Source organism: Dermacentor andersoni, chromosome 3 (genome assembly GCF_023375885.2).
Source record: "Dermacentor andersoni chromosome 3, qqDerAnde1_hic_scaffold, whole genome shotgun sequence".
Classification (NCBI taxonomy): Eukaryota; Metazoa; Arthropoda; class Arachnida; order Ixodida; family Ixodidae; genus Dermacentor; species Dermacentor andersoni.
Window position 1 is genome coordinate 1,585,705 of NC_092816.1, and position 72,089 is coordinate 1,657,793.

Sequence of the window (72,089 nt, forward strand, 5' to 3'; positions counted from 1 at the left end):
TTTGAATGCGCCGATTGGAATGGTAGTCGCACCTTGTAGCCTCCGGATTCGCTTGTGGTTTCGTCTTCTCGTCTTGTGTCCCGTCTACGTTTTGCGCTGTTAACACCAGGATGGAAAACCAACAAGCCCAAGCTGCTATTCTAGCGAAAGCGTTCTGCTTTCATATGTCTGGCTTTATTATAGGTGACGGCTGGTTGTTCAGACTGCGGGTTTTGAGAAACGGGTGAGAGTTTACGAACGAAGTAGGGCACTGTTGAGTTTGTTCGTGTCGCCTATAATGGCAAGCAGCTATAAACTAAATGTGAAGCACAGCGTAGCGGATTTCCTGCCATGTCTCGTCCTCGAACGGAAGCCGCAGCGCCAGCCAGCAGTCTAACGAGGGGAAAACAAAAGCGGCCAGATTAGGCAGGCCGGATGTGTGAGGCGACGCAGTGGATGCGCAACATGAGCATTGTCTGTTTTTCTTTTTTGTACACAAGTACTGCAACCTCTTCTGGAGATCGCTCTCTCACGAGAACTCGTGTCTGGCATGCAGAGTACAGAGAGATCCAACATCTTCTGACAGGTCAGGACGAGGAGTTCTTTTCGAATGCGGCGACATAGGTGAGTGTCCTGCGCTTATGGCTTTCGCTGAAATGTAAATGGCACCAATCATATACATTTCAGCGCGTACATGTGTTCTTCGTTGCACCGCTTTGGCGATGGCGCTTCGAGATGTGTTTTACAGCGAGACTGTTATGGATACATTCGAACAGCTGCCTCGGTTGGCCATGTTATCCGCCGCAGCAGCCGGTGTCCGTCGCCGCTGTAGCCGGGAATGAGAAAAAGAAAAGAGCTAGTTGACGCCGACATCAAACCCGGACACGCTGGGAGGGAGTCAGCTGCTCTACCACTGAACCACGGCAACGCTTGCAAGCCTGCAGCGGAAAGACGCGCGCGAGGAGACACGCGGTGTGACGTACGCGCCGCGTGCCAACGATACTTTGCATGGCTGTTGCATATTATTACACCAGGTGGCACGCCATGTGGCAGTTGCATAGGTAGTGGTACAAGGTACATAGAGAAGACTTGAGGAAGAAAAAGAAGACTAAGGAGATGTACACGAAAAATATGGTTGAGGCGTCTTACATAGGAATCGGTTGAACACGAAAGATAAACGCGTCTCCACAGAAGCTGTTCATGGCACGCGCCGGAGCACTTGGCAAATTCGCCATAAACCACAGGCGTTCGCAAAACGCACAAGCAAAACTGAGCGGGTTATTAGTAAACTGCTTCGTAAACTCACGGTCCGCTTAAAGGCGCACGATTTGCTGGTCGGCGACGGTGTTTTGCTTGACGCGCGGCGTCCTGCGACCGAGTCGCTTCTGCGACATTGCCAGCATTGTGGCCCGCAGTGTCTTGGGCAGCCAGTTGAGTTGCGACGCGCTCAGCTTGCGAGTCCGCAGCGTGCGCCGCAAACGCGCGTTCTCGCTGGCATGCAGCGAGATGCGCCGCTGAGCGCAGCAGTTGGTGCCATCGCAAGCGAAGCAGTAGGCGGCGTGTAAGCACTGCTGATGCGCGTTGAAGCTGCATTCCGTAGGCGACGAGGCGTCACAGGCTAATCCCGCGCGAAAGGCAAACCATGTGCGGAAACTGTGTCATCACCTCAGCAGAAGGCTTACACCGCCTACACCACTGGCAGGGTTGCCAGATGGCCTCAGTGAAAAATAGCCAAATGATCTCAAAATGTAGCCCAGAAATAGCCAGACCCAACTTTTTGTGAGCGAAAGGTGGGCAGAAACATAGCCAAAACGTTTGATGATATTCTGCAGGTGTCTTGTAGATGGTGTCGAAATCTCACCGCGTATTTGCTACTCCAAAATTACGTCCGCCGCATACAACCAGCACAACGCTCGCCTCTGCATAAAGAAATCTGCTGAGAGCTGCCACTGAGACGGGGATTTGGACACCATTTATTGTTACAATAAACCGAAGGATTTCTTTTCCGATTTACTCATGACGTTATTCGTATTTGCGGAGCCACATTCTGCGTTAACTTCAGTTGGCGCCTCGCTGTGCACGAGACATTTTCCATAACAGGCGGATAACATATCGCCAGCTCCAAGCTCGAGGAGTTCACGCTCGTGCACCCAAGAGGCGGCCCGAGCTCAGGGCGTTAAATTAGGGCTGCCTTTGCTAAGCTCGACTTAAAAGATCAGCGTGTTATTTCTTTCCCGCCCTCTTTCTTTCTGTTGCAATTTACTCGAGAGCAGCCCGACGCGGAGTTAGCAAATGCTGCATGCTTGGAGGCACACGGGACTCTGGAGAAAACCTGAAACCATCTCGCATTTCCTCTCGCGAAGAAGCGGCAGCTGGGACTCCAATTCACCTTTGAGTGGGTACAAACGAATGAGCGGCTGGCCCATGAAATAATAGGTGAATTAAAATTTATAGTTTTTATTGCCGCCTACATTACGGCGCTGGCAATAATCCAGGTGGTATTATTAGCGAAAAGAGTTGAATTGGCCAATGCAGGTATTCGCTGGTAAGATTCGTGCCATATGAATACGTGAATTAAATTTATGTGAATGCAGGTACGAATGCGTGTGTTGCCAAATTACAGAGGGAGGGCTGTGTACCTTGAAAAAAATAGTGCGACTTGAAAGAATAATAAGGAACTGCAATTCTACTAAGAAACACAAAAACTCAAATTATATAGGTCACCTCCCCCCCCCCCCCCCCCCGCGCACGGCTGTCATGAAGTTAAGTACAAAGTAAACGCCTTTGTCTAACAAATCCAAGCACTATACATCAGAACAGGAAGTCAGTAAAACAATACTTATATATCTTTACAAACCGGCAAGAAGTCTGCCCATCCGCCACTGAGATGTCTGCAAAAATGATAAAATTTCGCCATAAAAGTACAACACGCACCTATTCAGTAAATTGAATGCCTTTTTTTTTCTCATCACAGCTGGAAAATACGCGCGAGCAAAGTACAATTTAATGAGGACCAATAAGACAAACAAAGAAGAATTAGAATGATGATAAAGTACGTGCATATAAAAAGTAAGCGGTAATCGCAATTACGCAAAATTTAAAGGGAAAGAAATGTCGCAGGAGTACGGTATGAAAACCGACGAGTTATCACCTTGACGTTGGCAAGGCAATCACTCAGCGACCTTTGGTGAGCAACTGCCTTGCCATCTTCACTGTGGACGAACATCGTTTTTCATATATTTACGGAGTCTATCATTATAATAATATGCAACGCTCAAGAAGTACAATGATACAATCGCAAGTTTCACGTAATACGTAGCTGCTTGACTAAAACAAAGAACGAAAAAACAAACACTGCGTAGAGTCCCAGTTGTTACTTCTCACAATAGGGATTTACGCATATGGATGAAGTATACAATCTAGCTCTATATGAATTAATTTCCAGTGCCACTTGGACCATATAGAACTGCAGTTGAAATGCAACAGAAACTTCACCTAGCCTAAAATCTTTACACGAGTCCCCACTCTCTGCCAGACCAAACTTAACGTGAAGGAGAGCTTGCAGTGTCTAATTAGGCATGCGGTTTGTCCAACCATTCTTTCTCAAAGAAACCTGGCTGAAGACGCGTTCGATGGCTGTCTTCGAAAGAGACAGCGCAGGTAGGGACAAAGTAAGCTCAGACATCAGGGGTACATTGGATTTCCCGCACTATTTTTGCGTTCCTGATGCTTGACGATGCTTGGTGATACTAGAGCAGAGTATTTCGTTTTGATCGGCAGTCGAGAATACTGCGCTCCGCTGATCATGAACATAAACACTCGAACCGTCGCGTTTCTCGTTTGGAGCAACTAACGGCTTTTTTGGTAACGTTACTGAGCAAATAAATAACGCGGTGATTTGTAGGAAAACCAAGGAATAGGCTTCGAGGAATTCGTGATAAACATTGAAAGACCACGTGCGAAAATGATTCGCCATGACATGCGTGTAAATACTTAAGCTGCTGTGTAGGCCTACATAATAGTAGGCTGTATTGCAGCCGGTACAGAACACGTACTCGACAGCTGTCAGCCCCACCGTTTCTATTACTGAATCACGAATGAACCGGCAGCAGATGGCGCCGAAACAACAAAAAAAAAAAGAAAAAGAAAGCTAAGAGAGTTTAGCGCTAAAATGACGTGTAAGCATGGCAGCCATGATTTTACGCCATCCTTCCAGCGCCGGTGTTACCTTAAAGCACAGCATTTTTTAGCAGAAATGAGCTTTGGGTGGATTTTCAGAAAACGGCGTTCCCGAATTTCCTGAGTATTGACGCGTCCTCGAGACTCGGAAGTCCTTAAGACAAAAATAGCCCAAATATAGCCATGTAGCGAACTTGGAATATTCGACGCCAACGCGTATAAAAAGTAGCCCAATTTCGTTGTTAATAGCCCTGTCTAGCCCAGAGGCTCCAACCCCAGGCGTTGGAGCCTCTGCTGCGCTGAGTACAGGGAAGCGCTCACTCTAGGCGCTCGCTAGTGTCATGACGCAGCACTTCGCTTCACCGCTGCAAGGCGCCGGTGCTGCGTGCAGGGTGAGGACATTTTTTGAAAGGGTACTCGCCGCCGCGACCGGTTTTAACCTACGACCGCCGCCATTGCGGATCTCACTTCTCGAGGCGACAGGTGCGAGGAAGGAGCTGCGGCTGCTTGGTCGCTCCCTTTTTCAGTGAGATGACTGCATGTGCATGTGTACGAACAATTCCAGGAATGGTTGGAAACCGTTTTCCGACAGAGCCCAAGAGAAAGCTGCAATGGCTCGTGAGCACTAGGCGGGACCTCGCCGACATGCCGTCAAATGGTAAATAATAGCGCAGAGAAGTGGAGGCCGATGTCATCAATGACTCCGAAATTTTATTCATTGACGAACTAGAAACACTTGAATGGAACATCGCATTGTACATCGGCGGCTTTCTTTGCATGCGCATGCGCTAGGATGTGTAGAGCGCAAGTGTCTAAGCTTTATTTTAATTCGCAGCAATTAGGGCCGTGTGAATTTTCGCAAACCAGTCATCAATGCATGTCATAAATGTTTTTCTTAAAGAGGAAAGTGTTTTCTGTACAAAATAAAACTAATAGAAAGTAAATGTTGACCTATATTTGATCAGTTATTCATAAGCAACAATACAGGATACTTTATAAGGCTCTCCTTGAGATGTTGTGAAGCTCAAGCATTGCACAAGAGACTCTACATTTCCCACTTTCAAGGGGCAGAGAAACATAACTAAACATGATACACGGTATTTTAGATCACGATCCCAGATCAAGGCATCAACTCAATGCTATCATCAATTATGTACCAACTAGGCCCAAATGAAGTTTTACTGCAACTCAATGTTGTTCATAAATTCTATCAAATTATTTATATTAATAATGAAGATATATCTTTGAGGAGCATTTCCTTTTAAGCAGTTCTCGTAGTAGTGCTCTGCGGAGTCGCGTCGCCGCAACTTAGATTCGAGCGAGCCCGGCAGGAATCGCCGCAAACAAAAGGGAAAGGCGCAGCTGTCGTCTGCAAACGCCAGCAAAGCGTGAAGATATCAAGGCGATCTCGCTGTTGATTCAGCGGCAGCCCTCGGGGCGTGGCCGCACGCGTGCCACCTCTGTGAATCACCTTGGATTACAAGAGAAAGTGTGAAGCAGAAAAACATTGCGGTGGTGCCTGCAGCTCGCCGAGGCCGTGTGCGTGTGAAAGGGGCAGCGGTTCACTGAGCAGGCAAGGCTAAATAGAAGATAGGCTTCGTGAACAGCGACTTGTGTTTCGTGAGAGCCAACGTTCTACAGAGGCATCGCGACATGCCTCCGCGCTCGAGGTCATTCCTTAGTTTTTAGGGCACCTCTGATCTCCGAGTCTGCATAGGCCGCGCTATCGTTATATTGCCGGTAGGCTCTACTGTTGGCATAGAATCGAGAAACTGGGCAACAAATGTAGCGTGCGTGGAGTACGCACACGACTGAAGCGGCATTGTCGTAGTCAAGTGTGCGACGAAAACTCGTCTGGCGAGGAAACATACTGGTGCCAAGAAAACGTGCATGCATGGTAGGCTCTACTGTTGGCATAGAATCAAGAAACTGGGCAACAAATGTAGCGTGCGTGGAGTACGCACACGACTGAAGCGGGATTGTCGTAGTGAAGTGTGCGACGAAAACTCGTCTGGCGAGGAAACATATTGGTGCCAAGAAAACGTGCATGGTAGGCTCTACTGTTGGCATAGAATCGAGAAGCTGGGCAACAAATGTAGCGTGCGTGGAGTACGCACACGACTGAAGCGGGATTGTCGTAGTGAAGTGTGCGACGAAAACTCGTCTGGCGAGGAAACATATTGGTGCCAAGAAAACGTGCATGGTAGGCTCTACTGTTGGCATAGAATCGAGAAGCTGGGCAACAAATGTAGCGTGCGTGGAGTACGCACACGACTGAAGCGGGATTGTCGTAGTGAAGTGTGCGACGAAAACTCGTCTGGCGAGGAAACATATTGGTGCCAAGAAAACGTGCATGGTAGGCTCTACTGTTGGCATAGAATCGAGAAACTGGGCAACAAATGTAGCGTGCGTGGAGTACGCACATGACTGAAGCGGGATTGTCGTAGTCAAGTGTGCGACGAAAACTCGTCTGGCGAGGAAACATATTGGTGCCAAGAAAACGTGCATGGTAGGCTCTACTGTTGGCATAGAATCGAGAAACTGGGCAACAAATGTAGCGTGCGTGGAGTACGCACACGACTGAAGCGGCATTGTCGTAGTCAAGTGTGCGACGAGAACTCGTCTGGCGAGGAAACATATTGGTGCCAAGAAAACGTGCATGGTAGGCTCTACTGTTGGCATAGAATCGAGAAGCTGGGCAACAAATGTAGCGTGCGTGGAGTACGCACACGACTGAAGCGGGATTGTCGTAGTCAAGTGTGCGACGAAAACTCGTCTGGCGAGGAAACATATTGGTGCCAAGAAAACGTGCATGGTAGGCTCTACTGTTGGCATAGAATCGAGAAACTGGGCAACAAATGTAGCGTGCGTGGAGTACGCACATGACTGAAGCGGCATTGTCGTAGTCAAGTGTGCGACGAAAACTCGTCTGGCGAGGAAACATATTGGTGCCAAGAAAACGTGCATGGTAGGCTCTACTGTTGGCATAGAATCGAGAAACTGGGCAACAAATGTAGCGTGCGTGGAGTACGCACACGACTGAAGCGGCATTGTCGTAGTCAAGTGTGCGACGAAAACTCGTTTGGCGAGGAAACATATTGGTGCCAAGAAAACGTGCATGGTAGGCTCTACTGTTGGCACAGAATCGAGAAACTGGGCAACAAATGTAGCGTGCGTGGAGTACGCACACGACTGAAGCGGGATTGTCGTAGTGAAGTGTGCGACGAAAACTCGTCTGGCGAGGAAACATATTGGTGCCAAGAAAACGTGCATGGTAGACTCTACTGTTGGCATAGAATCGAGAAGCTGGGCAACAAATGTAGCGTGCGTGGAGTACGCACACGACTGAAGCGGGATTGTCGTAGTCAAGTGTGCGACGAAAACTCGTCTGGCGAGGAAACATATTGGTGCCAAGAAAACGTGCATGGTAGGCTCTACTGTTGGCATAGAATCGAGAAACTGGGCAACAAATGTAGCGTGCGTGGAGTACGCACACGACTGAAGCGGCATTGTCGTAGTCAAGTGTGCGACGAAAACTCGTCTGGCGAGGAAACATATTGGTGCCAAGAAAACGTGCATGGTAGGCTCTACTGTTGGCATAGAATCAAGAAACTGGGCAACAAATGTAGCGTGCGTGGAGTACACACACGACTGAAGCGGCATTGTCGTAGTCAAGTGGGCGACGAAAACTCGTCTGGCGAGGAAACATTGGTGCCAAGAAAACGTGCACTCGCCAAGAATAAATGAAAAATAATGAACAGGCGTTGCGGGCCCCGTACGGATCCCCTTGATCACAATGAAGATATAAGCATGGGCTCGCGGCTATTTATGGGTAAGGTAGCGGAGCGTGCGGGTGTATATCTCGTAATGATTACCCCGCGTCCTGTTTATCATGTGTCTAGTTGATTGAATGTAAAATGATTCTAAAAGCAAGCGGGTAGATAAGTGTTTCTCTTTTGCGACGATGGCTACCGAGTCCCGGTCAATGATCTGTCCGGTTAGTTCTTGATGTTCTGCCAGGGTGTTCGCGCTTGTGTGGTCCTTGGTGACGCCATTCATGTGTTGTTTCAAGCGCCGTTTAATATTTCCGCTCTCGCCGATGCACGACACGTCACACTCCTTCCATGGTATCTTGTAGATCACAACCGAATAGCCCGTGTGTTTGAAAGGGTCTTTTTCGAAACCAGCGGTTGGCGAAGTTTTCAGGAAGGCACGTGGGCAATTTGTTCACCGTAGCCCTTAAAAATTCGTGCAAGGGCTTCGCTTGTTCCCACTGTGTAGGGTACCGCCGCGCGCTTCACAGTTTCTTAAGGCATTTCACGGCGAGGCTTCGCTGATTTGCGCTCCTGCGTTCTGAGCAGCTGTAGAGGGTAACCATTCTATAAGAGGTCCCTTTACACACCCTGTAGCTCTTGCCTACGTTTCGTGGGGCAGGAGCAGACGCGAAATGCCCGGGAGATGAGATCTCCTGCAACGGATTGCTTTTGCCCAATTGGGTGCGCCGAGTCGAAGCTCAGGTACTTTCCCGTGTGCGTTAGCTTTCTGTACACACTACTCCTCAAGCCGCTTGAAGTCCTCTCTACGAGGACATCCAGGAAGGGAATTCGCCTATTGGTTTCCCCTTTAACCGTGAACTGTATACTCGACTTGAAGGAATTTAGGTGCTCGAGGAAATGTGTTGCGCGCCGGCGAGGGATAATGCAGAAGCAGTCGTCCATGTATCTTAGAAAGAGCTTTGGTCGCGTCCCGAATGACGCTAAGGCAGCACTTTCAAGAGCCTCCAGAGCAATGTTGGCTCAAACGACGGACACAGAGGCTTCCATCGCTGTGCCGAACACTTGCTTGTAATACTTCTTGTTAAAGAGGAAGTAGGTATGCTAAAGGCAACATTTTAGAAGAAGGCGAATGTCGTGAGTTTCGAATGGCACGTATTCAGACAAAGAAGAGTCAGCCTCGAGAAGTTTCGTGCAGCACGCGATCGCATAGTCAATACGCACGCATGTAAACATTGACTTTACGTCAAAGAAGGTCATGACTTTGTCATCGTCAATGCAGGCGCTTCTTATTTGCTCAATGAAATCAGCGAAGTCTTTGACAAAAGTGGGCGTGAGTCCTGCAAGCGGCCTAGGAATACGGTGCAGGTAGCCGGATAGCTCGTACAGCGGCGAGCGTGTGTAGTCCACGATTGGTCGGACCGGAACATCGGGCTTGTAAATTTTCGGCAGTCCCTAGATAGCGGGAGCCGATCCGCTGTGGCAGAGAAACCTGTAGTAGAGATTATTTTTTTTCGGGGGGGGGGGGGGCAAACTTGAAAACTTCAGTAAGCATGCTTCTGGAGCTCCGATTCCACCTTCTTCCTTGGATCCCTAGCCAGTTTGGCATAGGTAGACGTGTCCTGGAGCAGCCCATTTATCTTGTTGACGTAGTCCGCCACGGGCGCCTTTGAACGTAACCTCATTCAGCGCGACAGCAGTTGCGGCAACAAGAAATCATCGACGCACAGGTCGTGGTTGTTTTTGTGGTGCTTGGCGTCCTCCACCACGGGAGTCGTTGTTTCGGATGGTTCCTGGAAGACTGCGGCCGTATTGCTCTAATCCGTGGCCACCGTCATGCGATGTGGTAAAAACAGCTTGCGTTTCGTGTCTGGCTAAGTAGAGGGTCGTGGTTGGGTGCGTCGGCTATCGACGCGGAAAAAATACACGGGTCAGGGAAACTGCTGTTGTAATCCGAAAACTCCCACTCGTTTGCTGCGGCCAGGCTGTAAGATTTCCTCATGTAGTACCTTACTCGTCAGCCTGCCTTAGTGCTAGGAAAAGAAGACAACCAAATTGTCATTTCACGTAATTATGTTATTATTGTGATAGCAATTGTATGAACACTTAAGGCGCATTTCTGCCGTTGGTGTCGCCGTGAAGTTCCATATGAAATTCAAGGGCGATAAAATCTGCTCCGCGTGTCATATGCTGTATGCGCGAGTGAAAGCGTGCGAGGATGAACCGGAGAACGCGGCTCAATCTCCCGTGTACGAGCGAAGAAGTCGGGCCAGAAGCGTTGTCCTCTCCTGTCGCACGCGTTGGGTCTGAACCGCTGTCCTCTCTTGTCGCGCGCGAAGCACGAGGATGAGCCTAGGGATGGAGCGTTCTTCCCCGGTGGCTGCTGCTCATGACACGGCCGTGCGGGCGCGGTATCATGGAATACAGCACCAGCTTTAGAGAAGGGAAGCTGTACCTTTCGCACTCCTACGAGAATAAGCAGCGGAAGCGCATGGGACTTACGTCAGTGTACGACAGATGGCACTGCTCAAAAGGGAAGCGGGAATGAAGTGTCTTTAGAAAAAAATCTAATATGGCTGCTTTGTACCTGTAGCGTGCGCTGATACGCGTCGGGCTCACTCCGCTGGCGTTGCGGCATGTCTCATTACGTTGACTGCCGCGCTGGCGCGTTCTAATTGCCAGGAGAACAGAGAGCCTCTACGGACGCCCACACAAACAAGCTACAAGTGAGTGAACAGAACGTGCGACTTTATGGGCAGAAGACAAGCAGTGCACCTTCTCGTACATGAGCAGAAATAAAATTTGCATCTTTTAGATACGCTGGAATTATTAACGCGAGCTCGCAAATGGGTCACCTTCGTCGTCGCACATGTCGGTCTGGTAACGAGCAATAACCAGCAGCTCAAGCAGATTGAACAGTGCCTTACCTGTTTGCGCCGACAGTCGCCGTCGAAGATGAGCAACTTCCATTGCGAAGCAATCGGGTGACACAGGAATGTGCTGCTCCAGCCAACACAGCCACATGGACTACCTGACAATTTACCGTTAACTCCTTTCCAACCTGCACGTTTCCTTTCTTTCGGGGGCCGCTAATGTGTCTCTCCCACTTGGTGCCCCACTTGGCCTCATTATAGACAAGTCGGTTTCGTGGGCATCACCTTCAGCAACCAATTTTGCGTGCTTTTCCACCCATGTGGCTATCAACTTCATAGACGTTGGACCATGTAAGAACGTATGCTAGTCTCCGTTCATGCCAAATCGTTGCTGAGAAAGGCCACAAGCACAAATTGCCCCCGGCTGGAAAGGTCGGAACGGGCAGCACCTATCAGGGTCCTTGCAAATTGAGATTTGAAACGAGGCTCTGCAATCAATCACTTAGGCATACCACTTACATAAGGTTCAGACTAAACTCTATACATTCGCTAAGATTGGCATGGCAACAGTGAGCATCAACTTACGCGGGTCGCTTACGGCACATTCAGCCGTCCACCTACGGCCATATTGCTTGCCTTCGTCGCACGTGGTGTTCTGGTAACGAGCGACACCCAGTAGTGCAAACAGATTGGACAGAGTGTCTCACTTGTTCGCACTGACAGTCGCCATCGAAGATGAGCAACTTGCATTGCGAAGCTATCAGGTCACTAAGGCATTTGTTGCCGCAGCAAACATAAAGACATGGACTACGAGGCATTTTAGCATCACCTCCTTTCTAACGTGCACGTTTCTTTTCTTTCGGGGGCCGCAAATGAGTGGCTCCCACTTGGTACCCCACTTTGTCTCAATATGGACATGGTCAGTTTTGTTGACATCACCTTTAGCAGCCACTTTTGAGGGCCTTTCCAACCATGTGGCTGTCAGCTTCATACACTTCCGACCGTGTAAGCACGGATGCTGGTCTCCGTTCATGCCAAATCGCGGTCAAGGAAGGCCACAAGCACAATTTGCCCATGGTTGCAGCAAGAAATAACGAATGGGGAGCACTAGTTACGCTGCGTGTGTATTGGGAGTCTATGTCGCTGTGCGTTCTGGAGGAGCAGGTGCTTACATCGAGAGACCGCTTCCCAATGCAACTTACCAGGTCCCCACATCTAAGAAACGTAACATGGCAACCACGACGAAGTGGAGCAGTGAAAGCATGTTCTGCAATCAATCGGTTCAGTGTAGCTTGCGCAAAGACCCAGGCTATCGAGAAAGAGGAGCTACCCTCAACGACACCGGGAATCAAATATGGGAATGAGAAAGCTTGCATTCAAGAAAGAAGCCACTCTGCTCTGCAAGCACTGAAGGCCAAATACATTAGGAAAAGGCAAATCACACACTGTTCATTGGCACACTGTTGGCACACTGTTCATTGGTTAATGCAACACACACGCCGATGCCGCATGAGCTGTTTAAGGAGAGGAATTGCACATGGCAGCGTACACTAGAATATACTGCTAGAGATATATCATGCTACTAGACAGTGATTAGTATTAAGTATGAGCGAAGAATCGGTTGACCTTTACGTTTGGATGAAGAGGAAGAATGATTTCTTACCAGAATGGGCAATGAAAAAGCTTGCATTCGTATACAAAAATTTATACTTGCTACAAATGGAATTTGACATGGTCAGGAAGCGGGTTAAGGAAGGGCAAACTGACGGAACTCTTTTGGCCAGGGTCGTCCGTGCTTGTTCAGAGGTTGCAGATGCATCAAAACTCGAAGAATTTCTAGAAAGTATTTGCTTAGCTACCTGAATGACTCGGCCAATATCCGTGCTGTTGGAATGATGGTCTTGACACAGTTCACCGTACGCTTCATATGTCATCGAAATATTTTTGAATCTGCTTCTCTATTCGTGGTATAAAAGCCTTGCAAATTCGACTCCAGCACCTTCCTGTTGGCGTAGATTGGTGCACCTGTGATGACCAAGATGTGCTTGGTGCAGGCTCTGTAAGGGCAGAACAGTAACATATAAGATACAGTACACATTAGCCAAACTCATGTACGCGCCTGGTACGAGACGCATGAGCACGATTTCACCAGCTAGGACCTATGCTAAGAAAAACTAAACGACCCGTTCGGCAAGCCCTTGGGTTGTCAGCTAGCCGCTAAAGAAGAACTTAGCTCGGGCGCGCAGTCATACACCGAATAATACATTTCGTATATTCAGGTTATTCTAGCGCTTTGCCGCAAAGATGACGGTAACGTGTCCGAAGCGGACAATATCGGGCACGTAATCAAAGGTGTCGCCAGTGACGTATTCAACCTCTTAGTATACAGGAACTGTGCTACCGTGGATGCCATTGTGAAAGAGTGTCGGCATTTCGAACAAGCAAAATCCCGACGTATCGCCCAGCAATTCACAGGGCTCCTTAATATTGCCGCATCGTCATCATGCGAAGAAGCAGCACGGTCTTTACAATGGCCAGCTTCGTACATTTTGACACGTATCCTTCGTCCTGAAATAGAAGCGATGTCACCAGCAACTCTTGTGCCCGATGTCTCGACTGCCAACCAGCTTATGATTTCCTTGATTCATGACGTGGTTCGACAGGGGGTCGCTAACTTGGGACTGTCCTCTGTCTGTACCATGCGTGTTCCACCAATCATACCATCCATTCCACCAGTCGCACCGAGGGAGCAGCCCTTTTACTCGCCGTACCGCAATCCCGCTGACTGGAGGACGTCGGATGATCGCCCAATATGTTTTGCGTGTTATCGAGTCGGGCATATTGCGCCGCACTGCGGAAGCCGTCGAACGCCGCTGACTAGCTGGAGCACCCAGAATCCTCGTCCTAAAGGCTACTGCCGTAGAACATCGTCGCGCTCTCTACTGACTGACATGCCCGATGTCTACCCTCACACCAATGTGCATGACACGTCATCATCACCGCGGGACCGTCGATCTCGCTCGCCGCAAGCCCGCCGTTTGCCGTCGCTTGCCAACGCTGGACGCTATAAGCACCAGAAAACTAACGAGTGCAACGCCTGGAGGTGAAGCTGCATTGTTGACCCAGCTTCGAAATTAAATACTTGTCTGACTGTCCCTACCCGCTCTAATTTGCTCCAAGTTATACGGATATTACACAAGTTCGCGCTTGCGCACTTGACCTTTCGGAGCGACAGTCCGTGCCGCTTCGCTTAGCACTCTGCTTTAGCACTTTTGCAGCAGTCCTAACAGTCAGAGCTGTGACTCCTAACCCGCAGTTCGCAGTCAGTTGCGTCTACGGCGGGTTTTGGTCAGGGCGACAGAGTGGGTCTCGGACTTGGGCTTATTCATCTTATAGTCACATATACCAACAAAGGCAACAACAGCAAACAAACACAAACAATACAAAACCAGAGCGGCGGACGTTCCGTACTACGTCCGAGGAGAAAAACCGCACAATGTGGAAACCACACAAGAGGTTCATAAGTGCTCAGCTCACCCAGAGTGAATCCACGCTCGGGCCCTGGGGCGATCATTCGCTCACGAAGGCCGAGCACTGCAGTGGGGACGGTGTGCAGCGGTCTCAGCGGCTGAATTGAGATGCGCGGCCAGTCGCAAGCTCCTCAGCCGAAAGACAAAAGCCTGTTTCACATGATGTGATTTTAGTCGCACCAGAAGTGCGATTTCTGTCGTTTGCGACGAAAATCGCAGTCGCAGTGCCGCCCCGCCCCCCAGATTTTCGACTGTGCCTAGCCGGTTGGTCGCAGAGTCGCACCGTCACAGCGATCGCTGCGATTTTCCGTCGACATTGCGCGGAGAGCTATTTCGCCGGTTCGTTTTGGGAAATGACGTCTCGTTCAACAAGTGCGATGCGCGGAGACGTGGATTGCCAAATTAGGTACGTACGCAAAAGGAGAATAAAAAACTTGTACCGCAGATTCCATTCTCCCATTTCTATGCGTTCATTGACACGCTGCACAGCAAATGAAGTGCATTTTCACGTTTGCTTCGTACACCTTTGCGAGTTGCCGTTACTGCAAGGTGTTCGATTCCCACGAGACGACATGGGCTTTTGTTCATTAGCATACAAAAATCGCGCGCATGGAGCAGCATACATAATTTCGACTTCGGCAAGGGCAAATGACAAGACAGCAAAGTACCCAAAGTTTCAACGTCGTGCTGAACGCGGTACCGACCAGTTGCATTTTCTTGTCGGTTTTCCAGCGTGAATTTCCCGATGCATCTTGAGTGGTTATCTTACCTCACTTACTCATTAAATTTGACAGAGCAAACGTGTAAGCTGAAGTGACCAGACGTCATCACTCCTCATGCGAACAAGGAAAAAGCCAGCTTTATTGTGTTCTTAATGAAGAATCGTAATGAATTTTTTACGATAGCATTAACTCCGTGGCATGAATAAACAGCGTCGTTAATTTGTTTTCGAATACTTCATGGAAGTTAAGTTGCACCTTTTCACTGAATAATTTTTTTTTTCTTGCACAGAAACGAATAAACATAGAATATTTTGCGGACTATGTATTCTTACTGCTCTTGTGCTAGCATCTGTTGTGACCATTAATTAAGTGCACAGTTAGTAAATTAAGTAAATTATTCGCGTGCGAGAGTGGTACAGGGACAACACACCCTCCTGCACCGTCATGTAAAACTCATGCCAGAAACAGGCAATCAGCCTGTTCTTGCGGAAACAGTAGAAGACGACACATTAAAAAACAGTAAATCAAAACTGCGCAATGAAGCCCGCGAATTCCGTTCCCTTCCTCTGAATCTTTGAATATTTTAAGTACAAACAGTTCTTGTGTGTTCACAGCTGATAGAGTGTGCATAAACATCCATGCCTTACATGTTTGTAATAAGTTTGTGATCACATATATTGGGGTGTAAACTCATATAACGGTATCCGCTGTGATTGCTATCTTTATAAGTAATGAAATACCATGCTACTTGCAAGAACATATAACCCTGGGATTTTAAATAAAAATTTTGCATTTAAACTATACACAATATGCGGTTTATTCAATAAAGTACCATAAACTGCTCTTTTTTTGCATATTCCCAGTTTTGCCTACATACAGGCAAGAAAAAAACAACACAAATCTGTTGACAACAAAACAGATGTTACATTTATTCACTTGCCACTGTGGTTATAGCATTCTGCTGCTAACACAAGGCGAGGGGTTGAACTGCCAGCCATGGCAGTCGCATTTCGATGGGAATCATAGGTAAAAAAAAGCTAGATTTAGTTGTTCATAATTTATTGAACCCTTGTACTTCCACATACAATTGCATAGGGGGGGGGGCATTGTTATCCAAGATTTAGGACAAATCGAAAGCAAAGGGCACAATTGTAAAACAAGTATCTTTTCTGATACTTCGAGTGTGTAAACATTTATTCCATCAATGTATTGTTCAACAGCGCGGCACAAGTAAGCTTGATCAAGCATAGCAAGTACTCCGTCAGGAAGCTGGTTCTACAGGTGTATAAATGTTAAGACGTGAATGCTCATACTACATCATGCACACAGCACAAAGAAAATATTTTTGAGGAGTTGTTCCTTCTGGCAGATATGAGTGGGCCATAAGCAGCAGAAACTTTATTACAGGGCATTGTGTAATACCGCTTATGAAAGAATAAAGAGAGTGAAGAGGCTTTTAACAGCATCACCTCATGCTACTCTAATAAGAGGAACGATGAGCAAGAAAATTTTTGGTAGAGCACTGAAGTTCAACAGTAACTTTTTGAAAGACAGAAAATTCTAAGTGAGAGCTCGAGGTACATTTGGCCCACCCACACCAACAATACAGGCATACTACAAGGAACGGTACAGTCTCTGGTGTACTACAGTCTGTGGGAAAGCTATCTTATACAGAAATCAAGAATGATGCAACAAGCTCTCGACAACACTGGGGATTTTCTTGGACAGTCTTGCCTCTCGCTTTCGGGAATGTCAGCTTACATCGACGTTAGAAAAAAGGACTAGAATGAAAAGCTAGCCCAGATTGGACATTGTGCTCCACATAGCTGGACAAACATACCCGAAAGTCAATATCCACAAATCCTCAGCTAGTGTAAGACCATGACGGCAGAGCCAACACGTGGGTGAAACAATTATACCATGCCTGGACGCAAATTCTGCACCTGGTGAAAAGAATAATCCTGTAATCATGGGGGGGGGGGGGGGGATGGACGAGTGGATACTATGGAGAGAGAGAGAGAAGTTTAATGATACGAAATGCTGAGAGGTCGGCCTGAGGTATATTCCTCTAGCCAGCTACTCGGCATTGGGGGAAGGGGAAGAGGGAAAGAAAGAGGGAAGAGGTGCATGATGGGTGACGATGACGATAGAAGGAAGATGTAGAACATATCGCAACCAATTTGGCATGCTCAAAGTCTGCAATCCAGGCCCGTAGTTTTTAAAAAGTTCAGTAATGCCTGAATGGCCTTGAAACTCGATTAAGCATCTGGCCAAGGGCCTAAAATAACGTCCTCCGACAACGGTGCGCTGTCGAGACGCGTAAGGTCGTTGTCCAACCTTTCACGCTCTTCCACGTACTTAGGGCAGTCACAAAGCACATGACCTATAGTCTCAGTCACATTGCACACCTCACAGTGTGGAGACTCGGTGCGTCGCATGAGGTGCACGTATCCGCGCGTAAACGCTACCCCCAGCCTTAGTCTGCGCAGAAGACTGGCACAGCTTCGTTGAATTTTCGGTGGTAGCCTAAAATTCACGGCAGGGTCCAATCTCTGGAGTCGTCTGTGGCGATTATCCGGATTGTCCTCGTGTTTTGCTGTCAATTTTCGGATGACACGGATGCTATGGAACAGTGCTTGCGTCCAAGGTAGTGCACGGTATGAATTACGAGCAGCGCACAAAAAAAGATAACTCATTGAATACAGGCATCATGTAATGACAGGTCTTTCCAACGTTACCATGCGTGAAGACCTATCAGAAACAGCAAGCGAACAAGCACCTAAACAGAGTAGAGTTGCAGCCTGCAGCACAAATTCTTTGCCTAAAGAGCTCAGAACCTGGTCCCTAGATACTAAGCCAGCTAGCATATGAGATTGCAACGAAGACTACCGCTCCTTTCAGAAATACAACCCCAGGAGCACCTGAACTTGAAACACAACAGGCCCATACCGTGCAATATGGGGGCAGATAATTAGGTCAGGAGACTATATGCAACTGCCAAACACACAGACGATGTTGATAATCGTGAAGATGCAAGCAGACATCGTGCACATATAGTACACTGATGTGGGAATAGCAGTGTAACAGTAGTATGACACTAAACAAAATTAAACCCTATACAAGTGAGTACCATTCCAGGTCATCGTACGCACAGAAAAGCTGAACTGAAAGCAATCAATGCAGCAGTTTCAGTGCAAATTTGCAGACTACAGCACCCTGCATGCCTGCATGGATTCACCAGAATCTGTTTGGGCCTGCACATCACAAAGATTGCCAGGAAAACCAGCAGATTGACATGCGACTTGCGAGCACATGGCCAGGTATTAAATTACAGGATACGTAGCCATGCAGATATTCCAGGACACAAGCGGGCTTATGAACCCGGCATAAGAAGTGATGACTGGACAAGTGGGTGTGTATTCATTATTAACTAAAGCGTAACAGATAGACAACGGACAAGAACGAAGCGCTGTTTCCATTGCACTTCTGTTGCACTATAGTTAATGAATCCATGAGGTTGCACAGGAGAACGATACCCCTGCCCAAGGCCTCGTTTTCACATCCAAATCTACAGCGCGCGCGCACGCACGCACGCACGCAGGCACGCAGGCACGCACGCGCGCACACACACACACACACACACACGCACACACACACACACACACACACACACACACACACACACACACACGCACACGCACACGCGCACGCACACACACACACACAAGTTGCAAGGGTGCATAGCATGAAGTAGTATCAACAGGATGACCCTAGAGCACGGAGCAAGAAATATTTAGGAGTGGAAACTCCGCTGTTTGCGGCGACCAGAAAAGGTCACAAGCCCGCGGATATATTTTCATGCTGGCGGCACCTGGTGGCATGGGAAGAAATTACCGCCGTTTCGGTTGCCAGGGCAACCGGTCGAGCGTGTTGCTCCCGTTCGGCCGCGCGCGCCTGACCTCTACTGAGGGCACTCTCGCGCGCTTCTTTACGGCTTGTAGCCCGAAGAGCAACTGCTGCTACGCTTCAGCCATTTGAGCACAGTAAAAAATAAAACGCGTTTTCCGTGACAGCTATAAGATGATACGTAGCTTCTGGTTGTAGCCAGGGCGATCTTGGTCCGTGGTGGGCGGTTTTCGGCTTTTTGCGCTTGCGAAACTGATGGCTATCTCGTTCCTAATCGCTCAAAGGGCGACCGCTTGTTTCTCGCTCTAGTGCTCACAGGGGTGCGCGTAGGAAGGATGCCGCCGTGCATGTGTTTCCGTTCCTTTTCTTTTTTTTAAGACTCGCGAAAACTAGTTGCCCTAGCTGCTTGGCGATAAGAGGAAGATTAACGGATGTTTGCCACACGTGTTGCTTTTTTTGATGGGCACACAACAAAACAGTTTTCTTGAGTGCGCGCACCTACGCAGTTCGATTACGGCGTGCCCGCTGAAGCAAACACCCGTGTCGTCTGCTTGTCGTCTGCTTTGAGCGGGCGCCGCCGGAGTGAGCGCCGGAGCTGCCGGAGCCGCCGAGCCGCCTGCCGGGCGCTGCTTTTTTTTTTTTTCCGCTGCGGCTTCTACGACGCGCCGCATGGTGCCGCCACTGCATAGGGTAGCGTCGGCGCATGCAACAATTGTGACTTTATCTGGTCGCCCGCGCTCGCTCGCGCTGACGGGAGTTTCACCTCCTATATGTCTTACTCCGTGCCCTAGAGACGGATGAGGGCTTACTTTAAACTAACGTTCATTGTAAAATTGTAGTGATTTGTACAGTTTACCAGAAAAAAAAAAGACAGCTTCGAAGGCTAAATAAAAATTGGTGCTTGATTTGAACAAACATAAATAAAAGCTATTCAGAAAGAAAATACTGAAAAATCAAAGTGCAGGAAAAAAATTACAATCGCCAACCGTGCATGCCAGCACCTTTCAAGAAACACTTTTCTTATTCCAATAGATAGACTGACATCTTGCTTATGCAAGCACCCAATTCCATTTCCATGCCACTCGAAAAACAAACAAACTTGAGTTTCTTGGAAGGTAGCCGCATTCGCACTTCGTGATCGCAATGTTATTTTCCCCTGGGCTTGTATATTTATTTGTATTTTCTCGCTTTCCTGTTTTTGATTATGCATGGTTTCATCAAGCACTAGTGTTTATCAGGCTTTCTTGCTGCACTACTTTGTGGTAAGCTTTATAAATCACTGCATTTCCACAATAAACCTTTTCATTAGAAGTTAGCGTACCTTGTTTTTACTGCTTCACACTGTACGCTCTTGCAACATTGCACAAATAAAATATTACCTAAGGTATACAAGAGCATCATAAGGGCCATTAAAGTGACTTGTTGCAGTCTAAAAAAATAAAGAATAGCCTGGCTGCAAACGGCGCCAGAGAACAAATAACATGAACAAGAAAACTGAGATGACCTAAGAACCGAAAGCTTAATGTACATGCCGAGGAAATGTTGGCTCACAAGCAATAAACCGAACATACAGAAAAAGAAAAAACGAGAAGCAAAAATTAATCTGCGTTTCCTGACAGGAGATGCATCCGTTTCTAACGGAGGCCATGCTGACAAGGTTCTCTTAGCCTTTTTAGATCTACAACTTCCATAATTTCTCTAGGCAGCAGATCTGCACAGAATGCTAGCTTCTTCCTTTACAATGCACGCTCAGATGTCGAGGATGCATGTAGACGAAGAAACTAGCATTCTGTGGAGATCAGCTTCCTAGAGAAAATATGGAAGCTGTAGATGCAAAGAGACTGGGAGAATCTTGTGCCAGCATGGCCTCTGTTACAGTTTCAGAGATGGATGCGTTTCCTGTTGGGACCTGTATGGAGACGCGACAGTTTTGCGTCTCCTTTCTGTGTAACTTGGATTTATTGCTTGTGAACCAACATTTATTCGGCATGTTCAATAAACTTTCATTTGTTAGTGCACCTTATGATCGTCTTGGTCATCAGAAGAAAGGTGCTCATTCTTTTTACAGTGAAGCTGTATATGCCTAGGCGAAACACTCGTGGTCTATATATATCGTGGTCATATATATCGAAAGAATATGACTCCTCGGTGAGCGTGTATACAGACGGATCGGTATCGTCGTATGCGTGTGGTGCGGCTTTCGTCGTGCCTGCGCATCAAGCCATTCGACGGTTTCGTCTGCATAACAAGACGACTTCAACATCTACGGAACTAGTGGCAATCAGAGAGGCCGTTCAATATATTTCGCGACAGCCTCCTCAAATATGGACAGTCTTCAGCGACGCCAAATCGGCTCTTCAACTACTTAGAGTGGCGTTGAAAGAAAGCGCTTACAGAGTGTTGGCTCTTCAAACTGGCGAGCTCTACACTTTAGCGCAAGAAAACGGCCACCACATCACATTTCAGTGGATTCCCAGTCACTGTGGTATACAGGGCAACGAACTGGCCGACGCCGAAGCGAAGAAAGCACTCGAAGAACGAGAGTCACTGCTTTCAATTCCTTTTTCAAGAGCGGACGCCAACTGTCTCCTCTCCAGTGTCATCCGAAAATTGACAGCAAAGCACTGGGACAATCCGGATAATCGCCACAGACGACTCCAGAGATTGGACCCTACCATGAATTTTAGGCTACCACCGAAAATTCAACGAAGCTGTGCCAGTCTTCTGCACAGACTAAGGCTGGGGGTAGCGTTTACGCGCGGATACGTGCACCTCATGCGACGCACCGAGTCTCCACACTGTGAGGTGTGCAATGTGCCTGAGACTATAGGTCATGTGCTTTGTGACTGCCCTAAGTACGTGGAAGAGCGTGAAAGGTTGGACAACGACCTTACGCGTCTCGACAGCGCACCGTTGTCGGAGGACGTTATTTTAGGCCCTTGGCCAGATGCTCTATCGAGTTTCAAGGCCATTCAGGCATTACTGAACTTTTTAAAAACTACGGGCCTGGGTTGCAGACTTTGAGCATGCCAAATTGGTTGCGATATGTTCTACATCTTCCCTCTATCGTTATCGTCACCCATCATGCACCTCTTCCCTCTTTCTTTCCCTCTTCCCCTTCCCCCAATGCCGAGTAGCTGGCTAGAGGAATATACCTCAGGCCGACCTCTCAGCATTTCGTATCATTAAACTTCTCTCTCTCTCTCTCGTGGTCCGACCACAGAAACCCTATTGCGGGGGTATGAGCCATTGCATTCGTCTTACAGGACGGACGAACATTTTTCTCGTTGGGTAGGCATAGAAATGCCTACGCATTTATATATATATATATATATATATATATATATATATATATATATATATATATATATATATATATATATATATATATACATTTATCGACGTATTATTGCAGGGAAGGGACACGGAGGGGGACGAGGTTAAGGCAAAATCTGGTGACATAATTATCTGGTAGCAAAAGTGTGGCGGGTCATTGGCTACTAGGGTAGTGAGGTCATTTCTCTCTCAAAGCAGAGCCCGCCTGCAACAGTCACTTTGATTTTGCAGTAGGTTCAAAAATGCCTCCCTGTGTTTAATGAAATGAAATGTGGAGCCCCGGTGTGTCACTTGGTAACTACAGTGCATAACGAAGTCATAAATACTATGATTAACGTATTACGAACCACAAATACGTAGCATATTTCAGAAAGACTTTGATTAACCCGCTGCATTAGCCCAATGAACCACTCATTTCACCGTCCATGATGGTGATTACGCCGTGCGCGATGCGGGATATTTCAAATAAACCATGTGATAAACCCAAGCCAAACGTGTGCGTAGCCTCATTAGAAACACAGACGTCGCCAATAATTGAGAAACACTTTAATAAGCCGTTGGAATTAACCTAGTGATAAACACCACGACCGCACATTTCAACTTCGCAGGTTGACCATATGTATGGTTTACCGTCTGTTATAGATTACGAAAAGGCATTTGATTCAGTCGAGATACCAGCAGCCATAGAGGCTTTACGTAAGCAAGGAGTACAAAAGATTTACGTAAAATATCTTGTAAAGTATCTACAGAGGTTCCACAGCTACCTTAATTGCCCACAAGAAAAGTAGGAGGATTCTCATAAAAAAAAGGGTCAGACAAGGAGACTGTAGTGCCATACCACGTGCCTATCATCGAGGCGACGAGAGCTCCCACTTCTCCGCGACGAGTCAAGAATTCGACACGGGAGGGGACTTCAAGACCCACCAAGCCATCTCCGCGACGAATCACGAATGCAATGAGGGTGACGTCCTCGCCCGCTCCGACGGGTTCCTGCCCGACGAGAAGTCGCCAAACTGGTCCCTGCCGACGACGAGTCGCCAAAGGGATTTAAGGGAGAACCGGCCCATTGTAAAGGAGAGAGTCGCCTCCAGCCGCCCAATCGGTCTGATGCGCTCTTACAGCTACATGTACGCTATCATTCACTATCTGTTCACTCTACCCCCTGAGCCGGAGCCCACGAGCGCCGGAGAGGTCATTCACCCTACCCCCTGGGCCGGAGCCCACGGGTGACCTCTTCCGCTCCTCTCATGGTCGTGGCATCGTGTGTGCTTACCTCATCTCCCTCACCTTCTCTTGGCCGGACCCCACGGCGCCGGAGAGGTCCTTCACACGACCTACTCGCCGGATTCGTTGAAAAGAGGATCGACTTCTCCTTCCCGTGCTTGGTATTGCAGGAGGAGGGGCCTTCTCTCTGTGCCTGCCACGACGGAAGCAAGATCCCGCCCACGCGATTGTAGAGAGCCTATTTAAGGGGCTCCGAAATGTACTTGTGATATACTTCATACTTGATACTTCATTCTCTTCTTATTTTCTTTCAACTACCTTTGAATAAACAGTGCAAGTTTCGCACTAGCAAATCGTCGTCTCGCCCTTGCTCGGTCACCATGGTCTACCGGATGCCTGCAGCTCGCCGACAACGCCACGCTACCCAATAAGGAAAGGTTGGTCGAGCTTCGAAAGGCAGTCGCCGCTACTTCTCGGCAGCAGTACGGTACGCTACCCTGGAGTACGCAAGAGACAGGTCGCTAGCAGTGGGATCGCCTACCAATGCAACAAACTGGTTGTAACGGTGGGATCGCCCTGAGGTGCAATAAGCTGGCTGGCAGCGATAGGGATACGGAATCCTGGAGACCCCAACTTGGACGACAACTACGAGATCGTAGCCTCTTCGTCCTAGCAACAACGTTCGGAAAGAAGGTGTCTGGATCATGACTGCATATGGTGAGTGCACGGCTTTTCTTCACTGAGATATCACTTGGCTTTTACGTATTTTTTGGAAAGTACATAGCAGTAATTTTTTCTTTAAACCGTTGACGGAAGTTTGAGTACGTCAAGGTTGCATAGAGTGAAGGTTTAGCAGCACTAAGGGCAGCCATGAACTTGAAGGCAATAAAGAAGCCGGAATTGTTGAGCTTGGCCAAAGAGTTGGGCGTCCAAATTGCCGAATTAAAGAGAAAGCCGGAGATCATTGAGGCGATCGAAGCGACCGGGGCAGACGACGAGGGACTGACGGAATGCCTAGACAGCATTAAAGAAAGAGAGGAAGAGTGTAAGCGCCTAGAGGAAAAGGAAGAGCGTAAGCGCCTTGAGGAAAAGGAAGAGCGTAAGTGCCTTGAGGAAAAAGAAGAGCGCGAGCGCGCTGCACGTGAGGCAAGAGAAGAACGTAAGCAAAAGCACGAGAAAGAGTTAGCGGCATTGGACAAGCAGATACAATATTTTCAGCAGTTAAAGGAATCAAGACAACGCCTGTCTGAAAATTCTGTAGGCAGTACAGAGCAAAAGAATGAGAAAGTATCTAGCAGACTTTCGCCAAAAGCCGACGAGAAAAGTATTGCCTGTGAGATTAGCGGCCCAGGCATACTCGAACGGAAAGGGCTAGCTGCTAACGATGCCTTAGTGACAACAGAGGCCTTTAAAGGCCAGAGTGAGAGCGACGAGGTACTGTGCCAACAGAGGACTGTAGAGACAGCTAGGCCAGCTGCGAACAAATTGGCACAGTTAACGCGCGTGTGCGTCGCATCTCATGGTAGCGAGGTCGTTAGCGAGGTACAGAATACTGCGGACTTGACAGACACGAGCACCCATGTCGAGTCAGACCTGCGTACCGAAGTGAGGTGCCAGCTGGACGATACAGTTGAGGGTAGTTCTCGGGATGGCGAGCTCCGTAGCTCAGGAGAGAATAACTGCATGGTTCAGGGATCGGTGCGGCTCTCCGCCAGTCTAGGTAGCCTAGAGATGGATGATTTAATTAGGAATCATTCGGACTGTGCGTGTGAGACAGCGCTCGAGACCGACGGGCTGTGTGTCGATACACAGCGGGAGCTGGACAATGCAGTAGAGGGCAGTTCGCAAGAGTGCGAGTTGCATAGCTCGAGTAAAGCTTGCTGCATTGTGCCAGAGTCGGTTGAGCTGTCCGCCAGTCGAGGCAAAGATAGAGTCGATTTAAATGATAATCACTCAGACTGTGCGGGCAAGAGACCGATCCGGGCCAATGAGATGTGTAACGGCCAGCACGAGGCGCCAGAAGGCGACATGAAGGAGAATTCAAAGACAAAGTGCCGCAGAAAGAAGCGCCGTAAGGATCGGAATGCGGTGGCTAAAGTAGCAAAGCCAGAAGGCGACATGAAGGAGAATTCAAAGAGAAAGCGCCGCAGAAAGAAGCGCCGTGAGGATCGGAATGCGGTGGCTAAAGTAGCGAAGCCAAAGACGGCGACAGGCGCGAAAAGGCAGGGCGCGGCGAAAAGAAAGATGCGGTCGTCACGGACGATGTTGACGCATCAAACACGTTTGAGCCACCGGTCAAAAGGGGACCAAGGAGCATGTTCTGCACGGACGCGGAAAAGGGGCACGGGGCAGTTAAATTCCTCGTCGTTCCGTCGTTCTTTTCAAAGCTCAGCATGCAGTACAAAGAAGCGCCAGGTGGCAAGACGAGACCAGGTGGGGAGTAAGGACGCATCAATTGGGGTCATGATGAAAGCGGGGCGCCCGGACGCAAATTGGCAGGGGACTCTAACGTCTTGGGGGAGCTGATAGTGAGTCAGCCCTTTTGTTGTTCCGCCGTAGCCAGAGTAGGTTTCGGTCCGCGACCCCCTCGAGTACGGCTCAAAGTATGAGTCAGTCAAAAACGTTTGAAACGGGAGACCAAGGGAGCTTCCGTAGAAAGGAAGTGTTTTGTTTTATTTTTAAACATTTGGAAATTTTCGCGATTTGAGACTAGAGTTTCTTTCAATATGTAAGGTAGGAGCTCTGTTTGTGTTTGGTTAGAACAGCTCGAGATTTGAAAGACGCGGTTTTTTGTAAACATGTATCGCGAGGTGTTCATTAATAAGTAGATAGGCTTTCATTTTTTGTGTGTAAGTAACCTGAGTGTCAAGGTTATCGTTGAGAGGCCTATGGTAACGCGTGTGTGTTTGTTTAACCTTCATCTTCTTATGCGTTTTTATTTTCTAAGGTTAACCCCGTAAGTTTTCAGTGAGTGCATGATTTGCACCGAGAAGCGTTCTTAGTTCCATTAGCGCGTGTCCTGTGTGGACGGAAGGAAGCAGAATTATGACTGGGTTGCTCGTGTGTGTTGAGCGCAGCCGTGTTCTGACTTCTCTAGTGAGCGTGCGTAGAACGAGTTATTAGCAGACGCAATTTGTTAAGGGTTCTGCGGAGTGCGTAAGTTAAGCAATTTTAGTTGCTCGTTTAGGCTACGTGTCCTGTAGGGACTAAAGGAAGAAACGTGAGTAGGCGTAATGAAAAGTTTGCCTACGACGCAAGCACGCGTTCTGAATAGTGACCACAAGGCTAGCGCGCTTGTGATTACGTACTTGTGAAGATGGCCAGACCGTTCAGTGGCACCAATACGTGCGACAAGTACGCCACTGCGATAGGTTGGAAACTTGCGGTTCGTGTAGTTGGGCGGTGCAGAAGCTAGCTTGCTATATCGCTACAAGAGGAGTCAGCTTAACGGCAACGCCGACGGTTTAAGTCGCTGCCCCTAGAGTATCGAAAGCCTCATGCTCATCCGGGTTTCCGTGGCATTTCTTCGTGCATTCATATGTTTTTCCGAAGTGAAGCCGATTGTTAGCTGATTTTGATAACCACGTCCTAACGCTTTCAAGAAATGACCGTTTTTAGTGTTGAGGAGGGGAGGACGCGCGTAGGAAATGGGAAAGGTGTAGCGGGTTTTCTTTTTTGTTATAAGCCGGGTGTGTCTTGGGGGAGAGTGGCCTTGTGCTCGCTGCTTTGTGGTTGTGGGTCCGGCACTGTTCTGTGGTGATTGCTTGCCCACGCAGGAGACAAAAAATGGCAAGACCTGCTTGCAAGACCAACTTCACCAGACGGGACTAGGGAGAAATGTCACAAGAGCGCCACGAGGACGGATGACCACTCTCCGGAATCTACCTGCTACGAACGAAGGGTTCGTAACCTCTACGGAGAATCCTGAGCCGAAACGCCGATCCCTCGTACAGCGGCTGCTGGCCCCTACACGTCGGGATCTTCTTCCCCCGCCGGAGAGTCTGTTAGGTATGGCCGGACGCCAAGGGCCACACCTCGTCCCCCTCACCTTCTCTTGGTGTGGCACCATGGGTGCTACCTCGTCCCCCTCACCTTCTCTACTACTACTTCTCGGCAGCAGTACGGTACGCTACCCTGGAGTACGCAAGAGACAGGTCGCTAGCAGTGGGATCGCCTACCAATGCAACAAACTGGTTGTAACGGTGGGATCGCCCTGAGGTGCAACACGGTATACTTCAACTTGAACTCCCTTCTGTCCCCGAGACTCTTGATGCTATGCATACGCAGCTGTGTATATACTGTAGAGTTCGTGCGATTGCCGTCCCAATCCACTACTTATGTTGTTTTGGTGCTCTCTGCTTCTGTCACTGACGGGGATTACGCTGCATTTCCTATTATTGACGTTGTCTTGGCACACATTGTGACTCTATATACCACTCACGGTTGTCGAAATTGTCAACAATGAAGCTTATCTGCCCATGTACTGCCTTCCGGAATTGCGCTTGCAACGTTGTCATACCTGAACGACTGTCAGATCTCCACAACAGCAGCTGAAGCCCTTTCACGTCCTATGTGCGCAGCAGGATCCATCAGCTTGCCCACCAGTGAATTAGACAAAATGATAGCCGCGGACCTTTCTCCTGCACACGTTGGGGACCGTTGCCGTGTGTTTGCGTGGTATCGGATATCTTTGACATCGACAACCACCCACTTGGCCAGACAACGACTGTCATGCATCTAATCACGCCGGTGACGCAAACCCTATTCATCGTCGTCCGTATCGCGTTTCTGCTGCTGGATGGGCGATCATACAAAACAAGTTGAAAAGACGGTGGAAAAATACATAGAACCTTCGAGTAGCCAAGGGCATCTCCAGTTGTGCTTTTCAAGAAAAAAAGATGGTACGTGTCCTTTTTGTGGTGATTACAGACACTGAACAAGACCACTAAGAAGGACATGTATCCGTTGCCTCGCAAATATGATGCCCTCGACTGCCTCCTCGGAGCGAGCTATTTTTCATCCATCGACATGCGGTGTGGCTATTGACAGGTGGCCGTAGATCCTACGGACCGCGAGAAGACCGCATTTGTAACACCTGACGGGCTATACCAATAAGATGGCGAGTTGGGCTAGTAGGTGGAAGTTCATATTTGAAGTTAGATTGAAGCGCACATAACACGCGGGAACTGAAAGGAAGCAGACAGGACAACGCCGTCATGTCTACTTCTTTTCTGTATCCACGTCTTGTGTGCGCTTCAATCTAAGTTCAAATATGGGCTATACCAATTTAAGGTTATGCCCTTCGGTCAATGCAATGCGCGAGCTACATTTGGGCGCGTGATGGATTCACACCTTCGAGGCTTCTAATGGTCGATCTGCTTCTGTCACCTGGACGACGTTATTCTTTTTTTCAACGACATTTTCCAGCCATATTTAGTGCCTGTCACCAAGTCTCCAAGTGTTCCGCAGCGCCGGTCTTCAGCGCAACTCATCCAAGTGCAACTTTGGTCGCCTCGAAATAACAGTGCTCTGTCACCTTGTTAACGGTGTAGGAATCCAAATTGACCCTGAAAAAATTCGCACCGTGAAGCATTTCCCCGTACTTTCCTCTACCAAAGACGTTCGATACTTCATTGGCTTACGTTCCTACTTTGTCAAAAATTTCGCTGACATCACCCCTCCAATCTGCGTCCACAATCACCGAACTTCTAAAGAAAGATATGCCTTTCTTATGGGGGCGTAGAGAAGCTCATGCATTTTCGGCGCTTATCCGCCTTCTCACGACTTCTCCACTGTTGGCGCACTTCGACCTATCTGCTCCTGCGGAAGTTCAGACGGACGCCAGTGGATACGGAATCAGAGCCGTCCTTGGCCAGTACCTGCATGGTCATGACTGTATCGTAGCGTACGCTAACCGCCTGCTCACTGCGCCAGAGTGCAATTATTCAATTACCGAGCGCGAATGCCTTGCCCTTGCTTGGGCCATCTCCATATTTCGGCTGTACTTCTCTGACCGTCGATTCATGGCAGTGTCTGACCATTATGTGATCTGCTGGCTTTCCTTTAAGAAAGATCCTACAGGCCGTATTGAACGCTGGGATTTGCGGTTACAAGAGTACTAGTTTTCTGTGGTGCACAAGTCTGGCCAATTACACCAGGACGCTGAATGCCTGACGCTATGCACCGTGGATTTGCCAGACCACACCAACCCTGGTACAGATTCCTGCGTCCTTTCTATCTCGGAATTTCTTCATTTCGGCGATGAACAGTGGCGTGATCCGGAGTTACGTTCCATCATCCACCGCCTCAGCTCCTGGGCCTCTGGCGAGTCGCTCCGGCATTTTACCTTACAAAGTGGAACTTTATACCGCCACAGTGTGCATAGGCCGACGGGCACTTGCTGGTGGTGCCCTCCCACATGCGCAACTCTGTCCTCCAGCAGCATCACAACGAACCCACAGCAGGCCATCTTGATTTCACGAGCACATATGACCGCGTGCGGCGTTGTTTCTTTTCACCTGGGCTTTATTGCTCCGTACAGAAGTATGTTGGCCGCTGCGAACTGTGTCAACAACGCAAGAGGCTACCGACGCTTCCCACCGGCCTTCTTCAGCCTGTCGATGTCCCAGTAGAGCCATTCTTCTACGTCGGCCTCGATCTGATCGGATTTTCCCTGCATCAGCATCAGGGAACAAATGGGTCGCTCTCGCGACAGACTATGCCACGCACTACTCTAATACATCGGCACTTCCAACCTGCTATCCTACTGTTACTGCCGACTTCCTTCTCCACGATGTGATTCTGCATCACGGAGCTCCTCGACAGCAGCTCACCGATCGCGGTCTTTACTTCTTAATAACCTCCTCTGCTCATGTTCCACAAAACAAAAAGTCACCACCGCCTATCATCCGCAGGCCAACGGTCTCACCGAACGACTGAATCGCAGCCATAACTGACATGCTCTCCATGCACGTTTCCGCCGACAACCGCGACTGCTTTGTTAAATTGTTACACTGGATGAGAAGACAACTTTCCGCAGTGGTGGGGTTGGCTCACACTCCCAGGGTTAGTTCTAGCAGTAACACACAAATACCCGAGAAAGTGGTTGAGAGAACCGCGACGTGGTACCGTAATTCGTACAGCATCGCAGGAGCAACGCGAAGACGTGGGCTTGTATCCCACCTGCGAACGGTTCTTTTTTCGTCCACATTCATTTCCATTTATTGATAATTCCTTTGATTCAACTAACGACTACAAAAAATATCCCCTGTGCTTTTCTTGGCGTCATTATTTGTAGGCTACTTATGATTTGACTAATAATCATCGGGCCCTTCGGTTTCCTTTCTTCTCGTTCACTACATGGCGAGAGACTCAACTCTGCATGTTTTGATGCCTTCAGGTAGCATGTGTGGCTTTACTGACCAGTTGGCTCTACCCTACAAGTTCGTGTACTAGGGGGATAGCTGCGACAGATACGATGTTCCACATCCACAGTCAAGGTCATGAGTAGTGCAGCTGGCTAACACTACCACGGTTAGTTGCAGTAGACGGACAAAAATACATCAGAAAGTGGATGAAAAAACGGCGCTGCTGTAACGCACCTGGTAAGAGCATCGCACGCGCAAAGCGCAGAAGTCGATTCGTCTGCCACCTGCGAACGGTTATTTTTTCGTCCACATTCATTTTCATTTATTGATAATTTCTTCAATCGAATTACCAACTACAAAAAATGTCCCCTATGCTTTTCGTGGCGTCATTATTTGTAGGCTACTTATGATTTGACTAATAATAATCGGGCCCTTCAGTTTCCTTTCTTCTGGTTCACTACATGGCGAGAGACTCAAATCTGCATGTTTTGATGCCTTCAGATAGCATGTGTGGCTTTATTGACCAGTTGGCTCTACCCTACAAGTTCGTGTGCTAGGGGGACAGCTGCGATAGATACGATGTTCCACATCCACAGTCAAGGCCATGAGTAGTGCAGCTGGCTAACACTGCCAGGGTTAGTTCTAGTAATCGGACATAATTAGCCCAGAAAGTGGATGTGAATCTGCGGTAGCGCCTATGGTAAGAGGATCGCACACGCAATGCGACGACCTGGGTTGGTATCCCACCTGCGAATGGTTGTTTCTTCATCCACTTTCAGTTTCATTTTGTGATAATTTCTTTAATTGAATTAAAAGCTACGAACAATTTCCCCTATGCTTTTCTTGGTGTCTTTGCTTGTTGGCTGCTTATGATTAGAGAAATAATAATCGTACCCCTAAATTTCCTTTCTTCTCGTTCGTTACATGGCGAGAGAATCAAATCTGGCCGTTTTGATGCCTTTAGGTAGCATGTGTGGCTTCATTGCCCAGTTGCTTTGAACGAAAAAGTTCGCTTACTACAGGGACTGCTGCGATAGAGATGATTTTCCACATCCACTGTCAAGGCCTCTAGTAGAGGGGCTCGCTTAGGCTCCCAGGGTTAGTTATAGTTATCGAACATAATTACCGCAGAAAGTGGATGAGAAAGCGGTGCTGCGATAGTGCACTTGGTAAGAAGGTCGCAGGCGCAATACGAAGACCTGGGTTCGTATCCAATCTGCGAACGGTGATGTTTTTCGTCCAGTTTAATTTTGCTTTATTGATAAATTCTTTAATTCAATGAAGAACTGCAAACAATTTTCCCGGCGCTTTCCTTAGTGCCATTGTATGTTGGCTGCTTATGATTTGACGAATAATAATCGGGCCCATCAGTTTCCTTTCTTTTCGGTCATTTCATGGCAAGAGATTCAAATCTAACAGTTTTGATGCCTTCAGGTAGCATGTGTGGCTTTCTTGACCAGTTGCCTTTACCCAAAAAGTTCGCGTACTACGGGGGCGGCTGCGATAGGTATGATGTTCCACATCCACTGTCAAGGCTGCGAGTAGTGGCGCTTGCTAACACTCCCACGGTTATTTCTAGTCATCATCCTCATCATCAGCCCCTTTTATGTTCACTGCAGGACGGAGGCCCCTCTCTGCGATCTCGTATTACCCTTGCCCATCGCCAACCGATTCCAACTTGTCTTCGCCCATTTAGTCTGCGTCATCGCCCCACCTTGTCTTCTGTCGTCCTCGACTGCGCTTCCCTTCCCTTGGTGCCCATTCTGTAACCCTAATGGTCCAACGGTTGTCTAACCTGTGCATTACACGACCTGCCCAACTCCATTTTTTCTATTAATGTCAATTATAATATCGGCTATACCCGTTTGCTCTCTGATCCAAACCGCTTTCTTTTTGTCTCTTAACGTTATGCCTAGCATTCTTCAGACAGACATAAATAACCCAGAAATTTTGTGGGAATACGGCGCCGCGATAACTCACTTGGTAAGACCATCGTGCGCGTAATGCGAAGACGTGGGTTCGTGTCACTTCTTTCTCGCCACCCCCTAGTGGTCGCGCGAGAAGGCGCCACCACAAAAGGCAACCATCGTTCTCAGTTCACCCCTACATGCTTTGTCTCGCCCCTTCAACATACGGCACGTTGCAGCGGTCTTATCGTACTTGGACTTGATAATGAACCTCATGGCTACGACGAAAATTGGTTTCAAGTGCCCGCATTTTTGCTATCGGAAAAATAAATGATTGTACACAATCAGGCGATTTGTTGAAAGCCACGAAGAAAGCATCGATGGCGTCCCTTCAACAATGATGTCGCAACGTTTACACCATATTTGTTTTATTTCATAATATTTCTCATGAATCACAGCAGTCAACTGTCGGATACAGCGCTACTGCAAATTTATGGGAAGAAAAGATGATTTCACTCATTCAGATTAATTTCGCTCGTGGCACTAGTTGGAACAAGTGCTGGCTTCAAAGTAGAGAATTATGCAGATTACACGCACTATGGGAATCGATGTGGGCGAAGCTTTCCGTGCTTTGATTAACGGTAATTAGCGGTGATGTTGACAGCCAAAGCTTAATTTCTTCAACGTTTAAGCTGACACGAGAATGGTGAGTTGATGTTAAACGTTACCTTGCATACACGACTGTTGTTTGTCTGCGTAGTACACTGAACACACGGGGAGAGGTGTTTGCTTGAGGGCTTGTTTTGCGCCATATTATATAACCTCTGAGAGGGCGTTGTCATTTACTCACATGGCACATCGCATTGTGGCAGAAGTAGTGAACTTGAATTGGATTATGACCTGTACGTGAAAGCAGCAGGGGCGAGAGCATAACGTGCAGCATCTGAGTCACCTCTTATTTTTGTACAGCAAAATTCCCGGTTTCATCAGTCCAGCCCACCCCCGCGCTTCCTACCTTCACCTACCAGCCGCATCATTCCAGAGACCGACGACACGTGGGTTCTTCTGCGCATGCCCACCTTCTGGGGACAGTCTACGTGCCCTTCCGGTGGCCCTTGCCTATATCAAGCCGATATCACCGGACAATCAAAGCAGCAGCGGCGACAGCATAACGTGCAGCATCTGAGTCGCCTATTATTCTTGTACAGGTTAGTCCCGAAACTACGGTACTTTTGCATTGACGTATTATTATTGTTCTGCTGTCGCTGTTGCTGCTGCTCTTGTCCTTCATCCAACTTTGTACTTTGTTCGTGTGCATCCTTGCCGAATTGATTGTGTTTGGGCCCGCTTTGCCCTACTAGTGCTGATAATGGGTGGGAAAGATGACGCCAAAGAGATAAAGGATCTGTCTAGACAGCTTGAAGCCTTCAAGCATGACATGCGAACGGAGTTCAGAGAATTTAAAGAAAGTGTAAAATACTGTGCCAATACGTGCGATGAAGTGAGCGAATTTAAAAAGGAATTCATAGCGTTGAGGGAGAAGATTAAGCAGCTACTCAAACAAAATAGCACCTTAAGAGGAAGCTTTAGCTCGGGTGCTCCTATCTAAATACATGTAAACGGAGAATTCGTTTTTCTCGGCAACCACAGCACCAAATTTGACGGGGTTTGTTGCATTTAAAAGAAAAACGTAAAATCTAGTGACTGTTGGTTTCGAATTTTCGATTTAGGTCGTCAATTTTTTATTAAAAATTGGCAAAAATCACAAATTTTCAGAAAACGAAACTATCAAGTTTACAACTCTGTAACTCAGGAAGAATAGGTGATATCGCAATTCTGTGAATTGTACCTAATAGCACATCTAAAGCGGACAAATTTGACATCTTATACATGAATCTCAAAAAATTTATTAATATGTAATTACAACTTTTGCAGAACCCTCGTAAACAACGTAACAAACTCACGTAAGATGTAAAATGACATATGAAATTTGTCCGCTTTGAATGATCTAATGGATGCCGTTTACAGAACCGCGATATCTGTTCTTGATGCAGAGCTATTAGTTTGTAAACATCGTGCTTCTATTTTTTTCAAACTTCTGAAATTTTGTAAATCTCTTTAACAAAATTCAAGCCCTAAATCAAAATTCCGCTTCCAACAGTCACTAGAATTTATCTTTCTCTCTCAAATGCAACAAATTTCATTAAAATCGGTCCAGGGGTTATCTCAGAAAAACGTTTTTGCGTTTTTACATGTATTTGAATAGGCCGCGTCGGAGTTGGGCCCGAGCTAAAGCTTCCTCTTAAGAGATGAAAACGAAAAACTGACACAAAACATTGATGAACTTGGACAGTATCAAAGGCTGAATAATCTCGAAATCATAGGGATTCCAAAAACAGATAAAGCAATTGACGCCATGAAAATGGATGACAAAGTAGGCGCAGCCCTTGAAGAAATCACCCAGAAAAGTAAAATTGATACATGTCACTGGGTCCCGACACCGAAACAGGATGTGAACAACAATGTTGTTCGCTTCGTCCAACGACGGAAGCGCGATGAATTGCTCGCCAAGGCCAGGAAGAAGCGGCTGACATGTAAAGAATTCGATCTAGATTCTAAAAACGCTGTGCATGTAAATGAACACTTGACACAAAAAAACAAGAAACTGCTCGCAAGAAGAAATCCGAGGTAAACTGGCAGATCGTTTGGAGATCAAAAGGACAGGCGTTGGAACGGAAAACTGAAACTTCAAGGGTCATCTGCATAGCTTCCCAAAATGACCTCGGAAAGATGGCTTAAAGAGCGAATAGGCCATCAGAAACGTATACACTACCTCAAAAATTATTTTAAGGTGGGATCTGAATTACTCAATGACACTTATTATGACATCCTCCGTCTCAACAGAGAAACCACAGATTTAAAAAGTTTTTCGACTAAACATATAAATGCCAGAAGTATAAGGAACAAAGTAGACGAAATTTACAATATGATGTCGACAATAGAAAATAAATTTCATGTTATATGTTTCACCGAAACAATGGTTGTCACAAAACGACCAGCAATTATATTTGTCGAAAGCGCTTGAAAAGTCATGTAATCACCTAATGAAGCAATATTTTCACTCGCAGGTATTGCGGTTGAAAGAGGCAGGTTTCCCGAAACAGGTTGTTGTAGCAGTCGCTGAAAGCATGTACCGCAAAAAGAAAAGTGAGTCAAGGTTGAAAACAGAACAACCCGCCGCAGCAATAGCAAAGAAGACAGAAGCCCGAATAAAAGAAAAAAATGGTTGTTATTCCATACTTCCATGAAATTTCACATCACCTAAAGAAGATACGATCTCGCTCTGACGTCAAAGTCCTGTGTCTCGGCTCCCCAAAAACTTTAAAGACTTTGCAAGAAAAGCTGTCCAGTTAAGAATGGGAAACCAAAATGCATGATTAAGCATCAAAACAAGTTGCATGCAAAGAACGTGTCGTATATCGGGTTCCCTAGTCGTGCGGCAAGTGTTATATTGGCCAAACCAGCCGATATGTAGACGAGAGGCTAGCAGAACATCGCCGCAAGGTAAAGCAAGGTGTCGAAGACCACATGGCAGAACACTGCAAGTCATGCAATGGTTGTCGTCCCATCTTTAACCGATGCACGATATTATTTTCTCACGTAAATCGGTTAACCAGTGAGATAGTTGCGGCCAGAGAAATTCTTCGGCATAATCAGAGTTGAGTTAGTGCCCCGTCTGTACCATTAAGTGAAAATGAAATGAGGTTTGTGAAAAGCAGCGGCAAAATTTCGTTTCGCCGGCACGTGTGGCTATGCAGGTTTGTACGTGGTTGTCTGATTTCTAGCCATCCTGATTTTTTTCTGATTGTGGAATACATGTCGCTGTCACAATAAAAGCCAATTTGCGCGTGTTGTGTGCCCCTTCTTCGTTCGACGTCCTGTCTTTGTGCGCGCAAAAGTTGAATAAGAATAGAGCAAGCGCTTAGTTCAGGCTTCTTCTCTAGCTGATGATGATTATGAAGCCTCAATCAATGGCACAAACCCACTGTGGGGGATAAGCCACGAATAGGGTGGTAATATGATTGAACAAATAAAAGAAACTGGTTAATAACTAACTAACACACAAAAAAGTAAAATAAATATGTGATCCAATGTGAAAAAAAAACTGTGAATACATGAGTAAAACTAGTGATCAATACTATAGTAAGTCTTGCGTTGATAGGAATGCTAAAAAGGAAGAGAACAAGAAAGCATATAATTAAGCTTGAGTCAGGTAAATATTGAATAATAATACTAGTAAGATTTAAACTGTGCATTCGTGCTTTTACTTTTTGAATTTTCTAGACTGAAGTAGAAGTAAATCAGTTGTGGAAACTAAGAACTACTAACAAGGCATTATTTTTGTGCCACATAGAAAATTATAAATGGCTAGGCAAACGTTCCTGTGGCTGTATCCCAATACTGTTGCTCCAAGGGAGAGAATAACAGTGCTGCTTAAAGGCAATCCTAAATCTTGAAGTGAGATTTCTATACATAGTTTTTTTATGAGCAGAAAGCCGCCGACAGGATAATAAAAAATGACCTATAGATTCCGGTTCATTGCAGAGGTAGCATAGAGGGGATACCGCCAGACCACATCTGGGCAAGTAAAAATTAAGTGCTGGAATACGGCAACGCAGCCAATAAATGAAACTTTGAATTTCCGATTGGGACACCATTACTGGTTCCAAAAATAATTTAGGTGCAATAATCTGTACATTTTGCTAATGACAGGGCTTTTTTGTCTTCGCTCAAAGAAAATTGCCTATCTGGCTGCAGTGACGTGCGCCGTTGCCGGCAGCACAGATAGCACAGGACCTGTTAAAGAAGCTCGTGCTAAGGAATAGGCTATTTCATCAATATGAATGTCTTGGTGGCCTGGGATCCATACCATATGAACTAAACTTAAGTGAGGCGGAGCTAATGAATAAAACGTGTTCTATGTTGTCGACTTTGCAAACGCAGTAAGTGCGCTGCATATAGATAGAGAATCTGTGACGATAATAACTCTTGTAGTACGAAGGGGTAATATCCGCAAGGCAAGAACTGTTTCCAGAATTTTGGCATGAAAAACTGATGTGTAATCTGGTAGGCGAAGTGAAAAAGACCAATCGAGGGATGGTGAGTAGATACCCACGCCTGCCTTCACACGAAAAAGCATCAGTCGCTATTACATTTATTTTGAAACGGGCCAAATATTCTTGTCAACGGTCATTCAAATATGTTGTGGGCAGACATTTTGCATTGTTTGGAAAAATGTCTGAAAATTCAATTCTGAGCGACCATGGAGACCTATGGAGCGGAATTATTTCTCTAAGGCTAACATTTAAAGGTGCTAATTGTGCTTGCACAAGTACAACTTTTGGGGTATGCAAAAATTACCACGTGTTCTCAAAAAATGGATTTGGTTCACTAATAAATGCACATTGTCCACCTCGTAGCGAAGATTCATAAGCTCTTAAGTAGGTTTGAACCGTAAGCATGCGGAATCGCGTGTGAAGAGTAGGTAGGCGCGCTTCCTGGTATAATACATTATTAGCAACAAATTTAGGAAGACCTAGCAATAGTCGAAGAGCTTCTCTGTCTAATAGAACAATGGGTCTTAATTTATATTTTGCACTTCCGGAGAATAAAATAAAGCCAAATTCTTGAATCGGTCGTACGTACATACGATAAATCATAATTAGTGTGTCACTTCGCATACCAGAACGTCGGTTACTGATTCTACGTAGTAAACCTATACGGCTCGTGTCCCCTTCGTTCCAATATTTTCTATGTGAGAGCGCCAGTTAAGTTTTCCGTCATATATGATACCCAAGTATTTAAGCGACTCTACCTGAGGAATGGTTCTCTGTTCATATACGAATGATAGTTGCAACGGCCCGGAAAACGGAAAAACAAGGACTGCACTTTTGTTTACGTTTAGTGACAGATGCAGATTGTGAAGCCACGTCTCTAGAGTACAGAGGTACGTTTGCAAAGACAGGTGAAGAGAATTGATTTCTCTAGCTGTCGCGAAACATGTAATGTCATCTGCATAGACAACAGATTCACATCCTGGTGCAGTGGTACTGAACTCATCAATATGTGAAATAGTACAGGAGACAGAACAGCCTCCTGGGGCACCCCTCTTGTCTGATCGAACTTTCTTGAAGAAAAGCCGTTTTGAAAACGATGAAATGTCTGTTTCTTAGAAATTCAAAAATCCATGCGGTATATATCTCGGAAAGTTGTAGGACTGTAATGTGCCCAGCAGTAGAGATTACTCAACGCTGTCATAAGCTTTTGCGATGTCACAAGTTACTAAAGCACTAACTTCTTTTATATGTTGAGCGAGTTGGGTGCGGCTTTCTAAATCTACATGCGCACACCAAATGGAGAGACCGGGCCGGAAAGCTATTTGACATGGGCTCAGTAACGAATTTGGAGATATATGATCCATCCTGCGATCATATAAAACTCTTTCAATTTGTTTTACCATATTCGACGTAAGAGTGATAGGCCTAATGTTGTCAAGATTGTAGCCGGCTCTTTGTTTTTTAAGCAAGTGAATAATTTTGTCTGTCCTTCATTCTTGTGGAATCCAAGCATTTTGTACAGAATTATTTACTGTGTTCAGAATGTCATCAGAAGACATTTCAAACTATAATTTTAGCATGTCATTGGAAATGCCGTCAGGACCTGGAGCTGAGGCAGGCAGAGATCTAAGGATATTAGACAGTTCTGACACTGTGACTTCCACAAACTCATCGGCGATGGGAGGCCTTAGTGGCCCATTCGACAAACGTGATGTTATGCGTTGCGCTAAGCCCTTTCCTATGAACTCTAGTGAAGCAGATGTCTCGCGTAGGGAAATAATTATCGATTCAGTCTTCGCTGGTGTCGCTATGGACTTTCTATATCGAAGGAATCTGAACAGAGATCTTTTGTTGCTAGGCTTAGAGAGGAAGTCATCATGTTTTTCGTCATTCTCGCATTTGGCATTCGATACTGTTCTCTTGAACGCAGCAGCTGCGGATTTATAATCACTCCAGTTACTCGGACACTGATTGTAAAGTAATTTCTGCCATCCCCCGCAGGGGCGTCTGCGTCAGCAGGCGCTTGGTGTGTTGCGACACCACGACCCGAGCACACGAGGGTTAGACTCTCCCGCGTCTAACCGTGCGCGGCTTAGCCGTGTCCGGGGAAGAGGGGATCCTGGGGGTTGAGCCAATGCCGGGTGTTTGGACCTTCGCGGCCCCTCGGCGGCGGCAACACACCCCTTTGGCCTCGGCTTCACGTAGACGGCAGCCCCGCACTGACCCACCCGGGGGAAATCGGTAGTTGCCTTTTCCTATCCTCCTCTCTAATCTTCGTCTTTATCTTGCTTTCGGTCTTTCCTGTCTCCTCCTAGCTTCCTTTTTATTTCCACTTTTCCCAGGCAACAAGGGTTAACCTTGTGTGGTATAGTCAACCTTGGTTATAACATATTTGGTTATAGTAGTGTCGTATAGCTGGCGCGTGCAGGCCGTGTCTTTTCACGGTCCTGCAGCGTCCCCTTGTTGGGCTCCATGGTGGGTGGCTGGCGGTGCTGCTGAATTTCCGCATATATCTATGGCAAGTTCCTTACCACCCCTTCGTGATCGCCCTCATAAACGAGGGTGCTCCGAAGAAGTATTTAGGTTCTATGGTCGTCATAATGAAAACTTTCGCAAATTTCATGTCATTCACGCGGAGAAAACCGCGTGAATGACATCTAGTGTCTAAATCAATAACCGGTATTCTTGACCAAGGCTTTAAAGTAACCAAACTTGCAAGTGGAGATCTCCTTTTGGAACTCCGAGATAAAAATCAGTTTGAAAAGCTGCCGAATCTTGTCTCTTTTGGGGACGTTCCAGTTAATGTGACACCGCATCGCACCATGAACACCAGTGGTGGTGTTGTATCTGATAGTGACCTGATTGATCTGACAGAGGCTGAACTACTTGAATGCTGGAGTGACCAGAATGTGATCAGTGTAAAACGAATCGAAATGAGGCGCGATGGTAAAGAAATTCAGACTAAGGATCTTATTCTTACATTTGGTTCAAGTGCTCTGCCTAAAACAATCGAGGCAGGCTATGTGAAGATCAGGGTGGGGCCGTATATCCCAAATCCCCTCCGATGTTTTAAGTGTCAAAGGTTTGGCCACAGTTCCCAGAACTGCCGTGGCCGACTAACCTGTGCCAAATGTAGCGACCATGAACATCCGTCCGAGTCATGCAAGAACACTCCACACTGTGTGAATTGTGAAGGGGAGCACCCGGCGTACTCGCGGTCCTGCCCACATTGGAAAAAAGAAAAGGAAATAGTGGCAATCAAAACCAAAGAGAATATTTCGTTTAAGGAGGCACGCAGGCGCGTATCCTTCTTACCGAAGGATAGCTTTGCCGAAGTGGCGCGTCAGGGGGCAGCGCTACAACGGCCTCCGGCGGCTCTCCGGCCCACACCTAGAGAGCCAGCAGTGACGTCACCTGCCCCCTCGGCGGTTGCGGCTAGCGGGGCTCCGTCATCCGAGAAGGGGCCGTCGACCTCCGGGCTGGTGGCCTCAAGGGCCTCATCCTTTATCCTTTGAGAAGAGGCTTTCGCAACAAACAAAGCGCTCACAAAAGCGGGTGTCCAGCGCTTCGCAGGAGGCCATGGACACGACACCAAGTCAAACGGCGCTACTAGCGCCTAAGGAGCGGCGAGAATCGCTCTACCGCTCAAAAAAAAAAAAAAAAAAGAAAGATCGCATTACAGGACCGGAAAAGGGTCCTGTAACCTAAACTTTCTTTCTAGACACACAGCACTAACCTCGTTCCCGTTATGGATACCCAAATAATACAATGGAACGTGAGAGGACTTCTTCACAATCTTGACGATGTTAAACAACTCCTTCGCAAATTCACTCCAAAGGTGCTGTGTGTCCAAGAACCACACCTAAAAGTAACACAGACCAACTTTCTAAGGCAATATGCCACTTTCCGCAAAGACTGCGAAGATGCACTCACCTCCTCAGGGGGTGTAGCCGTAATAGTCGATAAGGGCGTTGCATGTCAGCAAATCAAACTCCCAACTCTCCTCGAGGCAGTTGCATTACGAGCTGTGCTGTTTGGTAAGTTAATCACAGTTTGTTCGATATACGTCTCCCCCTCCTGTCAATTTTCTAAAGCAGAGTTTCAAAGCCTTATCGATGAACTTCCTCCACCATACATAGTCGTTGGTGATTTAAACGCACATAGCCCCCTGTGGGGTGACTCGCTTTCCGACACACGTGGGCATGTTCTAGAAAATTTTCTGTTTTCTTCAGGTGCATGTTTATTGAACAAAAAGAGCCAACGTATTACAATGTTACACATAACACATACTCGTCCGTAGACTTGAGCATCGTTTCGAGTTCACTATTTCCTTACCTGGAGTGGTCTGTTCTCAAGAACCCCTATGGGAGTGACCACTTCCCAATTACACTAAACCTAACCAAACCAGATGCATGCTCGCCGCATTTCCCTCGATGGAACCTCGAATCAGCAAACTGGGAACTGTTTCGAGAACTCACGTGTTTAGGATGGGACGACATTTCCGATTTTAATATAGACGATGCTGTGGCATACCTAACTGGTTTTATTATTGACACTGCAACAAGATGGATTAAACAATTTAACGGACTGGCAAAGAACCGTCGCATCCCATGGTGGAATGACGAATGTCGAAATACACGCAAAAATCAAAGCAAAGCTTGGGGATTACTTCGCAATTCTCCAGCAGCTGAAAACCTTATTAATTTCAAACAAGTAAAATCTCAAGGCAGGAGAATACTCGAGGTGCGAAGAGAGAGAGAGCTGGGAGCGGTACATATCTAGAATAAATACTTACAAAGACGAGGCAAAAGTGTGAAATAGGGTGAATAAACTAAAAGGCCGGAGGACGAACCCCCTGCCCTTAGTAAGTACCCATGGAGATGGCCTGGAAGACCAGGCAGACTGTCTGGGGGAACACTTTGAGTATATCTCCAGTGCATCGCATTACTCACAGTCATTCCTGAAGTTCAAAGAACGCGCAGAGCGACAGCGCCTTGATCGGGAATGTGCCCAAAATGAAGATTACAACCGCCCGTTCAGTTTAGATGAGCTCAAAACTTCTCTTGCTTGTTGCAACAGCTCAGCACCAGGTGGTTACCGTATCATGTATGAAATGATAAAGTACCTGCATCCTGAAACACAGAAAACACTCCTCTCGCTTTTTAATGTCATGTGGGCCGCTGGGTATATTCGATCTTCTTGGAAAGAAGCTGTAATAATACCCATACTCAAAGAAGGTAAGGACCCATCCTTACCTAGTAGTTACAGGCCTATCGCTTTGACAAGCTCTTTCTGCAAGCTCTTTGAAAAGATGATAAACCGGCGCCTAATCTATATCCTTGAGAGCAATAGGCTACAAGATCCTTACCAGTGTGGTTTCAGAGAAGGCAGGTCGACCGCAGACCACCTTGTCCGCATTAAGGCAAATATAAGGGATGCCTTCATAGACAAACAGTTTTTCTCTCCGTATTTCTTGATTTGGAGAAAGCATACGACACCACACGGGGCTTCGGTATTATTCGAGACCTTTCCGCTATGGGTATCCGCGGCAGTATGTTAAGTATCATTGAAAGTTACCTTTCTAACCGCACATTTCGTGTTAGAGTGGGCCATGCCTTGTCAAGGTCTTTCACCCAGGAAACTGGTGTTCCACAAGGTTCTGTGCTAAGCTGCACACTCTTTATTGTGAAAATGAATTCTTTGGGCATGGCTATCCCACGAAACATCTACATATACTCTGTATATGTGGATGACGTGCAGCTTGGTTTTAAATCATGCAAATTAACTATCTGTGAACGACATGTCCAGCATGCCTTAAATAAAGTGGCAAAATGGGCTGACGAAAACGGTTTCAGGTTGAGCCCACAGAAAAGTACCTGCGTTCTTTTCACGAATAAGAGAGGAATAGTACCACGTGCTGCCATTGAGCTCTGTGGTAGCAGATTACCTGTAAGCGCCGAGCACAAGTTTCTCGGCATCATACTGGATTCGAAACTGACATTCATCCCACACATTAAATACTTGAAGGCTAAGTGCCTCAAAACAATGGACTTATTGGAACTTCTATCAAGTGCAACATGAGGCAGTGACAGGAAATGTCTTTTGCACTTGTATAGGTGTCTTGTCGGCTCACGTCTTGACTACGGCGTTATAGTATATCAGTCCGCTACACCAAATGCTTTAAAGATGTTGGATCCTGTACATGATTTAGGAATCCGCCTCGCGACCGGAGCCTTCAGGCCAAGCCCCGTACAAAGCCTTTATGCAGAAGCAAATGTATGGTCACTCCATTTTCATAGATCATATAGCAGTTTTGCATATTTCCTTAAAGTAAATTCTAACCGCGAACACCCCTCTTATTGATGCATAAACGATATGACCGATGCCATGCTCTTCAATAACCGACCTGCAGCGAGAAGACCGTTCTCTTTGCGCGCAAGGAACCTCAGTGAGGAAATGGGTGTTCCGGTGCGTGAACATTGTCTTATGGCTCCAGCGAAACTGTTAGCGCCATGGCAGTGGCAGCTGATAGAGTGTGACACGTCCTTTGTAGAGGTCACTAAGCATGCGCCAGAGACGCATATCAAAATGCATTTCTTGGAGCTCCAGTACAAGTACTCGTGCACAGAGTTTTACACAGATGCTTCTAAGTCGCATGCCGGGGTGTCCTGCGCAACCATTGGTCCATCCTTCTCGGAATCCGGTGTACTGCACCCTGAAACAAGTATATTTACGGCTGAGGCCCATGCACTATTGTCAGCTGTGAAACATATCAGAAAATCAAATCTTCAAAAATCAATTACATTTACAGACTCCTTAAGCGTTGTAGGCCTTGAAGTCACTTTGTAAACCTGTACTTACTGAGCTCTATTCCATTCTCTGTAGAGCGTATATGTCTAACCAGCATGTCATTATATGCTGGGTACCTGGCCATAGAGGCATTGAGGGGAATGTACTAGCTGACGAAATAGCTATATCAATCACCTCGCAAGCTATTATTCCTACGGCTGCTGTCCCTGTCACAGATCTGAAGCCTCTCTTACGGAAGAATCTGTGAAGCCACTGGCAACGTTTGTGGGACATGGAAGCTACGAATAAGCTTCACTTGATTAAGCCAAAGTTAAGTTTCTGGCCCCCGAAAACGAAAACACGACGAACTGATGTCCTGTTCTGTCGACTCAGGATAGGACACACCTATGACACCCACAATTTTTTACTGACCGGAAATGAACCTCCAACGTGTGGTACATGTGGTGAGAGGCTGACCGTCCTACACGTCTTTCTGGACGGTCGACAAGCCGAAGCTGAGGGAAAGAAACATTTTCCTCTAGCATATCGCCAGCACACCCCTCTCCATCCTGCAATGTTTCTTGGTGAAGAACCGTTCTTTGGCACCAAAGCAGTTCTCCATTTCTTGAACGATGTCGACTTGCAAGTTTTTAGCCCCAGATATTCATAGCACATCCTCTTTCTAGAGGATGCCGCTGTGATGGTAGTCTTGTATAGCACATGCTGTTAAGAACGGCCAGCTGCAGTGCAAGTTTTGCCACCCAGTTGCGACTATGGGGGCAACATTCCGGGAGCGTCGCCGCCAACCTCTAGCCACGGCGTGACTAAGTCGACTTTGTGTCGATACAATATGCGCATCCTCCACTCTGCGGCGCTTAAGCTAGGATGCGTTGTGACTGAAGGAGTTCGACGAAGCAGGCTTTGTGCGCAACACGACGACGCGAACCTGATCTCCTACGGGGGGGGGAGCTGCCGCGGGAACGCCGACGGAGGCTCCTTCCCACGCACCGACCAAGACGCAGGACAACGCGCTACCCGGAACGGCTCCGAGTTCTACAAAATTCGTGTGGTGTCGGTTTCGGACCGTGAACACGTGTGTGTGTGCATGTGTGTGTGTAAACCGTCTTGCGGAGATGCGGCTAGTTTGCGATGACTAAACGAACGTTCGCGTCACCTTGTATCGCGGGAGGACGGAGTGTTTAAAAAACTGCTGTTGTGCGGATGCTCGACACACTTTTCTTAAGCAGTCATGTTGGACTGAGACACTTTCTCAAGCAGTCATGTTAGACTGATGCACTTTCTCAAACAGTCGTGCTAGACTGATATATATAGTGTAAGTAAACCCATATTCCTCGTTCTCGATGAGAAGCTGTCCTTCCCTTCATCAACGTCCTCAGCGTGGATAAGTTGGACGACGGCATGGGCCAGCTACCTTCGAATTCATGCCGGACTCCAATCTTGACAACGGATCACGAGCGATGGGATTGAGCCCCCAACCCTGACAATGCCTACAGGCCCTTGCATCCCAAGGACTCTGTTAAGGCAGCAGTGCTTATTGGAAAAACTACATGTGTGAGATATATCACTAAATCATCATTATTTCACAATGTGTATTTCGTGTCCATTGTACAGCCCATTAACCATCGGCATAGTTTTATCTTGTATAGGTTTTATGCACTTTCGAACGACTGTTTTTAGGCCCCTTTACAGCCACCGTAACATCTGCCCTTCGTTATTCATAGCTCCATTGCGAACGCATTACCAACGGCCTGGCGCTCTTTGGCCACATTTGGCCCTTGCGCCACAAAACACCACATTCACCAATTTCTTCCACGCGGCTTTTCGTCTTCTATAATCCCGCGTGCAATCCGAATTCCACCAAGGACAAGTAGTACTTTTGCTTATGTTAACATTAAATTGGGACTTTTTAATGGAACTTTTTACTACAGCGCAAAGCCTAATTGTTTTTATGTGATTGGATACCGCTTTCTGTGACTTGAGGCCCGTTTTCAAGACACTGTGAAATTTCTGGTAGTTGACGAAAGTCCGCGTCGGAGACTCCAGGGGAATAACAGGGCATGCAATGTCAATCCTAATAGGTAGATGGTCACTATTTGAGGCTGAGTTGACAGTAGACCAGGAAGTTACGGAAATTGCTGAACTGGGAAATGTTAGATCCAATGCTCATTTAGAAAGACCCTCAATAAGGGTAGCTGAATTCGTGTTTAGGGAACAAACATTTTGACTGATTGCCCAGTCCGACAATCACTTTCGACACATGAGTCCGTTTTGATACCCCGAGACACATGATGCGAATCAAAGTCTCTGGCTACCACAATTTCTTTCTTACAAGGTTTGACAACGGTATCAAGGAAACCAATATCATGCACGCCTGTGGGAAAATATGTGTTAACTAAGAAAAATTGGGAACAACTAGGAATAGTTACATCTATTGCTAGTATCTCACACTCCGTAGACATATACTGCTAGGAAATTTTCACTTAGTGGCACATTTTTGTTATCAAGAAAGCAAGTCCTCCGGCTCTTGATGGACGGTCCAATCGAAATAAACGATAATTTTTATATGAAGATTTTGGTCATTGGAGAGCCAACTTTCCTGCAAAAGAAGAATGTCGGGAGAAAGTATTGAACAAAAATATATTAAATCGGTAGCTGCTGAAATAATAGAACGGCAGTTCCACTGTATTACCTTTAAATAACCTATGATGATTTATTGCCTACTTTAGAGACCATTTGCTCTAAAATACTGTCTTTTAGAAAATCTTTCTTCGAAATACTGTTTTTACCGTACTTTGTGGGTTTTGATTCAGCGAGAGAGCTGGAAGACTTAGGATTGGAATCTCACTTGACAAGAATATCTTTCACAAACTTTTTGTTTTTTGAGTGCGGCACAGAGACCAACGATTATCGTTACGTAATCTTGTGCGTTTGAGCGTCGGGAGGTCCATTTCTACATCTTGGTCGTTTTCCGGCACTGATCCAGAGAAGCATCCGTTGTCGGTCTGCTGAGTTGAAGTTGATGGCCTCGCATTGCCTGCGTCTTCTACAATAACTGATAAGGAATCCATTAGCTGTTGAGCATTCTATGTTAGGGTCTGTGTAAAAATCTGCGAGCTAGCATTAGAGCTCGCTGAAGGACTGAACAGCTGAATCACTTGTGAAGTCAACACTTGAGCTAGAGTCTCCGACTGGTTTGATGTTAATTGTTCCATAGCTTTTGACAACGCCTTTTCGACCGCTGTCGCAATAAAATCGGAAAGGGCTGAGTCTGCAACCATTTGCCGACGGGCTGTCACTCCTGCATATCCCTTAGGTCTCCCCTGGACCCCAACAACAGCGTCACGGCTTGAGCAACGTCTCCTTTCAATTACATCTATATTTTGCATTTCCTGTGACCTTGCAAGGCAATTCAAGTAGTTGGCGGGGTGACCACCACCACAGAGACAACATTTATATTCTTTTGACGATCAGTCACTAAAATTGTGGTTGTCTCCACAAGTACGGCAGCGGGGTGCAGATCTTCAGTCCCTGCCGCTATGACCAAAACTACATTTGTTGCATTGTAGAATGCATGGAGCCAGAGCTTCTACCTTGTAAATTAGGGGCCATGCTTTGATATCCGTTGGCCGCATCGTCCCAGCACACGTAACTATAGCCGACTCTGTTCGTATATTTTTGTTGTCAATTACTCGACTATACCGGTAAACGGATATGACTCCAACCACCGAGAACATGTCTAAAATCTCGTCAGGGGTTCAAGTGACGTCTACCCATCGCACAATGCCTCTAGAGCATGCGAGATATGGCGAGATATGGCGGTACGAAACAGCTAACCGGAAGTGAAGCGAAAGTAGTACAACTGAGTAGTTCTTTGACACAGGGCTGGTCTGTTGAGCAGCAAAGTATACCCCCTTTGCGCAATCGGCGGACCTCTGTAATCTGGCGGAAGTGAGGTGAGGCCTTCTGCAGTTCGCCCTGAATCGTCTTTGGATTTTTCATATTGATCTTTCAGCCGTCGCTGGGCACCATGGCCGCAAGAACATTGCCGGTTCCACTGCGAAGAAAAAAAACTGATGCGGCAGCTCCTGAGGAGCTACTGAGGCTGACCACGGGGAAGCCCGGTAGCCTGATGATGATACAGACATCAAGCAAGGCTAACACAAGAACACATAAAGAAAAAGAGTAACGGAAAATTACAAGCTGAGCAAAAAAAAAAAAATACCAACCGATACATTTCCTGAGCCCCGAAAGCACGAACGCTTAACACCGCTCCTTCTTCTTTTTGACGTCGTTAATTGACGTCGTTAATTGACGTCGATGTTACTTCATTCACCGGAATGAGAAGCAGCGGTCGTTGTCGTTGACCTGAGCGGTCGTGGCGCCAGCACGCCTTCTCGCTTGCACACTCGAGGTCCTCATCGTCGTCAGCGTGGTTGGGCACAGATAGCGTCACGGCAATATGATCTTTTCTTTTGTTAGCAAATGTTTTAACCGTAGGCCAACGCATGTAAGGCTGTGAAGGCATTTCTTGCGACAAACGATTTTTTTTGTTTTGTTGTCACCAAATGCTTTAATCGTGCGCTAAGGCAAGCTGCACCCAGTCCAAAGAAACACTGCGCTGTTTTGCTTCAAGGCGGGTTCATATTTAACAGGGTATTTTGAGTTAACTTTATCCGCGGTCAAGCGCTAAGCTCGGGTTTGCCATGTTTTGTGTTTCTCTGCTTAATTCAGATTCTGCCACGAGAGGCTTCAAGAGCTTAGTGGAGGAGTAGGTCTTCTATGTCGCCATGGCCGGGCGTTGAAAGCAGCCGAAAAAGACCTCAAAGTATTCGGAAAACCGCGAGGCGACGGCTGCATTGGCGCGTGTGATGCATGGGCCGCTCGGGCAACGTGCCAGAGACCCTTTTTGAGTGGCGACGCCTGGTGGTGAACGGTCCTACTTACATTGACGGCCTCCCGTATTCCCCTCGTCTACCAGGCGCTAAAAGTATGGAGGAGGCACTGACCGGACAAACTTATTTTATTGCGATAACAATTATATGGACACTTTAGGCGCACTGCTGCCGTCGTAGTCGGCGTCGCCGTAATGTTCTGTACAAAGACCAAGGGCCATAACATCGTGCCCGCCTGCTGCCATATGCAGTAAGTGCGAGTGAAAGCATGCGAGGGGAGGAAAGCGGGTGCGAAAGGCTCCGACTTCCTTCGCACACAAGGCACTTGCGGAGGAAGGGGGGGGGGGCGATGTGCGTTGGGGACACAGTCTAGGCGTAGGCGCACCGAGAGCTGATACCTTCGTGTGCGCTGTGTTCTCCCCCGCTTAGTTCTCGTTAAAGCGAGGGACAGCACGAAAGTCGATCCGCTTGCTCCCGCGGCCGCGCTTGCTCACCCCGGTGTTTTCACAGCAACTTTCCGCGGACTTCGAGTGACATGTGCGCATGCTTGCTCGTACGCGCGTGACACCACGCTTGTTAATTTGGTTAGTAAGCAAACGTTTACTGCTTTCTACTGCCGATAAAACTACTATTGTTACTTGTGATAGCTGAAGACTAATTTACGCATTTGATACTTCGTTTTTTTGGGCGAGGCTGCGACACTTTTTACGCGTATGTACACACATCATCAACCTTTGGTGTAACGGTGGAGAACTCTACTGTATACATGTATGTGGCAGTAACAACCTGTGAAGTCGCCTTTTGCCCCTCCCAACTGGCCATGCTTAACCAGCACAACAAGCGCGGCTGCATGCGAACAACGTCGCCTGTAGAGCAGGTGGCGCTATCACTAAATGGTGCACCGACTTTGCACTTGTAGATCTTAGTTATAAGTGATGAGCCGGGTTTACATTCTTTCTAATTAACAAACGTGTTTTCGTGCAGGTTCCATGCGTGGCCGGAGTTAAATGATCAGACCGGAAAGACCTACCGTCCGAGCTCTGCTCCTGGGATTCCTTGTGCTTGGCGGCTACTACTGCATCCATAAGCGAGTCGTGATCGACGCCACATATAACACTCAAGCTATCTCGGTGAGCGTCACAGTACCACAGCCCACGAATGACGGCACAAGCGTGACACCGACACTGGCCCAGCCGAAGAAGGAACGGTATATAGTGGACACTCCTGGCTGCAAGATCCCAAACTTTGACCCTTTCGACGAGAGCGTACGCAAATATTATAAGAAAGTTGGTCGGTACAGTTGCAAGGGCAAGCCATCGTTCATTCGGTTAGTCAACGGGACCACGCCCGTGATCGACGAGCCGTCGCTCCTGACCACCTTCAAGTGCAAACCGAAGGACGTACGATGCACTTACATCGAGATATACCGAAACGAGTCTGTTCGCGTACCAGACGATGCGTTCTTCTTCAAGCCCGAAGTTCAACTCAACTTTGGAGAACCACTGAAAGCCGAGTTCGTGCACGTGCAGTGCTACAGGGGGGCCCTGTTCCACGAGGAGTACCTGCTCCTGCCGCTGCTCAAAAAGGACGTCGAAGAGCGCTGCGAACAGGTGCGGCACGAGGCCGGAAACAAAGGGAGTGGACTGAACGTGCTCGTCCTGGGACTCGATTCTGTGTCTCGGCTAAATTTCAACCGACACCTGAAAGAGACCGGCAACTACGTGCGCGTTGTGCTCAGGGGCTACGAGCTGATGGGCTACAACAAGGTGGGCCTCAATTCTTATCCGAACCAAACGCCCCTCCTGACCGGTCTGAGCGGGAACGAAGCAAGGAACGCGACGGGAGGAAAGTTCTTCGATGCGCTCGACTTTTTGTGGAAGCGGTATGCGAAAAAGGGCTACCGCACAGTGTTCCACGAAGAACAGCCCAAGTATGGCCTCTACAGTTATGTGGGCGACGGACTGAGGCACGCGCCCACCGACTACTACACACGGCATGCAGTAATGGCAATCGACAAGTCGAAGCTCAAGAAGAACTCGTACTGCCTCGGACCGAGGCCACCACTCGAGCTCTACCTGGACTACATGCTGAGCCTACTCGAGGTGCTCGACAAGCGACCCTTCTTCGCGTACTTCTGGATGAGCGAGCTGGCCCACGACCACCTGAACATGGCCGGCCACTGCGATGCCCCGCTGAGGTCCGCCCTGGGCAGGCTCTATGACAGCGGCATCCTCAACAACACGGTGCTCGCCTTCATGAGCGATCACGGCCTCAGGTTCGGATCGCTGCGGCAGACGTACATCGGGCGGTTCGAAGACAGCTTGCCATACGCGTTCCTCGTGTTTCCGCCCTGGTTCCTGCAGCAGAACCCGCGCTTTGCCGCAGCGCTCAAGTTGAACCAGAGGCGGCTCGCGACGCATTTCGACATGCACGCCACGTTACTGCAGCTGCTCGAATCCGGGATGCCCAGGACGGTGACAAGGCACGGCCAGAGCCTCTTGCACGAGCTGCCCGTGACGAGAACCTGCACTGATGCTTCCGTGCCGGCTCAGTTCTGCGCGTGCGTGGAGACCGAGGCGTTTGCAGTGAACCACCCGCTGTCCCTTAAGGTGGCGCACTTCGTCGTCGCCAGTGTCAACATGCTCGTCGGGCAACAGCTGAATGGCAAGTGTACCCCGTGGGCACTCAAGTCGGTGCTGGCCATCCGCTTCTACCCGCGTGGCGTGGTCGCCAAAGTCGGTAACACCACCGACAGTGACTACTGGGTCAAGCTATCCGCGGCGCCTGGCGATGCCCTGTTCGAGGCCGTCGTGCGCCACTCGGTCGACTGGAAGACATCCACCTTCTCCCTGGTGCAGCAGGCCGACCGGCTCGACTGGTACAGCTCGCACTCGCATTGCGCGCGCGGCAGCCGCTGGGAGAAGTACTGCTACTGCAAGTAACAGGCACGATTGGTTAAGGAATGGCCCCATTATTTTCGTGCACTGGATGGCTCTTTACAGAAAAGCGGCCTATTGAGTATGCCGTGGAGACCGGCCCTTTCCGTGTACGCCCTTGATTCGTTCCAAAAGATAGTTACTGACGCATATTCGGCTCTTCGCGACAGCAAACACTGAGAGGCATGGAGGAGCTATCGCTGCAGAAAGCATATTTGCTGTCACCACATGATGATACGACCTGCATTATGGAATACAACGCTCACGGGCGTTTGTCGGCGCATGTGCCCCAACTGGTGGCAGCTGGTAAAGAATGATTCAATTATTCTCAACGCTTGTTCCTCTCAAACGGTCCTCTCAAATGTTCCTCTCAAACGGTCACCGCTGCGTCGTTTCCTGTGCATGCCAGCACTCACCCGTCGTATTTAGTATTTGTGGCGGTGCTGCGAGACTGGCAGCAAGGATAGGTGACCAAGCTGTGATCGGCCCACGAAATAGCGGACAGTACATAGGTGAAGCTTAACGCAAATGAATGTCTTTAATATGTTGCTGTAAGCGTTATCAGAGTTTTACAACTGCGCCAATGACCACAGAACACAGAATGGTTCGCTCATGTTGTGTGGTGTATATATTTAGACACTGCAAGATTATACTTCTTTTCACCATAGTCGGAAACTGCATTCCAAAAGAGAGAGCGAAAAGATGTATAGATAGGAAGATTAACTAGAAGGTTTTCTGGTTGGCTGCACTAGACAGGGGGAAAGAGTAAGGGGGCAAACTAGGAGGAAAGGGGTTAGAAAGAGAGAAAAAAAAGGTCACCGCCCAGACACACAGTCCGAGCGAATTTGAAAAGTGCGCCCCCGTATTTATGAGTGTGTTAATCTCAACGGTACCTTAAAGGACAGCTTGCTGGGCTGCCGGATCCTCGGTACGCAATCGCTGCATGCGCTCGGCTGCACGAACGTGTTCTTGTGCCCGGGCTGCAGCCTCGGCACGGCGTAGACGAGCTCGTTCCTGGTTCTGCTCGCGGCGTTGCTGACCGAAAGATGCCTGCTCCTAAGGAGTACATATGATGCGTGGCCTACCCATTTCGGAGCCGGAGAGAAGCTGCTTTGCGCGCTAGGCTGCAACAGAGAGCAACTACGTCACAACTGGCGCAGCTAATCCAACACCACCTAGACAGCAGAAGGCCTTTTCACTCCGATCCATGACTCCATGTTACCTGGCCCGAATGCCATAGAATATATTGGGGGTCACCCGCCGTGGTTGCTCAGTGGCTATGGTGTTGGGCTGCTGAGCACGAGGTCGCGGGATCGAATCCCGGCCACGGCGGCCGCATTTCGATGGGGGCGAAATGCGAAAACACCCGTGTACTTAGATTTAGGTGCACGTTAAAGAACCCCAGGTGGTCGAAATTTCCAGAGCCCTCTACTACGGCGTGCCTCATAATCAGAAAGTGGTTTTGGCACGTAAAACCCCACAATTTAATTTAATTTAATTTAATATTGGGGGTGCGCCCGAGTAGGCAACAGTGATTTTGACGTCATCGCTTTCATCACGCCAGCCTTGTCAATAGAAATTTCGGGCCAGGTAGCGTGACGTCATTGATCGGAGTAAACAGGCCTTGTGCTAGCTGGATGGTTACACTGGAAGCATAGCGTGTGAAGGACGATCGCCAAAGACACTTCTGAAGCTTGGTGATGTTGGCTAATCGCGCGTCTCTCTTTCTCTCTCCCTCTCTTATTTCTTCTCGCGCAAGCGCATGGATTGGCGCTGGAGGAGTTTTCGGCGTACGGTCGACCGCCACACGGACGGATGGACGGACGTATCGCAAGCCACCTACAGCTTCGCTGTAATAAATTACAGGTTCGACGCACCTGTTGGAACCTGTGAATCGAAGCCTTCGTGAAGCGGTTACTTAAGTGCCATAAAGCTCAATGCTTTTTGTACAATTCTACAAAAAGCATTTCGTCGTCTATGCAACGCGCAATCTCACGCAATGTTCACGTGCCGTTGCGATCACAACCTTAATGCCATGACATATTTATGTTTACGCGCTGCACCGTTCACAATCTAAGCCGATATACAAAGAGCATGCGAATGCACACTGAGACGCCGAGGCAGTGACGTGACGAGAACGATGGTGATCGGGGCGGGAGGAATGCCGAAAGATATAGGACGCGATAGCCAGGGGTAAGGCTCGCTATTATTTTTTTTTTCTTTCTAGTTTCACTCCTGCGTCCATGACCTGATGGACTGGTGTGAAACTCGTGCGCCTATGCAAGCCGTAGCGCTCTGTGACGTGCGCGCGTGCTGCGCGGCGTGAGGCATATTCAGCAAAAAAAAAAAAAAAAAAAAAAAAGCAGTCCCGGATAAAACAGCCTCGCTTTGACAGGAGGAAGCACGAAACCGCGCGCTTGCTGTGTAAGACAGGTCTGTTATGCAGGCCCTGGGGAAGTTGAGCAGGCACGCAGTTATTCTTAGAAAACTGGCTTAGAACTTTCTGCTTTGATAGTGGACGATTGCCAAGTCTATCGAGTGACATCACCTGCCTCTCGGCACTATAGCGCGTGTGGACAAAGCGAGGGTGTTTGTCGTCGCATGTGCCTCTTCACATGCAAGTGACCAATGACTTCGATCGACTTACTCAACGACATACTGTAGCGCGAAGGCACAATCGCAAAGAAGACACACGTAACAGGTGCCACTAGCAACTATATTCGAATGACAGTGATATGCAGTCTATATGCTGTTCCCAACGCGCAGGCGCACCAGCCACCTCGGGCAGGCTACAGAGGGCGACTATAAGAACTAGCAAAATCATTTGAAAAATCTCAAGAAAGTACGCTCCATGTTCCAAAAACATCACAACTATGACCTATACAAACACTGCATTTTTCTATGTAAAACGATTAGAATAGCGTACAAGCCCAAGTCGCAGGCCGTCGAAACGGCTTAGGCTAATAATTAGGCAATGTGAACGTGAATGTCCCCAAGTGAATAAATTCAAGCTACGTCGCAATGGGCAATCGTACTAGTTGATGTAAGAGTTTCGCTGTTCACAGCGTGGTCAAGTAAAACATTTTCTTGGGCTAGTTGGTTCATGCTTGAATGAGTAAAGGCAAGGCGCAAAAGACAAGGACTGAAGAAGGACACAAACGACAGGACCAGCGCCTGTCATTTCTGTCCTTCAGACCTTGTCTTTTGCGCCTTGCCTTTGCTCATTCACAGCGTGGATTGGAGACCACTTTTTTTGTATGAAACTGTGTGCACTGAAGCACACAGCAAGGCTTCGAGACACGACGCCTCGGAACAGGCGGCGAACCTGCCAACGAAGGTAAAACGCATCTCTGGGTTGAAAACTTTGGACCTTACTCAGCGCGCGTGCACTGGACCGTATTCCTCCAATGAGGTGTTGAGTCACGCAAAAGTATTCACGCAAGTGAATCGTGCGTTTCTTCGTGCGACGCGGTAGCTTGACGACATGCGCATACGCGATCACCTTGTATCCCATAACCACGAACGGCATACATGCGACGGGATTATGTCGGTGACAGAGACGGCCAAATAAGTTCTTGCTGGACAGCAGGTGGCAGCTGCGCACAGAGAAAAAGAGAAAGATAAGATTGCGTTTAAAACTTCAACAATTTGTAAACCTGGTTAGTACTTGAATTTGTAAAAGGTGTTGTGAATTTGTTGACAGGTGTGACTTAGCTACGTCGCGAGCTGCGGCGTCTCGCGTGGAGACTCATGCGACAGCCTCAAACGGAAGTCACCGACCGTGGGTTTCCAAACTGTGAGAGCACTGCCGAGAAGACACCTGCCAGCTCGGCTTGTCTAGCCATGCCTGGCTGCTCTACATGTTGTTCGCCATTAGAAACATTACTTTGAAGGGCACAGTTATGCTTTCCCCCAGCCTTGGCAAAACGAAGAAACCTGAGGATGCCTGCAATCGACCAAGGGCCAGCGCGCCCACCGCACACCAGTCGAGCTGAGAGATGGCGCTCGAGAGAAAAAAAGCAAACCGAGTGCAACTGTCCAAATCGGGTTTCACGCTGTGTGGACGAATGACGGTGCCGCCACCGTTGGAACTTCATTTGGGCGAGTTGGTTCAGCAAAACTTGAAGCCGCGTGAAGAAAACGAGGATCGAAAACACTCACAACAGGGCGAGCGCTGTACTGCCAAGTGGAAAATTTATCGAAAGATCAACCAGCTTTTGCAACATGTCAAAAAACACAAATAACAAAGAGGTTGAAACGCATGCTTACTACCTTCAAGTACAGGTGCTTATCTGCAAAATTAATCTCATGTTTTGTTAGGCTGAGCGACGCTGTGCTAACGCATTTATCTCCTGCTTTGCTAAAGTAGTAAGCTTCTACAATTTCTATTTCCATTCTGCTCTTTGCGTGCTTCAGAAACTTGGTATCATTCAACATTCTGGTACATGAGCATTTGTTCCAATGTGCAGCTAAATGACTACCGTACCTGTATTTAACATTTTTCTCATGCAGCCTAGCTCTATCAGTGAAGAAGGGCAGCGGATTGGGCGAGTTGGTGTTGCATGGTGACTAAAATTCAAACAGCGCTAAACGACAGGACCAGAATGAGGAGGAGACAAACACGGCGCTGAACTTACAACTGATTTATTAGAAGTAAAAAGTCAACATTTATACGTACAAAACTGGGCACGCATGCGCCCGGTCATACATCGATGATCAGATACAAATATCGGACTGCCAACATTCGCACGCGTTGTACCTGCCTAGCAATCTACCCTTTATGCAGCAATGCCATTTCTTTCGCTGACAAGATTAAAGATGTTTTGCTAACGCAACTATTAGATTTTCTGATGATATGAAATGCTTCAGCGACTTCTCTGGTAGTCTTGTCACTATGAAAAAATAACAATTTTGTATCGTCAAAGAAAGGTACGCATTTACAAATACTGCAATGTTTTGCCAGGTTAGTGTCTTTTTTGTCTAATGAATTGGCATGCTCCATTAGTCTAATATAGATGCAACGGCCTGTCTGGCCTATGTAAGTTTGGCCACAAGATAAAGGAATTTGGTAGACAGCGCCCTTCTTGCAACTGATGTACTTATTGACATGATTGACCTTGCAAGCAGCATTCCGTTTAACGCCTTCCTGCTTCCTCTGAACTGCTGCCGCTAATTTACCCAGCTTCATCGGAGCAGAAAAAACAACCTTCACACCATACTTGGCCCCTACTCTCTTAAAACGATGTGACAACGCGTGCTCATAAGGCATGACAACAACTTTTTTCCCCACGACATTTTCTTTGGGCTGTTCCGAACATTTCAGCGTTTTTACAATCTTGTTAGCACCAGTCACAATTACAGAATCTGGAAAACCAGCCTCTCTGCATCTCTGGGCTTGGACCATCAGGCTACTGGACATTTGATGAGTACACGATTTTTTGACAGCCATACCAATACATCCTGTTACAATTCCGAATTTAACAAGCTTAGAGTGACAAGACGCGTAGTTTACAAGAGGTTTTTCACTCCTGGGAGCGTATCGCCAGCATAAATGGTTAGACAAAAAGGTCAAACTCAGATCCAAGAACTGCAGGACGTTGCTCTGTGGGATCTCATGTGTGAAGCTCAGTCCAGACCCATGCTTAGAAAAAACATCGAGTAAGTCAGGCACACATTCAGCACCCTTAGACTTAACTATAATTAGGAAGTCGTCCACGTATCGAAAAATTCGAATAAACCTTCCCTTTAAGTCCTTCTCTACTTTCCTGTCAACATAACTTAGAAAAATGTTGCTAAGTATTGGGGCAATTTTGGCACCAAAACACACCTCCAACTTTCGCTTTGTTACTTGTTGTACTTTCTGAGGAACAGTTTTCAAATAAGGCGCTTGAGGCAATAGGCAAACATTTTAAAGTGACTAGTAAGGAACCGGTAAAGAATAAGAAGGAAGCCGTTTCTTTATTGAAAGGCATGGGGCTTCTGAGTTTGGCAAATAAAGTTAAGGAATCAGAGCGCTCTTTGCTTGAAATTTTCTTCTCGGCGAAAACGCATAAGCCCAGCATTCCTTTTCGAGCAATAGTCTCTGAACGCCAAACTTGGCAATTGGTGGTATCATCTTACCTCAATAAGCATTTGTCAGCACTTTCCGTGACTGACCCGTTTGTTGTGCCTAACTCGGAGGCAGTTGTAAAGTTTCTCATGCAGGAGAACCCGGCTTCGTGCTTTGGTTTTAGCATAGACGTGGTTGATTTATTCTATTCCCTTCCCCATAATCAACTACTGGAATGTGTTCAGAATTGCATCTCGGACGAAAACAATGAGTGCGCATTCCAAAATAATTGTGGCATTGCAAGTGGATCTTTCATGGAACTTTTATCCTTTTATTTAGAGAATACCTATGTAATGTGGGAAGATAAGGTATTCAAGCAAAAGTCGGGGGTGTGTATTGGTGCTAAAATTGCCCCAATACTGAGTAACATTTTTCTAAGTTATGTTGACAGAAAAATAGAGAATGACTTAAAGGGAAGGTTTATTCGAATTTTTCGATACGTGGACGACTTCCTAATTATAGTTAAGTCTAAGGGTGCTGAATGTGTGCCTGACTTACTCGATGTTTTTTCTAAGCATGGGTCTGGACTGAGCTTCACACATGAGATCCCACAGAGCAACGTCCTGCAGTTCATGGATCTGAGTTTGACCTTTTTGTCTAACCATTTATGCTGGCGATACGCTCCCAGGAGTGAAAAACCTCTTGTAAACTACGCGTCTTGTCACTCTAAGCTTGTTAAATTCGGAATTGTAACAGGATGTATTGGTATGGCTGTCAAAAAATCGTGTACTCATCAAATGTCCAGTAGCCTGATGGTCCAAGCCCAGAGATGCAGAGAGGCTGGTTTTCCAGATTCTGTAATTGTGACTGGTGCTAACAAGATTGTAAAAACGCTGAAATGTTCGGAACAGCCCAAAGAAAATGTCGTGGGGAAAAAAGTTGTTGTCATGCCTTATGAGCACGCGTTGTCACATCGTTTTAAGAGAGTAGGGGCCAAGTATGGTGTGAAGGTTGTTTTTTCTGCTCCGATGAAGCTGGGTAAATTAGCGGCAGCAGTTCAGAGGAAGCAGGAAGGCGTTAAACGGAATGCTGCTTGCAAGGTCAATCATGTCAATAAGTACATCAGTTGCAAGAAGGGCGCTGTCTACCAAATTCCTTTATCTTGTGGCCAAACTTACATAGGCCAGACAGGCCGTTGCATCTATATTAGACTAATGGAGCATGCCAATTCATTAGACAAAAAAGACACTAACCTGGCAAAACATTGCAGTATTTGTAAATGCGTACCTTTCTTTGACGATACAAAATTGTTATTTTTTCATAGTGACAAGACTACCAGAGAAGTCGCTGAAGCATTTCATATCATCAGAAAATCTAATAGTTGCGTTAGCAAAACATCTTTAATCTTGTCAGCGAAAGAAATGGCATTGCTGCATAAAGGGTAGATTGCTAGGCAGGTACAACGCGTGCGAATGTTGGCAGTCCGATATTTGTATCTGATCATCGATGTATGACCGGGCGCATGCGTGCCCAGTTTTGTACGTATAAATGTTGACTTTTTACTTCTAATAAATCAGTTGTAAGTTCAGCGCCGTGTTTGTCTCCTCCTCATTCTGGTCCTGTCGTTTAGCGCTGTTTGAATTTTAGTTTCTATCAGTGAAATATTGCCGAGCTTGACCGATGTACACTTTTACGCAATCTAAAGGTTTCTCGATTGCATGAACGGGCCTGGAGTGCAGCCCGATTCCGGTGACCAGAACCGGTAACGCACTCCCTCACCAGCGCAGGATTGGCCACCTTGGTGCAGTACTTGGTCACAACCTCCTACAATAATACAACAATCAAATCCCGGCCCTCAGTCCCAAGCAGCTGCGAAGCAACTGACCACGGTGGCGGTCAGACCTGTGACGCAGCAGAGGGTGTTAAGAATCCCTGGGTCCGGACAGGCCGCCATTGGAATCTGAACCTGGAAACGTTTAACGCTAGAATGTTATCTAGTTAGGCGAGTCTAGCAGTGCTATTGGAGGAATTAGAGGGCAGTAAAGTCGACATAATAGGGCTCAGTGAAGTTAGGAGGACAAAAGAAGCATATACAGTGCTAAAAAGCGGGCACGTCCTGTGCTACCCGGGCTTAGCGGAGAGACGAGAACTCGGAGTCGGATTCCTGATTAATAAGGATATAGCTGGTAACATACACGAATTGTATAGCATTAACGAGGGGGTGGCAGGTCTTGTTGTGAAACTTAATAAGAGGTACAAATGGAAAGTTGTACAGGTCGTACATCCAGTCATGATGGCCAGGAAGTCGAAACCTTCTATGAACACGTGGAATCGGCGATGGGTAAAGTCAAAACAAAATACAGTATACTGATGGGCGACATTATTGCCAGGGTAGGCAATAAGCAGGCAGGAGACAAGTCAGTGGCGGGATATGGCTCATGTTCTAGAAATACCAGGGGAGAGTTAATTGTCGAGTTTGCAGAACAGAATAATATGCGGATAATGAATACCTTCTTACGCAAGCGGGATAGCCGAAAGTGGACGTGGAGGAGCCCGAATGGCGAGACTAAAAATGAAATATACCTTATACTCTGCGCTAACCCTAGCATCATACAAGACGTGGACATGCTCGGCAAGGTGCGCTGTAGTGACCATAGGATGGTAAGAACTCGAATTAGCCTAGACTTGAGGAGGGAACGGAAGAAACTGGTACATAAGAAGCCGATCAATGAATTAGCGGTAAGAGGGAAAATAGAGGAATTCCGGATCAAGCTACAGAACAGGTATTCGGCCTTAACTCAGGAAGAGGACCTTAGTGTTGAAGCAATGAACAACAATCTTATGGGCATCATTAAGAAGTGTGCAAGAGAAATCGGTGGTAACACCGTTAGACAGGATACCAGTAAGCTATCGCAGGAAACGAAAGATCTGGTCAAGAAACGCGAATATATGAAAGCCTCTAACCGCGCAGCTGGAATTATAACTGGCTGAACTTTCCAAGTTATCCAACAAGCGTCAGACCGCTGACATAAGGAAGTATAATATGGATAGAATTGAACATGCTCTCAGGAACGGAGGAAGCCTAAAAGCAGTGAAGAAGAAACTCGGAATAGGCAAGAATCAGATGTATGCCTTAAGAGATAAAGCCGGCAATGTTATTACTAATATGGACCAGATAGTTCAAGTGGCTGAGGAGTTTTATAGAGATTTATACAGTACCAATGGCACCCACGACGGTAATGGAAGAGATAATAGTCTAGAGGAATTTGAAATCCCACAAGTAGCGCCGCAAGAAGTAAAGCAAGCCTTGGGAGCTATGCAAAGGGGGAAGGCAGCTGGGGAGGATAAGGTAACAGCAGATTTGTTGAAGGATGGTGGGCAGATTGTTCTAGAAAAACTGGCCACCCTGCATACGCAATGCCTCATGACCTCGAGCGTACCGGTATCTTGGAAGAACGCTAACATAATCCTAATGCATAAAAAAGGGGACGCCAAGGACTTGAAAAACTATAGACAGATCAGCTTACTGTCAGTTGCCAACAAAGTATTTACGAAGGTAATCGGAAATAGAATCAGGTACACCTTAGACTTCTGTCAACCAAAGGACCAGGCAGGATTTCGTAAAGGCTACTCAACAATAGACCATATTTACACTATCAATGAGGTGATAGAGAAGTGCGCGGAATATAACTAACCCTTATATATAGCTTTCATTGATTGCGAGAAAGCGTTTGATTCAGTCGGAACCTCAGCAGTCATGGAAGCATTACGGAATCAGGGTGTAGATGAGCCGTATGTAAAAATACTGAAAGATATCGGCAGCGGCTCAACAGCCACCGTAGGCCTCCGTAAAGACAGCAACAAAATCCCAATAATCCCAAAATCCCAAAGGCGTCAGGCAGGGAGATACGATCTCTCCAATGCTATTCACAGTGTGTTTACAGGAGGTATTCAGAGACCTGGATTGGGAAGAATTGAGGATAAGAGTAAATAAAGAATACCTTAGTTACTTGCGATTCGCTGATTGTTGATATTTGCCTTGCTTAGTAACTCAGGGGACCAATTGCAATCCATGCTCACTGACCTGGAGAGGCAAAGCAGAAGGGTGGGTCTAAAAATCAATAAGCAGAAAATTAAAGTAATGGTTAATATTCTCGGAAGAGAACAGCAGTTTACGATAGGTAGCGAGGCACTGGAAGTGGTAAGGGAATACATCTACTTAGGGCAGGTAGTGACCGCGGATCCGGATCATGAGGCTGAAATAATCAGAAGAATAAGAATGGGCTGGCGTGCTTTGGGCGCAGACATTCTCAGATCATGAACAGCAGGTTGCCATTATCCCTCAAGAGAAAAGTGCATAACAGCTGTGTCTTACCAGTACTCACGTACGGGGCAGAAACTTCGAGGCTTACGAAAAGGGTTCTACTTAAATTGAGGACGACGCAACGAGCTATGGAAAGAAGAATGATGGGTGTAACATTAAGGGATAAGAAAAGAGGAGATTGGATGAGGGAACAAACGCGGGTGAATGACATCTTGGTTAAAATTAAGAAAAAAGAAATGGGCATGAGCAGGACATGTAATGAGGAGGAAAGATAACCGTTGGTCATTAAGGGTTACGGACTGGATTCCAAGGGAAGCGCAGCAGGGGGCGGCAGAAAGTTAGGTGGGCGGATGATATTAAAAATGTTGCAGGTACAACATGGCCACAATTAGTACATGACCGGGGCAGATAAACATTCAACCAAGTATATTTAAAATGCCTATAGTCTTTTTTCATATGTGCTTTTGTTTCGCAATACAACATGTAGGACCACTAGAGCTTCATTCAGATCTGTAATATTGCGAACAAGGTATCAATACGAAATTCCTCGCGAGCAAATTGCAAACGTTCGTTAAAATTTGTAATGCACTTCGTTTGTTCTGTCGATATCTAGACATAAATAGCACAGTTCCAAGGCAATAGCAACAAACAGCGCTAAGCTGTTTGTTGAGAAACAGTAAATGCAAGAGAAGCGTGTGTCACTCGGCGGTTGATCGTCAGTTGAGGTTGGACATGGACAGAGTGATGCTCAAAGGTATTATTGAACGCGTAGCTTCGGTACATGCAGAATTTTTTCTAAAATCAACGCAAGTCGGCTGCATTCAATGGATCAAGGCAACCAGCTCAGAACAATTCGCTTCCGAATGTTTGTGCCTTGCTCTAATACGCTGAATGACCACTACCCAGAAAGTTGAGCTAATTAGTGATGATGCATGTTCTATGACATAGTTATAAGCGTGAAGAAGACTACGAAGATAAGGTGGGACAGCACAGAGCGCTCTGTCCTGTCCCACCTTCTTTCCGTAGTCTTGTTCGCGCAAGTAACAGAGCCTATATAGTTTCGTGCGACTTGTTTGAAGTATAGGACAGGTTTTATGGCTACATTACGACCTTCATCATGGGCTGGAGGTCATCTGTCATGAGAGTTTAAGTGCCGAGACAATAAGGAGGTGAGAACATTTCACCTTTTCTAGAACACTCGTTTCTAGGACAGCATGCTCTCTTTGTTTATTAAGATTATTCGTGACTTTGCCTATAAGGCAACCCCTTCCCTCCCGCCTTTGCCATGTTAATGAAAGCATTCAAGTCAAGAGTGTCAAGCAACATTAGTACTTGCGCAACTTTACTGAAGTAAGCTCAAGGAGATTCTAGCATCCCAATGTCCATGTATGGTAGCTATGCAGTAATCTTTAGAGATGAGGGCGCAAGTGTGGAAGCAATGATTGTCTGCACAATATTTGTGGTGATATTGAAATAGCCCGAAATATTTACTAAATATAGGATAATCAGGAGACCGCCATAAGTGCATTCGGAATCACAAAAAGAATAAAATATCAGTAAAAAAATTTGTCATATCTTTCAAGCTCCTTTGGCTGTCTTTTTGCAGTGGATTTTCTCTCACGCTGTTTTTCGAGATCCACATTGATGTCACTTATGTGCAGCATAAACCATGCATGGCACAACTACTGCAGCAGGTCTGTGCGACACCAAGGTTAGTTCTAGCCGCAACGGATAAATGCCAAAGAAAGTGGATGGCAAACCCCACCGCGGTATAGCTCAATTGGTTAGAGCATCGCACGCGTAATGCTAAGGTGTGGGATCGTTCGCCACCTGCGGCAAGTTGTTTTTTCATCGAAATTTCATGGCCACTAATTTATCATGCCTTTAATTCACTTGGTAAGTACACGTAATTTCCACTATGTTTTCCTTGGTGTCCTTGTTTGCTCATAGCAGACTAGAGCACACTAGCTCAGGTCGACCTCTCTGTCTTTCCTGTCAATAAATTCTAGCTTTGTTTGCTTCTCATGATATGATTACTATAATCGGGCCCGTCGGTTAACCCCCTTTCTTCTTACTTAATAGAGCAAAATAGTTTTTGTAGTAGGCTACTGTTTAGCTTATCTTTCCGTACAACTAGTGGACACGCCGCACAATTGCGGCCAACACCAACATGCTCTAGAAAACATTTCTCTATGTCCTTACCTTCCTATGCTAATGTCCCTGTATATGCTCCCGCAGGGAGCAAAGTTGCGCATTGGTCCGCTTTATGTTCCAGCTCTGCAGTGAAGCCACTCCTCGCGCTTGAAGGAGGCAAATGCCGTGCTGGGTTCCACTTCCTTTCTTGTCTGCTGGGCGCGAACTACACGCGGCAATTGTTCGCAAACGCTGAGAAAGATGGAACTTTTTAATGCAGGCTATGCTCGAACCATTGGCGTAGCCGGGGGAGGGGGGGGCAGGGTGCCAACCCCCTAAATCCTTAGATAAAAAAAAATGAAATAAAAAAAACAACATTTGCGTATATAGTAAGACACACATGAACGTACATATAGGGAATAGGATCCCCCTCGATCCCCGATTAAATTCCTGACTACGCCTGTGGCTTGAACAGCTTAAAAGTTCGCGTGCAAAAGCGCATTACCTCGCAACACAACGCAGCGCAATATTTTTCAACATGCATATGAAGTTTTCTTGCCGAGGCTAGAATGCAAGAAATGTTTTAAAGTGTACTTAAAGAAAACGTCCCACACGTATGGTGGAAAATTATGTGAGTGCATTTTGGCTGCCGAAACCAGACGAATAATGATCGTTGGCAAGATAATTATTGTGCCTGCAAGTATGTCAGTGACCGTTAACCGTGACCGTCATGCACCACTAACCGTAGTTCACAGCAGCTGCACGTTTTCGATATATGCGGTGCTGACACGTACATTTAAACGCATTTCAAATGTTCGTATGTGCACATTTTATGGAACGCTTATTTTTACGTTTCATACCGCAAAGTTAACAGCTGCTTTGTAGCAGAAAATGTGGAAGTGGAAAAAGATTCGAGATGCACGAGCTTCTAGATCAAATTTATTTCGTACGAGGGAATGGATGACCAATGGCTACTGGCAGCAGGGCAAGAGTGCTGGTTCTTGGAACTCTGGGGGGTAGAATTCAAATCCACTGGAAAGGCAACAAGCAATTAAGAGTAACAAGAGGTTATTTTTTTAGCACTAATCACATAAGATGGCAAACTTGCAAAATAATTATTCACACATCGCAGACTGTAATATGACAACCCATATTTATTTATCTCTTCATACTACTCAGGTTACTTTGCTAGAACACAGCGCCTATTAAACATACAAAAAGAATTTTACATTCCTCACGTCGACTAAGGCCGATCGAACAAGCCAGACATTGCGGGCGGTAAATGCTGACGCCATCACAGCTGTCTCATAAGCGGACGCGCACGCTGTTTGCACTTACTACCAGACATTGAACACTAGCACATCAGCCAACATTACATGAAAAATCAGAACGCCGACAAAAAAAATTTAAAAAGATACAGTAGGAAAAAATCAGGGCGCAGTGAGCAAATTATATCTGCTAGTATTTACTCTGTTTAGAACACATTGTTCTACACCCGCATGGTCAGAACAATCGTACAAGCAGCACAACGAATTGTGCTAGTTGGTGTGTTAACATTCTTGGTGTGTATGCGCAGCGCGACAGAGACGCGTCGTTCATCCTTTGTCCCGCGTTTGTGTCGCGCTGCACATACAGGCCAAAAATCGTGCAAGTGGAAAACCTTTCATGCCAGGCGCACGCATTTCAGCGCGTAGATGAGCGGTACTTGAGATAAATGCTGCTTTTGTGTAAACAAGCCGTACTCACCTGTGTAAACAAGGCACCTCGTCCGTTTCGGCGCCGGCCGGTCCCACACGCCAGCCTCCGGCGCACGTCTGCCCACGGCACCGCGTAAAAAGATTCGCCACCTCCCGTGCGGTTTGTGCAATTTTGTGCGCTGCACCCCGTCATACTGGAATACAAGTGTCAATATGATGTGTTTCGTATCACTTCACCAAAGTCCTAAACTTCACAGGAGAATAGCAGCGCCCTGTGTATGCTTGAGTGTCATATTTCACTGTAAAGCGAATTTCATTGCCTACCCATGCGTGCCATGTGACATCGCTTCACATTTATGGAAACACGATATGAAACGCCCGTTGATTATCAAACTTCTAGTGCATGTGACAAAAAGCGCGGTTGTTTTCGTAAAATAGCACTTTTATACCTTGCAGGTTAGTTATGATTATATTTGGTTGCAGGATTTCAAGTAGAAATATGCCCCAAAAATCTAATAAGCAAACAAGTTTTACTGCCGCTATAGATTCGTGCAATATGTTTAGCATTGCTGGTTTCTCAATAGCTGGTTGAGAATACTAGGCATCAGTTCTCATAGCCGGTTTTCTTGGTCGATGAATGTTTTTTGACTGATCTTGTTATGGATTAGGTAATCGAGCGTTTTGTTTACTTTGGCTTCATTTTTCTGCAAAGCACCCATAAGAGGAACACTAACTTCCAGCAGTTCGAAGTCGGTGGCCAACTGAGCATTGGAATTTTTCCTCCGGAAGAATTTCTGCTATAAAGCGCCAAACCAAACTTAGGGAGAAGACGGCAGCGCGCTGCAAGAACAGGCTTCACCGCGTCGTATGCTGTAACGTCCAGCACGGCGCCATATTTTACGAACGTGAATTCGCTCATTGTTAGCGAAAACTGTTGAGTTTTTTAGTGTAGCCTATAGTCAGGAACATCGGGCACTGCAGACGAGCAAGCTATAACGAGAAACTGATAAGCACGCGGTTTCTTGGCGAACGCGCAGCAAATTTTGCGGCGTAATGTTGTATGGCAGCCGGTGCCGCAGCAAACAACGTGGAAAAGACAGCGCTCGCCGTGCTCACGATGCTTGCGCCGTGCCAAGTGGTTTCAACGCGATAGCGTCAAGGGCCCCGTGTCGATGAAAACCCGGCGTCAGCGTCCGGAGTCGGACGTCATCTCGGCAAAATGAATTTCGAACTAGGCATACCGAACGACGCAGGCATTGTATGTGGCGCAAGAAAGTTACTGAACTAATTGAATTTCTCAAGGTGAAACAGGCAGAAGACTCATCAAGTACGACTTGCACACAACCTACTGGCATGATAGTGTCGGAGTGTAATTTTAACATAATAGAAAACATAATTCTGTTACGCGAAAAAAAAAAAAAAACACGAACCCCTTTTCCGGCGTTTCTATCATTCATAGAGCGTTTGTGCGCGCAAATCTCAAAGGCTATAAAGCGGCGCGGCCGGTTCCTTGCAACACCTCCAGATGGCGTTCGCCTCCGCCGCATCGCGGCCCACGCAAGAGGCCGCGTTTCTAAAGAAGGCTCGACTTCATGCATAGCACTCGCCGCCAGCGTTTCATAAACATTACGGGTAAATAAACAGCAGTTGCCGGGAAGCGTGAGAAACAGTCAGGGATCTTTGAATGGTACGCATTTCAGTCTTAAAGCCGAAGCTTAAGCGTCCTCCAAATTTTTGTACGAAGAGATATTAAAGTTTTTCCAATCCAATCCAATAATGAACTACAGAAGCGCAGAGTGGCAACCACTAGTAATTTGTTTTATTTACCTTCATCGATGAGGGACCGCTCTTCCACTCCAACAGACGGCACAGCCGAACCCAACAGACAGAGTCGGCGTCGTTCGTTCCCGTGAAGTGGTCCGAGCAGAGGACGCGTAGCCGTTGTGCTCCCATGCCAGCCCTGCCAGGGCCCCCCATTTAGCGTAATTTCGCCATATATCACATCTGAAGAATGGGCAAACCGCCGCGTGGCCATGATTAAACAACACTTAAAAGCGAAACCAAAGTTGAGAGTACGAAGAAGCGAAGACAAAAGTCGGTCCTTTAGGCACGGGTAATCACATAGGTAAGTCTTAACTTCTTAAACGAGAATAAAGGGAACGAAGGGGCCCCATTTTTATTAATCTTATAATAAAAATCCAACAAATATAGACACCAGGGGCAACATTCAACTAACTGAATTAAAGAAATAATAAATTAATAGAAGTGAAAGTGGATGAAAGAAGAACTGGCCGCAGGTGGGATACCAACCGATGTCTTCACATTACGCGTGCCATTCTTACCAATGAGCTACGGCGACGCAGTTTTCCCATTCACTTTCTGGAGTATTTATGTTTCAGTACCAGAACTAACCTTGGGAGTGTTAGCTAGTGCTACCATTCACAAACCTAGGTGGTGGATGTGGAACATCCATTTTGCCAGAGGCGTTACGAGTACGTGGTCTATTCGGGCAAACGCAAACGGTGACGGCTACGTCATTGCCATTTTTTTTTGCAGTTCTGCCAAGGTCGATCCGAATAGGTCGCGAAGCTTCGGGCGCAAAGCGGTTCAGAACAAATGGTCACCGAGATCAGCTAGGGTAGTAATGGAAGCAGCGATTGAAGCGCTACTATGTTTGGAGGGAAGAAACATTGGCAAAGAAAGAAAGCGCTTTTTGAAAGACACATTTAGATTCATTCAACGAAAATAAAATTCCTGGCGAACTTTATATATGTTTCACGAGTAAATAAAAGACGAGTTTATTTGATGTTATTATTATCAATAAATAAATTTTTTATCAGCGCCCATTCTAAGAGGGGTCGCCGCTATCACTTGTAGTGCAATGCAGCTTTCGAAGTGTGCCGACAGGCGTGCTCGTAAAGTTCACCTGTTACAATACGTCCCCCTAACACATTGTGCTGTTTTGCTTGTCGATGTTTGTCTGTATTTGGCGACGCGGGTAGGTTCATCGTTTCTTAACCTGTTCAGCCAAAAGTATTGAGCTACGGCCGGCAGAGAGTTGTTTACTTCAGTTGTTTTCCTGCAGCTGCTGGCCAACGGGCTTGGCGTCCGACAATAGAACCAGCACTCCACACCTAAAGCCTAAAAAAAAGTATGCTCTGTGCACGGTTGCCATTTCGACACCCGTACGATGGCCTTATCCTGCATTGCTTTCCGCACTGAAAGCCCGAAACGGTCAAGTCGAATGGCGGGGCATTTGAATATACAGCTCTAATAGCAGGCTACCAAAAAAAAATTCGCGCCTTCGAGAAGACAATGACGTGACTTCGTTTTTTAACGGATATGGCGTCACATTATTTTTTCTTCCGCCGGAGGTGTTCCCCTCCTCACACAGATGGCGCAAAGCCCCGTGAACTGCTGATGAACCGCCATGTTTTGAACCTATGGGAAGGAAGACGACACCACAATGCGCTTGTGGTGTGGTCTCCCTTCTGTCCTTGTTCGGTGGCGCTAAATATGCGCTCCAAGTCACTTTACCAACACGCCCAACAAATGGCAATGCAGTTATATTTACCTTGCTTCTGTCGTGCTCATGACGATTCAAAGGTGGTAGTGTCATAACAAAAAACTGATCCCGGAATGCTCTTTAGCGTCACGAGTTTGTGCAGCAAACACTCAAATACCTTCGGAAGATATAAATTGCAAGTTTTTACTAGCGGGAAAAATGAAGACCAAGACTCAACATATACCGAAGCGAAATTTCCATCTGCGCGTCAGCTAGCATCGATCGGCTCATGTTCAACTGTCAACAAGTAGCTTCAATTTCTTACAACATCGCAGGAAAATGCGCCACGCCAAACCAAAAAAGATGCTCGCTTGAAAACAACCGCCGAAGATCTTTCGTTTCGACGCATAGCTGTTTGGATAATCATAGCGCCTGTTTCTTCCTAACGACTGCAGAAAAAGTGTGCGTATCTCTCGTCCGCTGTGAAACGGAAAAGTGTCTCCCTGCGGTTCCTCCCCGCGTGGCCGCATCACACAGCCGCGCAGCATGCCTTGTGCGCTTTCCTCAGTTTTTCCGACACTGCCGTAAAGTTCGCGGCCACCGAGAGAAAATGCGTAACTGCAGAGCGTGCGAACAAACATGCACCTGCATAGAAAGCGGCAGGAGCAGACGAGCGGACTGGCAGCCGAAGCAATAAGAGAGAAAGCGCTGCCCGCTGGCGCAACAAATCAAGTGACTGAATAAAGATATAAGACGCCGAAAAAGGGGACAATAAATTCATCAGCCCTTGCACTCGGTGAAGAAGAACGAGCACCGAAGCTGTGGTGTATTTTACCTATTCGAAACATCTATGTATTATCAGCATCGGAGCCATCAGTCGAAGAACTGGAGGCCAAAGTGGTTCGTGAGCGCGAGCGGTGGTTCGAGGCTCCGCTGGGCGCTCTTGGGCGCGGCCTGCCAGGGCTGAGGCCATCTGGCGTGGACTGAGAGACGGCGCCGTTCCCACATTGGCGCCCGTCACCTGGGGCCTCGGCTGCGTTCCGGGACCGACCATGAACGTGGGGAAGGCGGGTGGCGCCCGTTTCACGGCCAGTAGCGATGCCTGCCTGGCCTGGTGCGTGATCATCTCCGCGGTGCAAGCTGCAGCGCGGGCGTTCGCTGAGGAGCGTTTCCGCCTTCATCTGTCACCGTCATCGGGTCTGGGATAGAACATGGGGGCGGAGTGGTCTGCTATGCGTTGCTGAAGCTCCCACGTCCACCGTTGGAGAAGCGACCTGAATGCGCGGTTACTGCATCAACTCGACAAGTTGTCGAAGCACGGAGACCACGCGTGGCACCAAACCCGATGGCGTGGTCGCGTCCAGCTATTCGGAGTCGTCGGAGAGCGACGACGACTGGACTGTTGGCGGCAAAGGAGCCGCCAAGGCACGCAAGGGCAAGCTGTCGAAGAACACGGCTCGGAAGAACCGCTCGTCGGGTAGCGAAGCTCAGAACAAGAGCGGCGCGTCGTCCTCGTCCGAGCTCGAGGAAGGCGAAGTCCCGGACTCTGGCGGCGGTTCCTCGGTCCTGGTCGGCGCCAGCGGCAACGACGACGACGATGACGACGATTCTGAACAAGAGGAGTTCAACGAATGCTACGATGAGGACCGCATGGGCGCTTGAGGTCAGTTACCAAAGGTAATGAAAGCGGCACCGTTTGAGAAATGGTCACCATCATCTGCGATCATCCCCTTCTGTTAACTGTGTGGCGCGGTGCCGTGCGGTCTGTGTGCGGTGGAATGGCAGCGAGAAGGGTGCTACTACTTCCGGCGACATGCTGCGTGCACTCGT

At 47.3% G+C, this 72,089-nt stretch overlaps 1 protein-coding gene across 4 annotated transcripts; it reads left to right on the top strand.

Annotated features, from left to right (window-relative positions):
* The first annotated feature begins 512 nt into the window (after positions 1-512).
* LOC126520631 (uncharacterized) lies at positions 513-55,565 on the top strand. Of its 4 annotated transcripts, none has more exons than XR_008610265.1 (4): positions 513-603; positions 33,766-34,004; positions 50,600-52,857; positions 54,311-54,388. XR_008610265.1 is itself a non-coding variant. In XM_055065685.1 (4 exons), the coding sequence occupies exons 3-4, from the start codon at positions 50,623-50,625 to the stop codon at positions 54,405-54,407; spliced, it is 1,968 nt and encodes a 655-aa protein (XP_054921660.1). In that variant the 5' UTR covers positions 513-603; positions 33,766-34,004; positions 50,600-50,622; the 3' UTR covers positions 54,408-55,565. The 4 variants fall into 4 exon arrangements, 3 of the variants coding, with proteins under 3 accessions (XP_054921660.1, XP_050025385.1, XP_054921661.1); XM_055065685.1 differs by having other exon boundaries at positions 50,600-52,493; positions 54,311-55,565; XM_050169428.2 differs by lacking the exon at positions 54,311-54,388 and having other exon boundaries at positions 50,600-52,878.
* The last annotated feature ends 16,524 nt before the right edge of the window (positions 55,566-72,089 follow it).

What these genes read in the sequence shown, in the direction of transcription:
- LOC126520631 (XM_055065685.1), top strand. Translation starts at nt 50,623, where the DNA reads ATGATCAGACCGGAAAGACCTACCGTCCGAGCTCTGCTCCTGGGATTC. An exon ending in CAGGCCGACCGGCTCGACTG is followed by an intron (nt 52,494 to 54,310) that starts GTACAGCTCGCA and finishes TTCTCGCGCAAG; the next exon opens with CGCATGGATTGGCGCTGGAG.